Raw genomic sequence first — 72089 nt, 5'->3', positions numbered from 1 at the left:
GTTTCTGGACAATGAAATCGTGACAGATAAAAAGTATTGCTCCTCTCATTGAGAAGTGGAGTCCATTTGCCCTCTCCTTGAGTCTGGGTTGGCTTGTGGCTTGTTAGGCCAGAAATAAAGCTGCATTATAAAATCTCAGTTTAGAAGAAGCCTTGCCCTCCTTGAAATCCTGCTTTCTCAGTAAAGGTGATCAAGTCCACCTCTGAACTAAAACACATCCAGATAATACTTCTGACGATTCAGAGTTTGTCTAGAGTTCTGAACTAAAACAGAAAGGACAAATTTCGGATATTTGCCACAATGCTAGGTGGATGGGGAGGACAGCATAGAACAACATAGAATTTAATCTACTACAATTTAACTGAAAATTTTCTTCAAGCATCTGAAGTCATGGCATATGCTGTTTCTCTTAGTTGTTCAACTGATTTTGGACATTATGAAGTTCAAGGAAGGATTGCAAGAACTTTCTCCACACTCCAGCCTCCATTCCATCTTGAGTTCATATTTTGCTGGCCACACATGACATTTTACAAGCGCTTGAAAAATAAATCTCTAATAAAGCATGAGGACCCAAGATTGGTTCTATAGAGATATGGTAATTGAATTGAGGATATGATTTTCCTCTCTTTGTTCTGTTTGGTTTGCAATGGCACACTTTTCAAAGCTTATACAACAATAGACTTATACAAAAAGGTAAACTCATGACTATACCTATTAGAATAAAGAAGTGTCAGAAGTGCTGTGTACATGCATGTGTATTAGAAAGCTTAGAAATGTCAAGCATTTTGACACTAAATAGCTACAAAGCTTCCAAAGTCAACATATGCCAGCAGGTGATACACAGATCCTGATCAACTCTGGACCCAACAGCAAAGATCAAGGCTGTTTACTGATAAGAGTAGATCTTGAACAATATTTATCAAGGTCTTTTTTTTTTTTACTATTTAAACTATGGACTATGGCTGTTTGAGAACATTGACACCAAACTGCCCTGGCATGTAGCCTTGATCTTGTGTGTATTGTACTTATTACATTTATGTTGAGGTAGTTCTATATTCTCAGATTTATAAACTCTAATTAAGTGGCATTTTTAAAAACTGCAATGCTATAGCCACACTTTCATTAAGAACAAGACCCAAATCATTATGTAATGAATGGGGGAAATGCTATTTACTACAACTTCTAAGAAAGGAAAATCCTACTGAATGAACTCTTCCCACCCCACCTTTTCCTGCTGAGGACCTCAATTGCTTTTGCTTATGGGCTAAGTTTATGATCAGAGGCAGAAGAGACGTAATTTTCTCTATTAATACAGAGAGAGAATTTGGAGTTTGTATTAGTCTGTTCTCATGCTGCTATAAAGAACTACTTGAGACTGGGTAATTTATAAAGGAAAGAGGGTTAATTGACTCACCGTTCTGCAGGGCTGGGGAGGCCTCAGGAAACTTACAGTCATGGCAGAAGGCACCACTTCACAGGGTGGCAGGAGAGAGAATAAGAGCCCAGCAAAGGGGGAAGCCCCTTACAAAACCATGGGATCTTGTGAGAACTAACTCACTATCATGAGAACAGGATGAGGGTAATTACCCCCATGATTCAATTACCTCCCACTGAGTCTCGCCCACAACATGTGGGGATTATGGGTTTACAAATCAAGACGAGATTTGGGTAGGGACACAGCCAAACCATATCATTCCGCCCTTGGCCCCTCCCAAATCTCATGTTGTCACAATTCAAAACACAATCATGCTCTCCCCTTCCAACAGTCCCATAAAGTCTTAATTCATTCCAGCATTAACTCAAAAGTTCAAGTCTAAAGTCTCATCTGAGACAAGGCAAGTTCCTTCTGCCTAGGAGCCTGTAAAATCAAAAGCAGGTTAGTTAGTTCCTAGTTACAATGGGGGCACAGGCATTTAGTAAATACAGCCATTTCAAATGGGAGAAATTGGCAAAAACAAAGGGGCTACAGGCCATATGCAGGTCTGAAATCCAGTGGGGCAGTCATATCTTAAAGCTCCAAAATGATCTTTGACTCCATGTTTCACATCCAGGGCACATTGATTCAAGAGGTGGGCTCCTAAGGCTTTGGGCAGCTCTGCCGCTGTGGCTTTGCAGGATACAGCACCCCCTTCCGGCTGCCTTCATGGGCTGGTGTTGAATGTCTACAGCTTTTCTAGGCACATAGTGCAAGCTATCAGTAGATCTACCATTCTGGGGTCTGGAGGATAGTGGCCCTCTTCTCATAGTTCTATAGGCAGTGCCCCAGTGGGGACTCTGTTTGGGGGTTCTGATCCCAGATTTCCCTTTCCACACTGCCTTAACAGAGGTTTTCCATGAGCACTCCGCCCCTGCAGCAAACTGCTGCCTAGATATCCAGGTGTTTCCATTCATCCTCTGAAATCTAGACAGAGGCCCAAACCTCAATTCCTGACTTCTGTGCACCTACAGGCTCAACACCATGTGGAAGCTGCCAAGGATTGGGGCTTGCACCCTCTGAAGTAATGGCCTGAGCTGTACCTTGGCCCCTTTTAGTCATGGATAGAGCTGAAGCAGCTGGGATGCAGGGAACCATGCCCTGAGGCTGCACAGGTGGGGTGGAAAGGGAGAGGGGGCCCTGGTCCCAGTCCAGGAAACCATTTTTCCCTCCCAGGCATCCAGGCATATGATGGGAGGGGCTGCTGACATGCCCTGAAGACATTTTCCCCATTGTCTTGGTGATTAACGTTTGGCTCCGTGTGCAAATTTCTGCAGCCAGCTCGAATTTCTCCCCAGAAAATGCGGTTTTCTTTTCTATTGCATCATCAGGCTGCAAAGTTTCCAAACTTTTGTGCTCTGCTTCCACTTGAACACTTTGCTGCTTAGAAATTTCTTACCCCAGATACCCTAAATTATCTCTCTCAAGTTCAAAGTTCCACAGATCTCTAGGGCAGGGGCAAAATGCCACCAGTCTCTTTGCCTAGCAATGAAAGGAGCCGGGCACATTCCTCAGCCCCGGGCTCAAAACAAACAAGCCCAGTACAAACACATCCCATCCTCCCATCCCACCACATATCGCCATATAGTGACCTTTACTCCAGTTCTCAACAAGTTCCTCATCTCCATCTGAGACCACCTCAGCCTGGACTTCATTGTCCATATCACCATCAGCATTTTGGTCAAAGCCGTTCAACAAGTCTCTAGGAAGTTCCAAACCTTCCCACATTTTCCTGTCTTCTTCTGAGCCCTCCAAACTGTCCCAACTTCTGCCTATTACCCAGTTCCAAAGTCATTTCCACATAAAGTATCCTTATAGCAGCACCCCACTCTCTGTGGTACCAATTTACTGTATTAGTCCATTCTCATACTGCTATGAAGAAATACCCAAGACTGCGTAATTTATAAAGGAAAGAGGTTTAACTGATAGTTCCACATGGCTGGGGAGGCCTCAGGAAACTTACAATCATGGTGGAAGGCACCTTTTTACAGGGTGGCAGGGGAGAGAATGAGTGTCCAGAAAAAGGGGAAAGTCCCTTATAAAACCATCAGAACTCATAAGAACTAACTCACTATCATGAGAACAGGATGGGGGAAACTGCCTCTATGATTCAATTATCTTCACCTGGTCCCTCCCACTACATGTGGGGATAATGGGAACTATAATTCAAAATGAGATTTGGGTGGGGACACAGAGTTTCAGGAAGCATCTTGTCTCCAAACAGAGAACATGAAGTTGCTATGACAGCATAAGTCTTGGAGTGTGGCATGGAAAAACGTGGCTAAAGAAAAATCCCCAAGGATGGACAGTTGGAAGGACTTGAAAATAGAAATGTTGGCCAGGCACAGTGGTTCACGCCTGTAATCCCAGCACTTTGGGAGGCCAAGGTGGGCGGATTACTTGAGGTCAGGAGTTTGAGACCAGCCTGGCCAACATGGTGAAACCCCAACTCTACTAAAAATACAAAAATTAGCCTGGCGTGGTGGTGCTCAACTGTAGTCCTAGGTATTTGGGAGGCTGAGTTGGGAGAATCACTTGAACTGGGAGGCAGAGGTTGCGGTGAGCTGAGATCATACCACTGCACTCCAGCCTGTGTGACAGAGTGAGACTCTGTCTAAAAAAAAAATAAATGAAGAAGTGTTGAGTATTCTGTTGCAGTTGTTTGCAATGCTGTAATATTTCTTTCTCCTTCTGCAGTCTTCTTTTGTTAACATTGGCTGCCAAAATCAAGAAGGTATTGTGTACAGAGTTTTGTGTTTTTTCTTCTAGGTTTTTCTTTTTGAGGAGGGTAGGATGGGTGCAGAAACCACAGAGGTCTCTAAGTTTGACATCTGTGTCAAGGTAGTATGAATAGGAACCACATACAAGGGCACAGGGATGATCATAAATCCAACTGATTAAATAGAAACAAGGAGTTTCAGGTAAGGATGCTAATGAAAATGAAGTCTCCTGGGGATCTGGGGAAATGTGAGGAAGGGCTTTTCACTTCCACAGGATGTAGGATGGGACCTTATCTAGAACTTAAAAGGAAGAGAAAGCATAGCTACTTTTGGTAGAATTACCTTGTCTATTTGCCTGTCTCTGTCTCTCTCTCTCTCTCTTTAGGCAGGGAGGAGTGTGGTTAACAAATATGTAAATATCTTTAAGTAACTTTTAATGCTATTACCCTTGCAGAATATTATTAGCTTCTATTTCATTTTACAAATGGAGACACTAGAGCTCTGAGCAACTTTTTCAGAGCCACCCAGGAATGAGTAACAGAGCAAGGAATTAACTGAGATCTGTCCAACTCCAGGGCAATATTTATTCCACCAGGCTTCACAAAAGTGACATGAACCCTTCTGGAACTGAGGAAATGCATGCTTATGGGAACGGGGAGAATGACTGGTGACATATAATCTAAAAATCTCAGTTTGCCATATATTACCGACTGTAATTATTTATTGATCTATATATTGAGATCCCTAAATAAATTAATAGGAGCTTTCAAAGGAATTAATTACCTTTGCTATATCATCATTTTTATTTTATCTTTCACCACTAGTTCTTCCCCAGAGTCCATTTTCTTGGGTGAATTTACTCCAGAAGATAGAATGTTTCTACTGTTTTCACAGACATTGGAGGAATTAAAAACTAAATATATTGAAAATATGGGAAAACATTCACTATTGATAAATGAGGGGTGAGTGAGAGAGAATGTCAGTAGGTTGCAGTCAAATGGTAGAATTAAATTACTGGGAAAGTAAGAAAGCTAGTTAAATGGAAATGAATAAAGATGAGATTGGATTTTAATTACAATCACAAGTAACTGAAACATTCGAAGATTTAAGCTAACAATGGGGATTTTGAATTTAATTAAGAAAGAAGAGGTTAAAAAAGACTTTATTATGGCTGTTTCTGACAACTAAGGGTGACAGAAGCAAGAGCCTAAATAGAACAGAGCATTGGAGAGGGGACAGCTGAGGCAATTCAAGTGTTTATGCAAAGAACTTCAGAAGCAAACTTTGGCTTAGACTCTCCTCTCAACTTTGGCTTAGGTGCAAGATAAAGGAAATATGAGGATGTCAGAAGTGTAGGAATGTTCAAAGAGAAAAGCGGATTTCTCCCTTACATCCCTTAGTACTGAGAGTGAAAGGTCTATGGTTAGAGGGCGTGGGGGGAGGAGAGAGAGAGAAAGAGAGCAGAAAGAGAGACAGAGAGAGAGACAGAGACAGAAGAAGAGATTTTAGGAATGAATGGCTGAAGAAGATTATGAAGAGTCGATAAGAAAAAAAGGTATTATCCTAAATGAAGAGCTATAAAGGACAAAGAGGCAGAGATTGTTGAACTTTTCAGAGACAAGAAGACTAAGAGAGTGAATAATTATGTAATGGGGTACTCAGTGGCATAAACACAAATAACAAAGGATAACTTCACACTGAGTTATCATAGTGCACAAAGAGATCAAAAGAATCAAGAGTGGAAATAAGAGTGAAATCCAGTGAAAGCTTGAAACAGAGAGGAACAGAAAAGAGATCGTCTCTACTAAAAACACAAATATTAGCCATGTGCAGTGGCAGGCACCTGTAATCACAGCTACTCAGGAGACTGAGGCATCGCGCCACTGCACTGTAGCCTGGGCAACAGAGCAAGACTCCGTCTCAAAAAGAAAAAGAAGAATTAGGAATAGAAAAAAAGTAGATGGGCCAACCAGCAGTATGTTAGTGGGGAAAGAAGCGCAGTAGTTCAATGTTAGAATACATTATATGCATTATGTCGTGTAATTTCCATTATCTATCAAGGGTAGGTACTGCCAGATGAGGTTACTGTCACGTGCATCCGTGTGAAGAGACCACCAAACAGGATCTGTGTGAGCAACAAGGCTGTTTATTTCACCTGGGTGCAGGTGGGCTGAGTCCGAAAAGAGAGTTAGGGAAGGGAGATAGGTGTGGGGCCGTTTTATAGGATTTGGGTGGGTAGTGGAAAATTACAGTCAAAGGGGGTTTTTCTCTTGTGGGCAGGGGCGGGGGTCACAAGGTGCTCAGTGGGGGAGCTTCTGAGCCGGGAGAAGGAATTTCACAAGGTTAATCGCTCAGTTAAGGTGGGGCAGGAACAAATCACAATGGTGGAATGTTATCAGTTAAGGCAGGAACCGGCCATTTTCACTTGTTTCGTGATTCTTCACTTGCTTCAGGCCATCTGGATGTATAAGTGCAGGTCACAGGGGATATGATGGCTTGGCTCGGGCTCAGAGGCCTGACAGTTAATAAGGCGTAGAGTTTAAATGCCTTGACCAAACGTCACTAGCTGGTAAATGAAGTCAGGTGTCAAACCAGGCCTGTCTCCAAAGCCTACACTCCATCACCATTTACATTTTTGAAGACATTTTAACTTCAGTATGTATTTTAAAAGAAACATTTTCTGGATAGCCAAAATATTACCATAATTCACAAAAATTAATCATAATTTTTAAATACACCCTGTCCATATTTCACAAGCCACCTTCCAAATATCATTTACAGCTGGTCTATACAAACCAGGATCCTGTCCAAGCCACACTACTTACCTCTCCAATGTAGAAGAGTCTCTTTTTTTTCTCAATGACACTGATCTGTTCTGTAAAGTGTTTCACCTTCTGAATTTGTCTAATTGTTTCGTTGTGGCAACTGTTTATTCTTCTATATGTTTCCAATAAACTGAAAGTTACATCTAAAGTCTTGATAGGTTTGGCCGGCAGTGGTGGCTCACGCCTGTAATCCCAGCGCTTTGGGAGGCCGAGGCAGGCAGATCACGAGGTCAGGAGATCGAGACCATCCTGGCTAACATGGTGAAACCCCATCTCTACTAAAAATACAAAAAATTAGCCGGGCGCAGTGGCGGGCGCCTGTAGTCCCAGCTACTTGGGAGGCTGAGGCAGGAGAATGGCGTGAACCCGGGAGGTGGAGCTTGCAGTGAGCCGAGACAGCGCCACTGCACTCCGGCCTGGGCGGAAGAGCGAGCCTCCATCTCAAAAAAAAAATAAATAAATGAAGTTTTCATGGGTTCAAATTAAGTGTTTTAGTTGAAAGTGCATCATAGTTAATGTGTATACACCATAGGCAATTCATTAGGAGATGGATAATACCTGGTTGTTCTAGCATTAGGGGTGCTAAGTTTGGTCAATGAATTGGGATGATGATGGCTTTATTCTCTATTGTACAATTTTAGTCTTATCCTGCCTCTGCCATTGTAAATTTATGATTTCCCCCTTGTGAAAAGAATGTGATCTTTTTTTTGATGTTCCTTAAGCAAATCACATACGAAATTCACTTCCCCACCAATTGATCACCTAACAATTTTAACATCAACTGATAATCCTTGCCTGAGTCAGTAATTTTCATCAGGGATGCAAAATGGTGAATTTTATCTTTCTATCTATTATCATCTATATTTATTAGCTCGCATTCTTTTGTAAAGTACAGCTTTGACTTGTCAACTAGGGCTACTAGTTACTCAGAAATACCGGTCTTACTGGAAAGGCAGAATAAATGTGTAATACTTCCCTTTACTTACCAATTTTCAAAGTAAGATGTTGGTTTAATGGCCACCTCAAATGGTAACAAATAGGTTTTTATGACTTATTTGAGAGTTATGATGGACTTACGAATTTTCCTAGACCCAATGTGTTTCAGTTACCTACAATCTTGATGTTCAAATGGTGGCAAATTAGGCCAGTGGGAACCCCATCTACAAGGTTTTTGTGCCCTTTTGAAATGACTCCATGTCTTTGAAAGCTTCTTTACTTTGGTCAGAAGATAAAGTGGGCTCACCTTGTGTTTCCCTGTCTTAAATCTGGAATCAGCCATTTCTTCAAGGAGTCCTGCTTACTTTTAGTGAGCAATGATACTAGAGATCAAAATTTGGGTTTGAAATGATATTTTTTAAAAAAAACTAAACTACAGTCTTAAGGTAAATCTGTTTCTAACTTGACCTTGTTCTTATCATGAATTTCCCCCACATTATTAAATACTCTACCAGGCTTTTTTTTTTTTTTTTTTTTTTTTTTGAGAAGAAGTCTTGCTCTGTCACCCAGACTGGAGTGCAGAGTGCAGTAGTGAATTTAGCCAAGGAAAACAGAAGGAAATATGGAATAGGTTTTTTTTTTTTTTTAAAAAAAAGGAAAAAGACTAAATTTTCTGGTAGTGCATTTAAATAAAGAATGCATTATTGAGAAGTCAGGGGAGCACTCAGTGGGAGCATGGTCAGTGAGCAATACACTCAAGTGATGGACATCTGGTAAATATCTGATGGGCAACATGACCCTAAAAAAAACCCAAGGTCGGCCGGGTGCGGTGGCTCACGCCTGTAATCCCAGCCATTTGGGAGGCCGAGGCGGGAGGATCACGAGGTCAGGAGTTCGAGACCAGCCTGACCAACATGGTGAAACCCCATCTCTACTAAAAATACAAAAATTAGCCAGGCATGGTGGCGCATGCCTGTAATCCCAGCTATTCAGGAGGTTGAGGCAGGAGAATCGCTTGAACCAGGGAGGCGAAGGTTGCAGTGAGCCGAGATGGCACCACTGCACTCCAGCCTGGGCGACAGAGCGAGACTCCGTCTCAAGAAAAGAAAAAGGAAAAAAAAAAAAGAACACAAGGCCTACTACACTGACACCCTCAATATTTTTATGTTTTGACATTAGCTATATTACATTTCTGAAAATGCCAATCATATTCAGCCAAGTATTCTTCATCTATACTGCAGGAGATCACGGAAACCATGGCTACATGATACTCATGTCTGGGTAATTTCTAATTCTTATTTGAACAGGTAACTTTGATCCTCTCCCTTCATTTTATTAACGCAGCTAAGGGAAAGATACTGGCATGGATTCTTTCCCAGGACCTATACACCCCCTGGTGGAGACAAGAACAAGTAACCAAATTCCCATACCCTGATGACCTGATGTTAACTTGTCAAAAGGTAACTACTGTATAAGATTTTGTTTTACTACAAGTAGCACCTTGATTTTGTAAAGATTAACAGGCTCTATGACCTTAAGTATTTATTGCCAGATAATGACATGTCGGGGGGGAAAAAAAACATAGTTCGTCTCTCATTGTTACCTGACGTGGCTCCTCGCCCATACATACCTATCAGTAGGTGGAAACCACACAGTTCCTTGTCTTACAGCCTGGGTCGTTGTATCAGATCCAAGTCACTTTGTCAAAGAAGTGAAAATGTAATAAACAATAGTACTCTTGATATTTCTAATTGCTGCCAACCAGTGATATCTGATGTAGTCTTCTCTTTTCTGGCTTACAATTGAATAAGAATACCAGATTCTTGCACTAGATCAATGTAAAAAAAAAAAAAAAAGATTTGATATTCCTATCTCCAGTTAAAGAAAAACATAATATTCTTATAGAATTAGTGCCAGTGCCTTTCAAATATTCTGCTTTTTCTGCCACATCATTTTTGATGTAATAAAGTTTCTACGATAGGTTTGAAAAACAAAACAAAAACAGCAAACATTCAAGGAAAATATATCAAAACACTAAAACACATTAGAACACTCCATACAAGAAAGTTAAACAGAACCCAAACTACCAAATCTTCATACATTAACATTTCATCTGAGGATGCTTTTGGCAGTGAGGCCAAAAATTACATTTGCTGAATAGCCTTCAGAAAATTACTTAATATGCTGAATACTATTTGATATGCTGCATACTCACCATATTTGCTGAATATCCTTTAGAAAACTACTTAATCCTTTATAATAATCTACAAAATGAATATGTCAATATCTCTGTACCTACACTGCTAATATACTATTAAGAAATAAGGACAATGTTTTTTACCCAAAACTGCAGGACAATGGAAACTGAATCATACCAACCCATAAGGAGATACTGACTTCATCTCTACTCACAATGTGATTCTTCACGTCACTTAACTTTTACCCATGAAAATAATGGGGATAAGATTTATTCTGCTTATCTCCAAGGGTTCTCATGGAAGCTGTATTTTTGAAATAATGAATTTTGTATAGGAGCGAAGAGCTTCACAAACTCAAGTGCTGACATAGTAGAGATATTTCAGGATTTATGTTTCTATAGGCTTTTACGTTGTTGGTATTTATAGATATATCTCCATTTACAAATTAGATGACCCCAAGTGTTGAATGTAAACTGATTTTTGTAGTTAAGTCATTCAGATTGCACTTAAAGGGACTCAATAGAGAATCATCAATAAACAACTATTTTATTTTGCAGTTGAATTGGCACCAATACTAATGTTATCTTATATGTAAAGATATTCCTGATGAAAGCTGTCTGTGTTATAGGGCTTTGCTCTTCTAATCCTCTAGTAAGCCTTGTCAGAGCTGATGGTGCCTCACCTCTGCCTTGCCACTGGCAAGATTCCATTCACACTTGGTACTTCTCCTGACATGTTACTGTCAGGAGAACTCAATGTTCCAAGGAAAGGTCCCAGTGAGTCAGAAAGTTTTGAAAGTAATATTTAGAAGTATATGGAGAACAAGAATGGAAGTGAAAGTTTATGGAGTGTTTGAAACTTTATGGAAAGTTTATGAAAGTTTATTGAAAGTTGGTTGGAGATTTAGAAGTATATGAATAAAACAAAAAACCACCACCACTACCCTACCCTATTTACATATAGTATGAAGATTTTAAAAATATTTTGGGATATTTACAACTAGTAAAAGTAAATACCAACTTGCTTACAGTAGGAAGAATAATGAGGAAATAAACATGTTTTTGCATATACTTAAATGCAATTATCTAAGTAAAATCTTAGCTTTGGTGAACCATTAAAAGTGGTAAAAAGTGGAATTAGGGGATCTGTTTGCAGGTATAAAATAATAAGTTGTCACAAATTTAAAAACTTTTACAAATGCAAACATCTTTTATGATTTTATTATTTTCACTAATAGATTAAATTAAGGTAGCTCCTCCTAATTTAAAACTAATTTAGAGAGGGAAAAAAAAGGGTTTGTGAGTCATCCAGTGATTCTTTGCATCTAAGAAGGTCGGATCACGTTAATATATGCCATGCACTCACTGTGGCATGAACATGACCTGGAAACCCATCGAGGCTTCTTTTTGCTATTTTCATTACATCCAAAACAAAAGGATTGAGATGCTTGTGGGTACAGTCCTATGTTAAAAGTAATTTCTCATTTTAAGAACTAAATGTAGAGAACTCCTGATCTCTTGTAAACTTCAGTGCCATTTTTAATGTCAAATATACTTAAGATTTTTATTTATAATATGTAATAAAAACCTATGGAAATTAAGTAAGTACTGGTTGAATATTTTAACACTCATAAAAGGGTACTTTTAAGAACTATCCAAATTAAGAGGAATTTATAATATCATTTTTTTCTGAAAAATAATTCCAAAAAGAACATTGAAACTCAGGCATGTTTGCAGATATCCTTGTCTGTTTATAAAGGTTGTTTGGAAATCTGTAGCTCCAGGTCATTTCTACTGCCTTTGCTTGCGTGAAAGATTGCATAAGTGAGTTAATTTAGAGAACAAAAACAATATATAATGACAAGTGAGAATTTTCTTTATAAGTTCAGCCAAACTGAGTGGGTAGCCAAAGTCAACAGCTACTTGAACTTGTTTGATTTCAGAGGCATGAGTGCCACATAACTAAAGCCTCTAGTATCATCTTATTTTCTGCAGTTTTTTATGTAAAAAATTATTACATAGATTTAGAATCTCATTAACTTCTCTTTCACATTTTTTGGGTGTCAGTAGTCAGGTAACAAATAAATGATGATGAGATATTACATTCAAAGTTGAATGTAATATGAAAATGTTGGAATATGTGAAACTTAATAAAAATAAATTGAAAAATGGATATTACACAGGCTTGTATTATATAGCCTGCATTATATAGATAAAGTTCATATATAAAAATAAAATCTATAATAATCATACTGTAAGCAATCAGATCGTATGACAAATGACCAGGAAACTTTGGTTGTTTCAGAGTGAAAACAAAAATAGTTACTGAACAGCTTGAGGGTTTTCTACAATGTCTTCATAGCACAGTGTTCTTCCCTATCTCCAGACTTCTAGAATCACAGCAGTTACTACTACTGGAATTAAGAAAATTGTAGGTATTTCACACACTGTGGGTTCTTATATGGGCATTCCTTCGGCTTTTTCTTCCCAGTTCTACCATGGGGAACTGCCAAGGACACTTCACTTAAAGCTATATAGATATTACCAACACTGAGAAATGAACCAACACCCCTTCTAAAATGTCTTTTTCCTCCCTTTAAAACCCAATCAAAACATATATATTTTATATGTGTGTGTGTGTGTGTGTGTGTGTGTGTGTATACACAAAATTTTTTAAGCCAGGGTCTTGCTCTGTCACCCAGGATGGAGTGCAGTGGCATGAACATGGCACTGCAGACTCAACCTCCTGGGTTCAAGCGATCCTCCCACCCCAGCCTCCTGAATAGCTGGAACTGTAGGCATGTGTCACCACACCCTGCTAGTTTTAAAAAATATTTTGTAGAGACAGGGTTTTGCTACGTTGCCTAGGCTGGTCTTGAACTCCTGACCTCAAGCAATCCTCCTGCCTCGGTCCCCCAAACTGCTGGGATTACAGGCATGAGCCACTGCACCCAGCCAACATATATTTTTCTATCACCAGCATCAACTTTGTTGGCACTGCTCTCTCATTTAAAAAATATTAATGTATATATTTTCTCAAGGCCCAGAGGGTTCTATTCTTCATTCACTGATTTATTATTAATTAACCATTTACCGAGTGACTCCTATATGTAAGATATTGTTCTGGGCTCTAGGGACACACAGTGGAGAGTCTGGAGGAATGGGAAAGGAGCATGTTAGTCAAACAAGTTAACAAGAAAATATCAGGTATTGCTAATGCTACGGTAAACAGTGTAAAAAGTAACTAAGAGAGAAAAGAGATGACTTTAGATTGAGGCATCAGGGAAGGCCTTTCTGAAGAAATTACATTTATTAAGCTGAGGTCAGAAGGACAAACTATAACAGAGTGTCATTTACCCTAAGTAATGTGCTGCCTGCAAATACAGGACTGTGTTCTTGGTAGGCCCTCAATAAGTGGTAAGTCCAAGTAGTCATCTCTAAGTTATGTACTCCTGGCTGGGCGCAGTGGCTCACACCTCTAATCCCAGCACTTTGGGAGGCTAAGGTAGGTGGATCACTTGAGGTCAGGAGTTCAAGACCAGCCGGGCCAACATGGTGAAAACCCGTCTCTACTAAAATACAAAAAAATTAGGAGGGCGTGGTGGTGCACGCTTGTAATTCCAGCTACTTGGGAGGCTGAGGCAGGAGAATCGCTTGAACCCAGGAGGCCAAGTTTGCAGTGAGCCAAGATCTTGCCACTGCACTCCAGCCTGAGCAACAGAGCAAGACTCCATCTCAAACAAAAAAGAGAAAACAAAACAAAACAAAAAAACCTCCAAAAGTCATTTACTCTATTGCAAAAGTACCATACACATGCTTAATATTAAATAATATAAAGTCAGATTAGTTTGGGTTGCCATAGAACACCAATGTACACAATATTCTAGACACTAACACCTACTCACATTACAAATACTTATAATAGGTTTTCTTTTTTTTTTTTTTTTTTTGAGACGGAGTCTCGCTCTGTCGCCCAGGCTGGAGTGCAGCGGCCCAATCTCGGCTCACTGCAAGCTCCGCCTCCCAGGTTCAGGCCATTCTCCTGCCTCAGCCTCCCGAGTAGCTGGGACTACAGGCGCCTGCAACCACAGCCGGCTAATTTTTTGTATTTTTAGTAGAGACAGGGTTTCACCGTGTTAGCCAGGATGGTCTCGATTTCCTGACCTCGTGATCCGCCGGCCTTGGCCTCCCAAAGTGCTGGGATTACAGGCGTGAGCCACCGCGCCCGGCCTATAACAGGTTTTCAAAGGGGAAAAGAACACCCTCCTAGCCTCAATATTATGTATTTTATAAGTACATGTTTAAACATGGTATTTGCATGTAATTTTACTGTATTAATAAAAACAACCACCTCATCCCCTGGAATGTTGAATCTGTTACCAGTTTGTAGAAAGGATGAACATTTCTTTCTATAAGATATCACTTCATCCTACTACCTTCTTTCTCAAAAGCCCACATACAGTCACAAATTCCAGGCTAGGGCAAGCAGGACCTCCACTTGTATCAACTAATTCATGCTTTCACTTTCAAGTCTACTGATGCTCTGAATATCTGTAGTATTTATAGTTGCTACTTTTTAATCAACATACTTATGGAAAACTAAACATTACAGTTTTTACCGTTCCTGATAAAAATGATAAAATCTGTTAAACAAGCCTTTCCCACAAAGATAAAACTGAAGAATAAAATAGGGAAGATGTTAAATACAGAAACCATGAGGAAAGACCTTTTATAATTAAGAATGTTCTAAAAAGTACATTGAAAGGTACACTATGTAAGGAAAACACAAACCAAAAATCAATACAAAGGCATACAACAGAAAGGACATGTACTCATTTTAAATATTCTTCTATCTCCAAGGTTAAAGTGAGAAAAGGCACTGGCTCAAATATTGACACTAATTGTGAGCCATTTTCAACACTATTTCCAAGCCAGTGTAAACTGAAGGAGGTAAAGGACAGTAAAGAGAATCCTGTGAGGAAAAACCTTTCTTAGTCCTCTTTTAATGTTGCCTAATTATCATACACACCTTAATTCAACAATAATGATAAGCCATTAGAAAACATTGTATTGCTAATTAATTATGTGTGAAGTCTTTAAGTCCATGCGAATAAGTTAGTTAACTGTTACGCCCTCCAAAGAAAGCAAGAAGTGTTGTGATACAATCAACAAAACAGTGGTTTATCAGCATTCTCTTTCCCTGTAGCTTTCCTTTGAGTAGGTGCACTTGGAATTGTGCCAGTGAAGCCACATGAAATCAAACTATAGGACTCAAAGGAAATTTTAAGGTAGCCACTGCTGAGGATGATTCTGAATGTCTCTGCTTTATATTGTAGCAGGATAAGCCGCAGACAAAACCCCTCAGACACCGAGTTAAAGAAGGAAGGGCTTTATTTGGCTGGGAGCTTCGGCAAGACTCATGTCTCCAAAAACCGAGCTCCCTGTGAGCAATTTCTGTCCCTTTTAAGGGCTTACAACTCTAAGGAGGTCTGCGTGAGAGGGGAATGATCGATTGAGCAAGGAGGGGGTACCTGACTGGGGGCTGCATGCACCTGTAATCAGAACGGAACAGAACAGGACAGAGATTTTCACAATGCTTTTCCATACAATGTCTGGAATCTATAGATCACATAACCAGTTAGGTCAGGGGTCCATCTTTAACCAGGCCCAGGGCGTGGCGCCAGGCTCTCTGCCTGTGGGTTTCATTTCTGCCTTTTAGTTTTTACTTCTTTCTTTGGAGGCAGAAATTGGGCATAAGACAATATGAGGGGTGGTCTCCTCCCTTAATATAGAAAGATTTATCTAAAGGAAAATGAATCATGAAGTTCAAACTTTGTAAAAGAGTATTTTCCCCTGCACAGATCCCCAGGTCATAGCTATAAATTCCAAAGAGGCAAAACTGTTAAGCTAAGTGGATTAGAGCTAATTATTAGTTCTAGGACACACATACTATTTTCATGTGCTATAACACACACACACACACACACACACACATACATATACATGGTTACACATGTGTACTAGGGCTCTTTTTATAAACTATTTGAGTTAGAAGATACTTTAATTAAAAGCTTTACAGAGGATTATAGAAATTATTAGCCTTTATGACAATATGGGTCACATATATATTCACATCATTGATCAGGGACACTCTTAAGGGGCAAACACTAATACAGGATTTAGGCAGATAGTGAGGGCAAAAGAGTCCTCAGCAGAACTTCCCTTTTAACAAAAAGCAGCCCTAGAAATCATTTCTTTTCTAACAAAGAGCAGCCTGAAAGATCGAGCTGCAAACATAGGTAAGGAAGCTGGAACCTTGCACGGGAGGAGGCCTGCAGCTGTGCCAATAGAAAAGGGTTACCTGGGGGCCAGACATGTCCACCATGGAAACTCCATCTTCCCTTTTTTGTTAGCATGTGTACAGTAAGAAAGAAATGGGCAACATGGAGAAGCTCAGGCAGAGAACCCACCTGCATAATCAAAGATTGGGGTGGGGGCTGCCAGAGATTTATACCCTATGCAGATGGCACACCTGTTCCTAACTGGCTTTTTGCATCCTATGTACATCAGCACTACCAACCCCCCCCCCCCCCACTAGCTCATCTATAAAACTCCCTGCATTTCACTGTGGATCAGCAACCAATTTTTCCAGGACCCCTCTTGGTAGCAGAGATCTTCTCTTTCTTTTGCCTACTAAACTTCAGCTCTTAACCTCACTGTGTGTCTGCATTTTTTATCTCTGTGGCTGTGAGACAACGAACCTCGGGTGTCGCCCCAGACAAGGCCGCTTCAACATGATGCACTTTTTAACAATAGACGTTGCATGAACCCCAAATACCTGAGACAAGTCTCAACTTAGGAAGTTTATTTTGCCAAGGTTAAGGATGCACAAGTGTGACACAGCCTCAGGACGTCCTGATGACATGAGCCCAAGGTGGTCGGGGCACAGCTTGGTTTTATACATTTTAGGGAGACATAAGACATCAATCAATATATGTAAGATGGACATTGGATCAATATGGAAAGGTAGGACAACTCGAAGTGTGGGAGAGGACTTCCAGGGCACAGGTAGATAAGAGACAAATGGTTGCATTCTTTTGAGTTTCTGATGAGCCCTTCCAAAGGAGGCAATCAGACAGGCCTTTGTCTCAGTGAGCAGGCAGGTTTGCGCTAAGCAGTTTCCAGCTTGACTTTTCCCTTTAGCTTAGTGATTCTGGGGTCCCAAGATTTACTTTCCTTTCACAGTTGTGACAAGGTTTTCAGAAATCCATTGTGGCAAAAAAGCAGCACCTGAACCTTATTATTTGGGTAGAATAAAAACAGAAACAGTAACAGGATATTCAGATAATATGCTACAACCAGTTCCTTCTCTGTCCCTGACAAAGGTGCACCAAGGGAAATTAAACCACAGGAAATGTTATTCATGTTAAAACAATCTATTCAGGACTCAAAACTACAAATCAAAGAAAATTTGAAAAACCTTTCCAATAAGTTTCAGTGAAAACATTCTTTATTAGTAAGCAGACATTTCAAACTTTTTGATTACATACATCATGCAAAATGACTGACCTCACAGATGGTTGTCTGTTCATTGTGACATCTTTTTTGAGATGATCATAAATTTAAGATGACTGCAGTAGTAAAAATAATTCATGAAAATGACTCTCAATGAAGCAAAACACTACATAGCACACATGAAATACTGTTCATCCCTCCTGGATGTTTAATTCTCTCCTAATGTAAATCTCTATCTTGGAAGACTATTATATACAAAAATGGCAGTTGTTTTTGTATGTGCATCTATAGGCACTCAACTGATAAAAAACAAGAAAATTTCAAATAATTTTACAAGGATTGGTTATTTTTCCTGTTTTGTTAATCCAAAACAGGACAATGCCCTTTGATTTACAGTGTTCAATTCTTTTAAGAAATCATTTTCTTCGGAAGATGATTTTGACCCATGAAAAAGTTGTTTTACCCCTGGTAATCTTTTTGAAATGGGGCTGGCTGTTACACATTATCCGAGTTCTTTTCAGTAAGTGAAAAGGAGTAGGGCTTATTTTGAGAATTCCTCTATATTACGGCACTGAGAAAACTTCTCTGCAGTGGTGGGCTCACCACTTTCATCCTGTGGTAGTTCTGGTAGCACTCCCAGTGTGAAAACCCTAGCACAGGTAAATTCACCTCTTTGAAATAAACAGTGACCCTGGAGAAAGGTGAATTCCAAATCTAGTAGCATATTCAAGTCATCTGGCAGAGAAGCAGGCATAAAAGAGTTTTCTAGTTACTTGGGGTGCTGCTGTAACAAATACCTAAAAGTGGAAAAGTGGCTCTGGAATTGGGCAGTAGGTAGAGGCTGGAAGAATTCTGAGGAGCATGCCAGAAAAGAAGCTAAATTGCCTTAAACAGGCTGTTAGTAGAAATATGGAATGTTAATGCTAGGGCGGCCTTTTAGAAAGGAGCATAATAGAGAATACCTCGATTGCCATAGAATATCTAAATCATCATGAATAGACTGTTGGTAAAAAATGAGGAATATGTTACTGGAGAAGTGGAGGAAAGGAGTCCTTGTTACATAGTGGCAAAAAGCTAAGCTGAGTTGTGTCCTGCAGTTATGTGTAAAGCAGAACTTTTAAGTGATGACTTCAATATTTAGCTGAGGATATTTCCAAGCAAGCTGTGGAAGGTACAGCCTGCTGTCTTCTTGCTGATTATAGTAAAATGTGGAAAGAGGTAGATTGAGGGAAGAACTGTTAAATATAAAGAAACCAGGACTTGATGATTTGGGAAATTCGCGGCCTATTCAAATGGCAAAAGCCACTAAAACTAAGATTCACTGTCAGGACAGCCTTTACTCTAGAGAAAGTGATGAAGATATGGCTGTATAACCTTTTGCTAATACTTCAGAAACATCAAAAGGTCTGAATATCAGGTCACACAAAAGACTCTTTGAAGATATTAAGGGTGTGAATCATAGATCCTCTCAGCTATTTCAGAAAAAGCCAAAAACAGAGACAGGATTTTCCAGGAAAGATATGTGAGGAGCCTCCTATCTAAATGAGTGCATCCCCGTGACATATGTAGAAGACCCACAAGTTTCTTGACAATGTTATAGCAGCAGAAGCACCACCATTTTTAACAGAAAGCTTTAGAGAATATAAAAGAAGAACAAACTGATAAGCTGATACTCAGCTGCAAACGTGTGCTACCTTTTGTGAAAAAGTAAAGATGACTCTGAGACAGTCAACAAGCCCAGAGAACAGCAGTGAGGTGAAGATTACTCCCAGGCCTTGAAACTTAAAGAAGGGTGCCTGGCTGGTTTTGTAAATTGATTGGTGCTGATGGCTCCTTTTTCCATCTGTTTCTGCTTTTTGAACAGGAACGTGTGTAACTATTATTGTCTGCCTGTCATGCCATCATACTTGGGAACAGATAACTTGTTTTCTAGGTTCACATGTGCACAGTTGGAATTATGTCCCAGAAATCACACACGGATCCTCTCCCAAACTTAATTTAGATGGCTTCAATGTGAGATTTGAGACTTTTGAGTTGGTGAGACTCAGATAAGATTTTGGATTTAGAGTTGATGCTGTAATAATGGGTTGTGACTTTTGAGCACCTATGAGTGACGTAAATTTATTTGTGATGAACCTGAATCTTTAACACAGGAGTGGAGCGGGGGGTGGGTGGGAACTGTAGTAGGCAAGAATAATGTTCCATGTAAAATGTTAATGTCCTAATCTCCAAACCTGTATGTAACCTTAGATGGTAAAAGAGATTTTGCAGATGTAATTAAGGTTACTATGGATTTCAACACAAGGAGATAAGCCTAGATTATCCGGTGGGCCTCATTTAATCATGAGTCCTGCAGAGAACCTCTCCAGGCTGGTGTCAGAGAGATGTGGTAATAGAAGGGTCATAGAGATGAAACAGCACTGGTTTTTAAGATGGAAGAAGGAGGTCACAAGCCAAGGAATGAGGATGTCCTGTAGAAGGTGGAATGACAAGGAAATGATTCTCCTGTAGAGCCTCCTAACAGAATGCAACCCTGCCAACAAATTGATCTTGGCACCGCGAAACTCTTAACCTGGACTCCTAACCTACAGAATTGTGAAGATAATAAATTTGTGCTATTTTAAGCCACATTTTGTAACTTGTTATGGTGGCAATGGAAAACTAACCAGAAGTAATAATTAAGGATGAAATGGTGTCTGGGAAGAAGGAAAAGCTTCTGGCTTCAGCAGAAATGCAAACATTTATGCTGGTAATTCTTTAGATCTAGTCCGTCTGACAGAATTTACATTCCTGTATTTCTACACTAGTCTTGTTCTGGAGAAGACATTCTAGGTTGAGCACACAGAATAGTGTTTAGTGTATACAGTGAGTTTCCTAGAAAAATGTGTTGAATGAATAAATGAATGTGATCAACGCAAGCTCTGGGAGGAACTGTAATTACTTGATTTTAAAATATTGTTGCTGTTTACCATATCTTCTTAAGAACTGCTGACCTTTAGGCTGGGCGTGGTGGCTCATGCCTGTAATCCCAGCACTTTGGGAGGCTGAGGTGGGTGGATCACCTGAGGTTGGGAGTTCGAGACCAGCCTGATCAACACAGAGAAACGCCGTCTCTACCAAAAGTACAAAAATTAGCCAGGCATGGTGGCGCATGCCTGTAATCCCAGCTACTTGGGAGGCTGAGGCAGGAGAATCTTTTGAACCTGGGAGGCGGAGGTTGCGGTGAGCAGAAATTATGCCATTGCACTCCAGCCTGGGCAACAAGAGCAAAACTCCATATCAAAAAAAAAAAAAAAAAAAAGAATTGCTGACCTTTATGTGTTTCTGTTTAAGTTCACAACAGTCATAATTCTGTAAAATACAAGGCAAAACTGTAGTTTCTGATACTAGTAATATATCTAAATCAGTAAGTAAAAAGGATGTGTAAAATCTTAATAGGAGAAATAATTATTGTATGATCAAACAATTTCAAAATCAAAAGACACGTTTCAGTATATATTATAGACAAATTTTCAACTTATTTGATCAAAAGATTTCTTAATGGCTGTTGGTCAATGCTGCATCAAGAAACTTTAGTGCAAATTTTACCAAATGCATTTATCAAAAAGGGGTTTTGTTCATTTTTCTCTGCAAACAAATGTTGTTACATTAACACTAAGCATGTAACAACTCATTTGCCTAGAAATCCAAAAACTATCAACATAAGCCAGTCCTTCAACTAAAAACTCAAACATACTTATCTCAAGGTCTATTCCTAATCCAAATTTGTCTATATTCAGATTGGAAGACAGAATAACAATAAAACCAAAATTTATCTGTAAAAATAATAAAAATAATTTGGCTGTTTTTAATGCTGAAGTATTGTCCTTATTAATATGGCACATCATCTATTCCCACATGCTACTGCATGGACAGGAACAATATTATTTTAGTTGCTGGAGTAACACAGTGTTAAGAATATCTGCTTCTAGCAGTGTCAGGCTTTCATCTGTTAGCTCTTTATTCGGAAATGAAGTCACAAGAATAAAGTCAAGAGCTGCAAATTCAGGACGAGACTGTACAATAAAGTTCCGAACATCCAGGATCCTGAAGAAATAAGACAAAAATAATTTGTAATATAAAAAATCATATTTTCATGTAAACTTAAAACTGAATCATAATAAAAATCACAAAATTTTAATCTTTATATAAAGGTGTTGTAACTTTCTTTAATATATAGTATTTCAATTGAAGGATTTATCTTAGGCTTCAGTTAAAATGTAAAGTAACTTTAGTGTGTACTTAACATTTACTTTTCCTGTAAAATGGAAACAATCTTCAGGTAAGTTATGAATAAAGTAAGTGTACTAATGTTGTTATTTTAAAAGTGCAGGTCCAGCTGGGCACAGTGGCTTACGCCTGTAATTCCAGCACTTTGGGAGGCAGAGGTGGGCAGATCACTTGAGGCCAGGAGTTCAAGATTAGCCTGGCTAACACGGTGAAAACCCCGTCACTACTAAAACCAGAAAAAATTAGCTGGGCATGGTGGTGGCTGTCTGTAATCCCAGCTACTCAGGAGGCTGAGCATGAGAATTGCTTGAATCTGGAAGGCGGAGTTTGTAGTGGGCTGCGATTCCGCCACTGCACTCCAGCCTGGGAGACAGAGTAAGACTCTGTATCAAAAAAAAAAAAAAAAAAAAAAAAAAAGCAGGTTGTACTTTTTTCGGAGTATAAAATATGTTAGCAGCATATGACCCAGAAAAAGGTAACTATGATTGGCCTGTGGCAAGGTGAGTCTAAAACTATGAAATGTGCTATCATAGGAATAATTTTAAAAAATTACTCTCACATAAACATAGTAATTCAACCAAAATCATAAATATATCTATTAGGGTCTTACTTCAATGGACAAATCAAATGTTGATGTACAAGTCAATATTAAAGAAACATTTAAAACTATCTGAAGTTCTTGACAAAAGTACAATTAAACTTGATTTACAATACACATTTATATTATGAAGTATTTGCTATACAGAAAATTAATCCCAATCAAAATTATCACAAATTTTTAAATGAATAAAGTCCCCAAAAGGTTTTACTATGTTAAATTAAATCTGATTCTACTTCATATAGTTTTAGTAACAACGTAAAACTATAGTTCTTAATTTATTTTTCTGTGATATCTGAGATCACATTAGTATTTGGATAGTTTATAGAGACTGTTTAAATACCACATATTTCATTTCTTAAACACAGCTATTGTCCTTTTAAAAATGTTTCTTCTGTCAAAAACTTACTTCAAAAGTAAACCTAAAGAATATCATATTCTTCATTACTCAAGTCACATACAGTTCTACTTAGATAAGCAATCCAGTGTATATAACAGCAAACAGGACACTGTTGGTAAAGAAGCTTACCTGTGTGTACTATTGAATCTTTGTATCAAACGACTCCCATCTGCTAACCTGATTTGAATTTTTGTTGTTGGCACTGAATCATCAATAAGAACAACTGCATTAAGTATTGATTTATCCTCCTCTTCTGGAGAGGAAGGTGTACTGACTATTTCAGGTGTAAGGCTAAAAAAGAGGAATTAAACACAAATCTGAATATGTAAAATATATGACAAACTGAAGACAGCGATAAACACTTAGAACATGGCTTCATTTGAGTCTCCTATACTTCTTTCAACCTCTTTCATTATATTAAAAATATTTTGGATCCTACGATTCTTATTTGGTTTATCTAATCTCTCATAAAAGCCTAACTTTGCATCCTTTCCTCATTTAACTGTTTGCAACTTCATCACTGTTTAGCAAACCAGTTTTATTTAGAAATACGAGCAACTCTGAGTTAGGGTCAAAGAATCATTAAGAGCACAGACAGACATGGTTTCACATCCCAGCCATGTCAACTGTGTAAAGTTGAGTAAGTACATCAATCATTTTGAATCCCAGTTCTATCATTTATAAAGTGAGGGAATAATACTATGTTATGAAGGTATATTATACCAGTAAGTCCTTAATATTGTGCCTAGAACACAGTGTTTCAACGGGTGCCAGCTATTGTGAACATATTATCAGCACTAAATTCATTTAATTTGGACTTGGTTAATATTATTTAAAAACATCTGATTCAAGCACTGCTTTGCAAAAGAGAAATAACTTCTAAGTACCAGTGAGGAATAAAATGTTATTACATGACAATAAATTCATAATGAAGCTTGATAGAACATCTTACCATTAGAACTTGGTTACTAGTGACCCTAGCATTGCTGTCTTAGCCCCTTCTAACACTAGCAGGATGATCAGCCAGTATATGCCAAAAGTGAATGTCAAAAATAGAGGAGTGCTCTTTTGGTTAAATAATTCAAATAAATTTAGCTCAATTTTCTCAGTCATCTTAAGGAATTTTTGATAGTCTTGAAGTTTTTTCTCTTGAACTCTGAGATTTAGATGGTTTCCTATAGATTATTTTCTTCTGGAAGAAAGACACGCATGTATCTACATATTACTAGTATAAAAGTTCTATGAGCATTTGGGCTTTAGTCCAATCTAAATCATCATGACTCTTACTTCCATTCAAAAAGCTTCTCTCTCAGAGTACACAGTAAAGTGATAAAATTACCTGGTACTAACCGCTGACACTTTCTCTTTCTTTAGCTATTTCCTGATGCTAATTTTAGAACTGATTTGAGGATACATAAAAATATACATAAGGTTAAAATTATGACTTACAATAAATGATCAGATATTAAGGAATTTCTTTTTAATTTGGAACTGAGGGCCTAAGTAATTGCACTGCCAATCTGGTTTACTGTGCCAAGAGTCCAGCGTTCCTTACACAAGGGAGGGGGATGAAAATCCAAGAGAAAAGACAAGAGACACTGAATGCAAAGGTCCTCTTTACCTCCGCCTCACTGATAACCAGGTATACACATTATCATCGTCACTACCACCATTACCACCTCTGCCACATGCATTATTTCATTTACATCAGCCTGGGAAGCAGTGTTAACAGCATGGTTCTCAGAGCTGGATTACCTGGTTTCAATCCCAACTCTGCACTTATTCTGTAACACCAGGCAAGTCACTTACCCTTATTGTGCCTGAGAGCCAACAGCAGCAGTGCTGTAAAGATTAAATTAATTAGGACACATAAGCACTTCAAATGGTGCTTTTATATAGTTGGCACTACTAAAAGTTGGCTATTAGCATTATAATTATCCTAACAACAACTCTGGAAAAAAAAAAGTTACCCCCAATATTCCTATTGGTAAGTGAGAGAGCTGAGGTTTACATTGGGCTCTTTCTACACACCAAGTTGCCTCCCTGTTATTTTTGTAATCTACTGCTTTCTGTTTTAAGGCAGATTCTGATCAGGTATGCTTTTTCTCAAAACAGAAAATGGAGGATGGGGAAGCTAGGTAAGAAAATGTGTGTATGTCACAATGAAACTATTGTACATGGAATAACAACATTTGAGAACTGGAATGGATGGACTTCCAACATAATTTAGGACAACCATATCATTTTATCTAAAAGAAACCGAGTCACAGAGAGACTAAAAGACATGCTCAGAACCACACAGACAGATAGCTGGACAAGCTGGTAGTGTGGTATTAAAAACCAGCCTAAAAAGTTATGTTAATTAATTTATTTTATTTATTTATTTTTCTGGGATGCAGTGTTGCTCTGTTGCCCAGGCTGGAGTGCAGTGGTGTGATCTCAGCTCACTGCAACCTCTGCCTCCTGAGTTCAAGTGAGTCTCCTGCCTCAGCCTCCCAAGTAGCTGGGATTACAGGTGCCTGTCACCAAATGCGGCTAATTTTTTTTTTTGTATTTTTAGTAGAGATGGGGTTTCGCCATGTTGGCCAGGCTGGTCTTGAATTCCTAATCTCAAGTCATCTGCCTGCCTCGGCCTCCCAAAGTGCTGGGATTACAGGTGTGAGCCACTGTGCCCATGCAAGTTATGTTAATTCTAATATTTAGCTGTCAAAATCACATCTGTTTGCTATTTAAAACTTTCTCCGTATCATTCAATTGATAAAGCCATAGTAAAACTTTTACATTAAAAAGAAAATTTTTTAAGAAAGAAAAGAGAAATTAATTGGTACAACAAGGTTTGTAGGCAAATGGCAGGAAAGGATGTAGGTTGTAATTCCCTCAGAGACAGGAGGAGAAACACCCTCTTCTTCAAACTTATGGAGGGAGAGGAGGATGGAAATGACCAGCTTGAAGGCTGGAGGGAAACATAATAAGAATGTGAATTCCCGTCAGGTTCTATTTTCTCAATGAAGCTGGAAGCAAAGAAATTTGCTGAGAGTGAGGGGCAGGGGTCGAGGAGGGGGTTTAGGAAAGCAGCTCAGGCCTGTGAGACTGGCGAGGCACAGCACTGCCTGCTCAGCACAGCTGAGGCTGTCCCCAGAAGTACTGAGTCACACAGGGCTGACAACCCAGTCAGGCTTCAGTCAGCTCACAGCTGTTGAGGAGCTGAGATAAGGTAAGGCTTTGAAGTTTTAGAGAAGAGAGCCCTCAGGGTCTAGGGCCCCAGATGAAGTCAAATCTCAGGTAAGTGAGAGTGGCAAGCACAATCTTTTGAAGAGAACAGTAGGACAAACAGGCAGTGACTGTTCTTCTGCAGAAACATCAACTTCAAATCATGATTTTTATCATTATACACGCCAGCTCAAAAGCCTACCAAGAATGCCTACTCGCTAGTCCTCCCTATTAAAAATGACTCTGTGATGTTGTCAGGCACTACTCTAGCTCACCAAGCTAATTTTTATTCAATAATACAGTTTGTTCTACCATTGCAAATTTGCAGTTTTATATCTATGGTTTGCTTTCTTCTATTATGTGAGGGTACTATGTAACATTTTTACAGCATTTTGGTTTGCACCATAATTGTATATCACATGAAAAGATTTAGTTCCCATCTATGTAACATTCTGTGTGTAATTAGACTGCCATCTATGGAAGACAATAGATTATTTTCATTTCTGTTTTACTTGCTTCTTTTTATTTCCTGCTCAGTAAATAATTGTCTTGAACTCTTGAGAACCAAGCCATTTTAGAAAGTTACTTTCTAAATGAAGGTTAACTATTAAACTTTTAATATATTTCTTAATGTAAATCTTTAATATAAAATGTTCTATGTAATTCTTCACTTTAGAATATATGATATTTGCTTATTCAACATTTGGGTTTGTGAACACATAGGCTCACATCATCATGCTATCTCCTTCTACTAGAAGCTGAAAATTCTAAAGACTCCATCTCCCAGACTCTCTTGCAGCTAGGATTTCATGATTCTACCCTTCCACCAAGCAAACAAACATACACTTGTTTGGTGGAAGTAAGCACTGCAAAGTGGAAACTCTGTAGCTCTTCTGGTTACTAAGGTGGTGGAGGCATTTATTTCTTCGATGATGGAATGTTCTAGTATCTAGTCCCTAGTTTCATGGGCACCAAGCACCTGACTAGGGGACATAGTTGTTTTCTCTGGAACACTCTTCCACTGTGTTTGTTTCTCCTGGCTAAGGAAAGCTTGGTTTGCTTGCCTCTTCCAGATATTCTATAAACTACACAAGATCCTGTAAGAAACCTATTACTACCGGCAAGTAGATTCTGTTTTCCATAATCAAAATCTTGATCAATATGGCTAGTAAATTAACATGGCATTATTACCACTGATCTCTGTCACTTTCTTCCATCAGTTTCTCCTTTCTTTTCTGTTATTTTCTCTATTTGCCTTATAAGGAAAATGACTGGCCTTTGTGAATACTATCATCAGATAATATCGTTATTTTCATGAGTTTAATAATCACTGGCTCTTCTTAGCTGCCTTCCCTTTATGCTACCTTCTTCAATTCCAAGTCTAGATTTACTGTAGGTCTACTAACAAGGATGTGCCGTCCAACATTAATTCTTGGTCAAACATTTAAATAATAGAGAAGGAATATGTATATATTGAAGAGATGACTAGGCATTTTATCTGCATTCTAATTAAAAATCGTTATCTCAATAAATATTAAGTAAAAATGGGAAGTGATAGAAAATTAAGAACATACATACTATATATACACATACATACATATATATACACATACATACATACATATATATATATATATATATATGTTGATCACAACAAGAGGAGTAAAAACATAATATTATACAATTTGAGAGAAGCCTGGCCTCCAGTCTGGGCAACAGAGCAAGACCCCATCTCAAAAAAAAAAAAAAGAGAGAAAGAAAGAGAAGCCTGACATGTAAAGAGAGACGAGGGAGAAAATTTCCAAGTAAACCTGTGACTTAAAATTAAAGAGTTTGTGTCCTAAGAAAAACAGGTCAACATAAATTCCTGTATTTCCTTTATGTCCCCAGCGCCAGTCTCTATCAGGAGAAGAGAATACAGAAAGGGAGACTAGAGATAGCAAAGCATAAAGAAGCAATATTGAATTCTTTCCTATCTTGAAAAATAAGGGGAGAATAGACAACCAGTGTACACGAGGCAACTGAAGGGGGCTTGGAAGGGAAGGAATCACATGAAGAGAAGCAAAGGATGCACCAAAGAATACACTGGAAACATTGCCAATGTGGCAATTCCATATTACCTGCAACAATATGTGGACGAGTAGAGGGTAACTTTTACCAACATATTTTAAATTTCTAAGATTACATTAAGCCATGGCTATTATAAAGGAAACCACTCATACATTCTGCCATGTGCGTTGGTTTTTAAATTGTGCTCTTCAAAGTCCTAAGGTTCTTTGGAAATGTCTCAGATACAATGCCTTCTTTCACCGACAATCAGAGGAGCTCAGGTTTTACATATTGCGCTTCCATGACTTGAAAAAAGGGTTTGGCTGTTTAAAAACTATTGAAAATCACAAAGCTAAGCACATTGCTCCTGCTGCAAGAGTTTGGTCATTACTGATGGCAGACATGCATGCTTAAGTTGTGATGTAAGGTATCCATTATTTTATCTCATCGACATCCCTTTACAATTCTCTCCTTTGAAACCAGGTAATCTGAAAGAGGCATATAATATAGTGGTGAAAAGCACAAACTCTGTAGTCAGAGTGCCTGGGTTTGAATCCCACATGCTAGTCATTTCTTAGCTCAACAATCTTGGGCAAATTACTGCATCTGCAAAATGAAGTAATAACAGTATCTACATCAAAGAGCTGTTGTAAAGATTAAGTGAGATAACACATGTATAGGGCTTAGGGGGCCACGAACATGGTAACTGCAATCTAAGTATTAATTACAGTATTATTAATATCACAATTAATATTATGATATAATGGTATCACATGATATAATATTATGATATAATATTAACAGATGTATATATCTAATGTGCATGGTTCATATTTTTGTTTTTTACTTCATAGGTCATTTTGCTTTTCTTATTCTCAAAGAAAAATTCATGTTCAACAAAGGTATTTTTCTCATTTTAGGATTTTTACCTTCCAAGTTTTTGCCCTTCTCCACTAAAAGCCTTGAACCTCAATCTAGGTTTTATGTATTCTTGATCCTGATGATCCTCCATATCCAAATTCACTTGGCCACCATGAACAAGGCGCTGAAGCTCCAGGGGAATCTCTCTTTTAAAAAGGGGGGAAAAAAGTTATCATTAAGTTTTCCAAGAATTAAACTACACTGTTGAGATTACTGTAATTATTTCATGAGCTACACTGGAAAACAGAATTTTTTGCTTAAATTATAACACAAAAATTTCCATAATGACTGATCAGTCCTTGTAGATCTTTTTTAAAGTCACTTCACATTACTCCTTACTGGTTCTCAACATAGGGATGCTTTGGTTGTCACAATTATCTTGGACAGCTTCTGGTATTTAGAAAGTTAAATTTTAAGACAGCAATTTATATGTAAATCAGCACTAGAAAATTCCTATGAGGATAAAAAGGTAAATGTGGATATTTATTAATAAACTCCTCGGAGAAAGTTCTGAAAATTGATATGGGTGTTTTTGCTTGTTGGGTGTACTAGTCCATTTGCATTGCTATAAGGAAATATCCGAGGCTGGGTAATTTATAAAGCAAAGAGGTTTACTTTGGCTTATGGTTCTGCAGGCTGTAAAGGCAACAAGGCACCTGAATCTGCTTCTGGTGAGACCTCGGGAAACTTACAATCACAGTGGAAGGCAAAAGGGGACCCAGCATATCACATGGCAAGAGCAGAAGCAAGAGGGAGACGGGAGGTTCCAGGCTATTAAACAACCAGCTCTTGAGTGAACTACCGGGGTGAGAACTCATTACCATGGGGATGGCACCAAGCCATTCATGAGGGATCTGCCTCCATGATCCAAAACCTCCCACCAGCCCCACCTCAGTAATGGAGGTCACACTTCAACATGAGATTTGGAGGGGACAAAACATCCAAACCATATCATTCCACCACTGGCCCCCCAAATCTCATGTCCTTCTCACATCACAAAATACAATCATCCCTTCTCAATAGTCCCCCAAAGTTTTAACTCGTTCCAGCATTAACTCAAAAGTCCAAAATCTCATCTGAGATTCAAGCCATCTTCTTTCTACCTATAATCCTGTAAGATAAAAAATTAACTATTTACTTCTAAGATAGAATGGTGGTATAGGCATTGGGTAAACATTCCCATTCCAAAAGAGAGATCTGCCAAAAGAAAGAGGCAACAGGCCCCACACAAGTCTGAAACCCGGCAGGGCAGACATTAAATCTTAAAGCTCCAAAATAATCCTTGATGCCACGTCCCATATACAGGGCATATTGGTGCAAGAGGTGGGCTTCCAAGGCTTTGGGCAGCTCTGGCCCTGTGGCTTCTCTCATGGGTTGGAGGTGAGGACCTGTGGCTTTTCCAGGCTCAGGTTGCTGGTGGCTCCACCATTCCTGGGTCTGGAGGTGGCACCTCCCTTCCAACAGCTCCACTAGGCAGTGCACCAGTGGGGACTCTGCCTGGGGGCTCCAACCTCACATTTCCCTTTGGTGTGGCCCTCTGAAATCTAGGTGCAGCCTCCCATGCCTCTTTCACTTGTGCATTCTGTGTGCCTGTAGGCTTAACACCATGCGAAAGCCACCAAGGCTTACAGTAGTGGCTTGTGCCCTTCAGAGCGAGTGGAGGCCCAAGCTATACCTAGGGCTTTTTGAGCTGCGGCTGGAGCTGCAGCAGCTGGGATGCTGGGAACAGTGTCCAGAGGCTGCACAGGGCAGCTGGGCCCCAAGTTTGGCCTCCAAAACTACAATTTTCTCCTAGGACTCTGGGCCTGTGATGGGGGTTGGGGGGGGCTGCCTTAAAGGTCTCTGAAATGCCTTCAAGGCTTTCTTCCCATCATCTTGATTAGTAGCACTAGGCTAGGCTCTCTTCTATTCATGCAAATCTCTCTATCAAGTGGTTGCTCCACAGCCTGCTTGTATTCTTCTCCTGAAAACACTTTCTCCTTCTCTACTACATAGCCAGGATGAGAATTTTCCAAACTTCAACTGGCTCTGCTTCTCTTTTAAATATGAGTTCCAACTTTAAATCATTTATTTGCTCCTATGTCTGACCACAGGTTGTTAGAAGTTGCCACAAAGCCTCTTGAATGTTCTGCTGCTTAGAAATTTCTTCCACCAGGGCCAGGCGTGGTGGCTTACGCCTGTAATCCCAGCACTTTGGGAGGCCAAGGTGGGTGGATCATAAGGTCAGGGGTTCAAGATCAGCCTGGCCAAGATGGTGAAACCCATCTCTACTAAATACAAAAATTAGCCAGGCGTGGTGGTGAGCACCTGTAATTCCAGCTACTTGGGAGGCTGAGGCAGGAGAATTGCTTGAACCTGGGAGGTGGAGGTTGCAGTGAGCCTAGATCACGCCACTGCACTCCAGCCTGGGTGACAGAGCATGAATCGTCTCAAAAAAAAAAAAAAAAGAAATTTCTTCCACCAGGTACCCTAGATCATCACTCTTTAGTTCAACCTTCCACAAAGCCTTAGGGTATGGACACAACGCAGACAAGTCCTTTGCTAGGGTGTAACAAGGCTGACCTTTACTCCAGTTCCCAATAACTTCCTCATTTCTATCTGAGAACTCATCAGCCTGGACTTCACTGTCCATATTTCTATCAGTACTTTGGTCACAACCACTTGAGAAGTCTCTAAGAAGTACCAAATTTTCCTTTGTCTTCCTATCTTCTTCAAGGACGTCCAAAGTCTTCCAACCACTGCCTATTACCCAGTTCCAAAGACGCTTCCACATCTTCATGTATCTTTAGAGCAATGCCCTACTCCTTGGTACCAATTTTCTGTATTAGTCTGTTTGTACTGCTATAAAGGAATACTTGAGGCTGGGTAATTTATAAAGCAAAAAGGTTTATTTTGGCTCTTGGTTCTGCAGGCTGTACAAGTAGCATGGTACCAGATTCTCCTTCTGGTGAAGCCTCAGGGAACTTACAATCATGGTAGAAGGCAAAGGGGGACCTGGTGTATGACACAGCAAGAGTGGAAGCAAGAGAGAAGGGGAGGTTCCAGGCCCTTTTAAACAATCAGCTCTCACTTGAACTGCCAGAAGAAGAACTCATTCATTACCATGGGGATGGCACCAAGCCATTTGTGAGGGATCCACCCCATGATCCAAACACCTCCCACAGGCCCACCCCCAACAGTGGAGGTCACATTTCAACATGAGATTTGAGGAGGACAAAACATCTAAACCATCTAAACATCATGGTGTGATCTGTGAGCACTGCTGTCATTCAGTGTCGAGGTAGGGGATGTCAGATGCACTGCAACAGGAGATTTGTCTTACGTGATAAAGACTCGTCTTGGGTTCCAAAGAATCATCATGTGCCCTCCAGGGAGTCACGTGGATAATACTGTCTGATCCTAAAACCTAACTCTGTCTCATATACAAGCAAAACACATTTTTTAGGCTATTGTATTAATATACTTTGAAATCTCCAGGAATGTACGACCATGTAAAGTGAGGGAAGACTGTACTTTGTTTTGTTTGGACCTTTACCAAGTCCTTGAATGCAATGCTACTTGTAGTAATTAAGCTGACAACCTCATATACTTCATTTTTCTGTTTTTATACCTGTCACATTTACATAGGAAGTGCTAGACTGCACAGAGGTACAAACTAACTACTTCTTATATGTGCTGTGTGGTCATACCAGGGCATTTATAAACTAAAACATGTATCATTTTATAATAAATTACTTTATTTCTTCAATATATTTAAGGTAGAACATATATTAATTTCTTTTGGAGAATCACGTACATAGATTATATTATCTATGAGTTCTTCTTTGAGGATAGTGTAGATGGTTTTACAAAATATTTCTTATAAAAAGGAGACAATGGGTCTTACATAGCTGAGAACCACTACCTGACATTACTCATTTTCTTTAGAGTCTTTTCTAAAACTCTTATTGATCATAATTTGTACATTATTGCAGATATGGTGTGGCTCAAATTTTAAAATTCTTTTAATATACCACATTTGTTTAAACATTAGCCTACAAAGTTTGTGGTTTATTTTCATTTAACAATAAATTAGTTTTTATCTATATAACAGAACATTCATTCTCAATATGTTCTTTGTTTCCACTATCTTGAAATTAGTATCAATTTCTACAGTTATGTTGGTCTTCGCTTAGCCAATCAAAACTTCCCCCACCTAGTTGCTCGCAGCTCTTCCCAGTGATTCTGCAGGTTTCCAAGTCCACAGCATTGACTTAAACCATTATATCCTGTATTTGCCACCCCCATATACTGCCTCCTAGGACAGCTTCCCACCTTTCCCAATGCCTTCAGCATACTTCTTAGGGCATTTGTTGCCTTTGTTTGGTATCCTGACAGTAACTGTATATAATTTAAATTCAAAATTCATGCTAATTAGTCTTCTAAAAGACGAATTTAACCTCCACTCCATGTCAGCCACTCATCCTGGACATATTTCAACATTTGGAAATGCTCCACCTTCTATTCCTTTATGGAGTATAACCCTGTATCTATAACTCTGGTTATATACAGTAAAACTCTGATCCTTTCCTACAACTTAATTCCCCAGTTTATGCTCAACTTTATGTCTTTAGTTGCATATCTACTTAGAAATAACTCCACTTTCAGCTAGTTTAATCATAACACAGAAAAGCTTTTATTATCATAGGAAAATCACTTGATTCCTCATCCTTTAGCAAGAAGAGCTGGTAAGTTACAATGTTCTTTGGATGGGTGAGAGCACTGAATATCTGAGTTTACTTTCACAAATTATAACTTCAAACTAACCTTTTGAAATCTTCTGCCAGCAGTAATGCCACATTAAAAGATTTCTAACATAAGTTGCTGAATTTCAGGCATACATGCAATGAGAGTCACCCTGTCAACAGTAAGCAGGACAGTGGCTTAGTGGGTGGGCAGCTACATACTAATTAATTCATTGATTATCACACTAAGATGTTTCTTCTTGGAGCTGGGTTCATAGTTTCATCAGATTTTAAGATGGGCCAATGTCCAATGCCCCTGGCCCACAAAATTAAGAACCAGTGACTTACATACAGATAGCAGTATATCCTTTATAAACTTAAGAATACCTACACCCCCAGCAACCACTTATTTAATATATTCCAGGAACTACTTCTTGAAAACCCATAGTGCACTAATAATGAGTAGTCTGTTAAGAAAATAAGTCCCACTCTACATAACAAATAGAATACAAATAATACATCTTACCCTCTCTTAACAGACTCCAGAAATTGAGCATTTGTTGGTTCATTGTAAGGTCTCAATTCTCCATCATCTAAACTGAAACCATTGCTCCACAGTTTAAGCAAAATCTGAACCTTTTGGGTATAGAAAAAAAAAAAAAAATATATATATATATATATTCACATATACATAAGAATATATCTCCCCCAAATAATTTTAAGTTCCAAATGTGATATCCTAAAACGTATTTACTTAATTTAAAATAGGGAGTTATTTCTACTATTCTTTATTCATAGTGAAAGACATTAATGAAACCACATGTGTTTGTTTAGCTAGTTTGCATTCAGCTTAACAAACTGACAATGGCTGCAAATACCAAAGGTCCTGCAGCTGGACCCTGGCCTCGAAGTACAATTATTGGTGGATGGTTCACAAGAAAATGAAAGCAATGAGAAAAGCTGTACTCCATGATTCCCACTTCCTTCATTTTCCTTCATCTGCACCCATACTCTTCTTTGCTACAGAGCTTAAATATTCATCCTAAGGGGAACAGAATTTCCAGTGACCTTCCAAGAAACTATCAATGTCTAAAATAAAATTAAAACTCCAAAATTTCAAAAGGCAACAGAAACAAAGAATGACTTTAGGTGTTCTTCATTTACACCTCACCTCATTTTAGATTATGAAAATATACCATTTATAATAATAACTATATATCTGTTCATTTTTCTTTTTTTAATTGATTTTTTTATCTTAAAGATCCAGGGTCTTACTATGTTGCCCAGGGTGGTCTCGAACTCCTGGGCTCAAACAATCTGCCCACCTCAGTCTCCCAAAGTGCTAGGATTATAGGCGTGAGCCACTGTGCCTGGCCCAAGTTCATTTTTTAAACACCTGTTTTTTTTTTTTTTTTTTTTTTAAAGAGATAGGGTCTGGCTATGTTTTCAGGGCTGGCCTTGAACTTCTGGGCTCAAGTGATCCTCCTACCTCAGCCTCTGGAGTAGTTGGGACTACAGATGCATGTCACCACGCCTGGCTGCAAATTCATTTGGAAAATGAATCACACATTCTTTCAACAAATAGTTCCATATCTTTAAGTGCAAGGCATAATTGTGATATAAAACATAAAGATCGAGACTGAAAACTCACACATCATTGGTCCTTTTAACCCATGTTTTAAAAAGTAACAAAAATATATTTGTATTATCAATTCTTAATTTTAAAACCAACAGTTTTAGTAACTAGAAGCAAATATTTATACTTTTTCATTTTGATTATTGTACCTACATCTTGCAGCTGATTTTCTCCATAGATATATTCAGACCGCTTACAAAAAGAACTACCCAATCTGTATCCTCCACCTGTAAATGACTAAAATACATAGCAAGTGAGTTAAAATTCACAAAGGATTATTCAGCAAAAAGTTATTATGTGATATGTATTTTAAAACTAGATTAATTCTAATTAGCCAAAGTGGCTCATACTGGGGAGCCTTCAAGAAACAAAATTACCATAAGACTTGACTAAAAGATAATTTCAAACCATTGACGAATAATGAAATGAAAACCAAAATTTAAGTTTCATTACAGCAGTGGTTCTCAACAATGGATGTCAAAATTATCATAGAGGCTTTTTTAAAAAGACACGTTTCTAGGCATATCCCAAATTTATTGAACCATAATACCTGAAGCCATCAGGTAGTTTAGATAACCTCCCCAAATGATTCTGATGGAGAAATTCCAGGTTGAGAAATGCTACTTGTAAGAATGTATGAAATGATACCACAAAAGACACGTAACTGTTCGTCTTTAGTATATCAATATTGTGTCAGTTGATAACAATTATAAAAGCTGTATAGAGGTGGCTCATGCTGGTAATCCCAGCACTTTGGGAGGCCGAGGCAGGCGGATCACGAGGTCAGGAGATCGAGACCACCCTGGCTAACATGGTGAAACCCCGTCTCTACTAAAAATACAAAAAATTAGCCGGGTGTGGTGGCGGGTGCCTGTAGTCCCAGCTACTCGGGAGGCTGAGGCAGGAGAATGGTGTGAACCCGGGAGGCGGAGCTTGCAGTCAGCCCAGATGGTGCCACTGCACTCCAGCCTGGGCAACAGAGCGAGACCCTGTCTCAAAAAAAAAAAAAAAAAAAAAGAAATTTAGAAAGGTACAAAAGCAATTCAATGGAGAAAGGAGTGCCTTTCAAGAAGTGATGCTGGAGCAACTGGACATCCATAAGCAAAACAATAAACTCTGGTGTCAACCTCTCACCTTATATAAAAAATTCAAATAGATCATAGCTTTAAATGTAAAGCTGTAACATTTTTCCAGATAACAAAGGAGAAAATATTTGGGACCTACAGTTAAGTGAAAAGTTCTTAGACAATACAGCAAAAGCATGATCCATAAAAGAAAAAAAAAGGAATAAATTGGACTTTATCCAAGTTTATAGCTTTTGCTTAGTGAAAAATCCTGCTGAGGATAAAAATATGAATGACATTCTGAGAGAAAATATTTACAAACCATGTATCTGACAAAGGACCCATACCTATTAAAATATACAAAGAATTCTCAAAACTCAACAGTAACAAAATAATCCAATTAGAGAATGGGAAAGTAATGAAGAGATATTTCCTTGAAAAGAATAATACAGATAATGGCAAGGAAGCACATGAAACGATGTTCATCACTAGCTATTAAGAAAATGCAAATTAACATCATTAGAGAAAAAAATAAAACCATGGCATGTTATCACTATACACCCATCAAAATGGCTAAAATTAAAAATAGTGACAATACCAAGTGCTGAAAAGGATGCAGAGAAACTTGCTCTCTCATATATGTGGGAATATAAAATGGCACAACCACTCTGGAAAATAGTTTGGCTGTTTCTTAAACTAAACGTACACTTAATGTATGATCTACCAATTGCACTTCTGAGCATTTATCTCAGAGAAATAAAACCATAAGTGAGTAAAAAAACCTGTACCCAATTGCTCACAGCAGCTTTATTTGTAATAGTCAAAAGCTGGCAACTAAAATATCCCTCAATAAATGAATGGTTAAACTGTGGTATATCTATATAAAATGCTACTCGGGAATTAAAAAGGAACAAAGTTGTGATACAAGCAATAACTCGACAGATCTGAAGGGCATTATGCCAAGCGAAAAAAGCTATTCCAAAAGGTCACATATTGTATGACTCCATTTGTATAACACTGGAGTTTCACCATGTTGGCCAGGCTGGTCTTGAACTGTGATCTGCCCGCTTCGGCCTCCCAAAGTGCTAGGATTACAGGCATGAGCCACCACACCCGGCTGGTTTAACACTCTTAACATGATAAAATTATAGAGATGAAAACCCGACTGGTATTGGCTAGAGGTTAGGGATGGCATGAGAGATGGGGTGGGTGTGAGTGCAAATGGTAGGCTATGAAGGAGAGTTTCAGTTGGGTGATTACACATGTGATAAAAGGACATAGACAGAGAGAAATGCCAAATTCCTGGCTTTCATATTATACTACAATCATGTGAAACGTAACCATTGGGGGAACCACTGGGGGAAACCATTGAAGTGAAAGGTACATGAAACCTCCCCGTATTCTTTTTGCAAATGCCTGTGACTCTACTAATTATTTTGTAATTAAAAGGTAAATTAAAAAGTTGTTCAGAAATGTAAGAAATTGTCTCAACTTTCAATCATTAATAGAAATATTATAATTTTATAAAAATGAAACAAATATTTAAAACAAAAATATACAATTAGAAAAACAATGTTTGCAAATAATAGAAAAATGAAAGAGGAGGTAAAATATAGAAACAATGTATTTAGTTTAAAATTGAGCACTGACCTTAGATTTATCATCACCTGAAGCTCTTGTGGCTTCATTCAGAGGGACAGCCCCATGTTCCCTTGCCTCTTTGAAAAGTTCATTCACAATTTTCCCAGTTGAAGGTCGAACTATATTTAATCCACTGTATTCATGTTCACTTGAGTAAAACCTTTAAACATTTTAGTTCATGAATAAAAACTTAGGATAACAGACATAAACTGAAGTAAAAAGCTACATAGTCTTATGAAAATAAAAGTATTTTATTTAAAAAGAGGTATTATTTTGACTTCTATGAGAATATTTAATTTTTAAAATGGGATTAAGGAAAAGTATAATAAATAGGAAATAGATCATATACTTTCTCACTGAGTTTGCAAAGATTGATTCTAAGGGCAAGTTCAGCCTCCAGCACGGCAACTGGCTTGCTTGCTGATCCCTCAGCCTTCTGTAACTGCTTATCACATACATCTCATTCACTAATTCAGCACTTCTGATGTAGAAGGAAAAGCAGTGTCAACAGTCAAAAGATAGTCCCTTCTCCCTAAGAAGGCCACACTCAGTAGAGACCTAGTTAGTGACGAGATCTTTAGATTTAGGCAGTATAAACAGCTAATTCTAAACTAAAGGGTTATCTAGAGAGGATTTATCTTTCAGAGATATTTGGATTTAAGAGACCTACTCCCTTAAAAGCCCCTGTGTTTGTTAAAAGTAAATAATTTAGACAGTAATTTTTTGGCGACCAATTTCTACTTTGACTCCAACTTCATAAATGGTCCTAGGAAACATAAAAATTACCTTTATGTAAGATTAATAACCTACTTTTATCTTTCAAGATTTTTTCTATCAAGAATATCAGAAACTATAACAAATGAAGTATCAACATGGAGACTTCCAGGGTAAGATGACAATCAAACTTCTTTTGTTAAAATACTTGTAACTCTCCAATCCAATTCCAAATTCACACTGAACTGACACATAGAACAAAACAATGGGGGGAAATGATATCTGCCTTGGAGACTAGGAATGGAATTCACCTTCAAGGCTTTCTCCTAAATTAGAATATGCAAAACTGAGTAAGATAGAGGAAAGAACAGACCAGCTCTCACTTTGCAGTAAAGGAAGGAAAAGATCCATCAGGATGGAGAACAAGGAGACACCAGGAGAACCCTACTAAACCCCACAAACTGCAGAAGGTGGAGGTGGGGCTTCATCCTGCCAGTGCTCTGGAGAAGTACACTGGGCCCACATTTATCTAGAGCAGGAGCCTATGGAAGCCCTTGTCCCAAGCTTACACTCAAGGGTCCAGAGTAGCAAGCAAGGTTGAACACTGCCCTAGTTGGCTTTTAAGACAAGCCTTAGTGTTAGAAGCAGATTATTTTAGGTAGCGACGACAAACACAGAAAAGCAAAGCAACACTTCCTGCTGCAGCTGTCTGCTGCCGTAACACTCCTCCCCTCTCTGGAGTGCCCTGGAAACGAGGAATGGAAGTCACCTTCAAGGCTTTCCACATCTCTAATCTGGCAAAGTGAATAATCATTCCTTTTTATCTCAGTCTTAGTGAGAAAGACCTTACCGCAAAAATCGGTCATAGCAAATGATTTCCTATCTCCTTTACGGTTAACGGTTTTTATTATTTGAAATCTTTGCCTACTCTAAGGTCATAAAGATATTCTATTTTCTTCCAGAAATTTGTTTTAATTTCTATATTTAGATCCACAACCCATATGGAACTGACGTTTATAGGTGGTATAAGGTAGAGGACAAGAACTATTTTTTCTCTACATAAATGTCCATTTGTCCCAGTACCACCTAATGAAATTCTGCCCCTCACTGCTCTGCACTGTCATAAACCAAGTTGCCTATGATTCTGAGTTCTCGTATTTTGGTCCATGGTCTACTGTCAGTTCTTACTCTCTTAACCATTGCAGCTTTACAATAAGTCTTTGCATGCAGCAGTGTAAGTCCTCAACTTTAATTCTTCATGAATGTTTGGGGCAAAAATATTTAGGTTGATTGCTGAAGTAATTCTCTATACTCATTCAAACTAACTTATTAAATGTAAGTGAAAAGGAATAAAAGATAGGCATCTGTAGTACAGAATTAGTACTTAGCTGGGCCTTAAAAGGATTTAGGACATTAGGACTTAGATAAGCACAGAGGACAAGGGACAAAATTCTAGGAATGAAGAGGAACACAGGAGGAAAACATCAAAATGACCAGAGGAATCAGAAAAAGAATCAGTCTTTTACAGTTTTCTTTGTATGCAATTATGTCATTACACATAATGAGCTTTATTTATTTCCAATTTGTATACTTTTGTTTTTCTAATCTCATTGTGCTAAAACCTCCAGTACAAGTTGAATGAAAATTGTGATAGGGGTTACCCACTGATAATGTTCCCAACTTCAGAAGAGTTGAGCGGTTTCAATCTTTTTAGATCCTAATGATGATTACCCAAACCTTAAACATATTATCTGCGACTGGTACCCATCTTTCCCGTGCATTTACTCCCTGTGGTAAGATTTTTGCTCCCATTGTGCTACTGAGTCTCAAGGTTTGCTACTGAATACTCAAAGGTTCTGAGTTATCTTCTCATTGCCAAACACAAAAGACTTCCCTCAGTTATTAAACACTTTCCGAAACATTTGATCCTTTTGAGCCTATCCTCCTTCTCCCTTTCGCTGTTTCATAGTTGAACTCTCTCCTGGACTTTCATCATACCAAAATTGCTTGTTTCTTTGCCCAATGGGATCCAACATCTCCTTCTCTATTTTACTGAGTTTTCTTCCTCCTCCTCTTACATAAATATGCCTATATCCTTGACTTCAATTCCCCTCTATTTAAGCTCATGTCATCATCAAAATATTTATCCACTGCCAAAGATAACCTCTTCCTATACAGATGACTCTGAAATATGTGCTTTTACCACTCACTTGTGGTCCAGTGTTGAATTTAAAAGCACCTGCTAGATAGTTCTACTTCACTCAAGTTCATCTCCAAAACTGAAGCTATTTCTACACATAAGCCCTCCCATTAACAATCACACTTTTTCCTGTATCCCAAATTTAAAACATTTAAGTCTTCTCTCTTTCCCACTGGCTTACTCCCTATATCCCATGTCATTACATTTCTACAATAAACACCTTGAAAATATCCTGCATTAATTTCACCCTTTTCTCTCCATTCCATTGACACTACCTCAATCCAAAATTTATTTATATATTTTTTGAGACAACATATGGCTCTACTGCCCAGGCTAGAGTGCAGTGGCGTGATCTTGGCTCACTACAACTTCCACCTCTTGGACTCAAGCTATCCTGCCACCTCAGCCTCCCGAGTAGTTGGGACTACAGGCGTGCACCACCACGCCTGGCTATTTTTTTGTAGAGATGGGGTTTAAGCCCTGTTAACCAGGCTGGTCTTGAACTCATGAGCTCAAGCGATCTGCAACGCTTCAGCCTCCCAAAGTGCTAAGATGACAGGCGTGAGCCACCGTCCTTGGCCTTGAATCCAAAATCTTATTACCTCATTCCTTAGTTTACCTCAATTGTTTCTGTCTTGATTTCTTTCTCTCTTTATCCTGTTCTCTCCATCCTCATTAATTTTATATAGTATTGCCAGTCCTATTTTCCTAAATGAATAGTAATAGCTAACATTTATCAAGGGATGACTATGTGTTTAGTTAATCCTCCTAACAATGGTATTACTCCTATTTTACAGGTAAGAAAACTAAGACTGAAGGAGTTTAAATAACTTGCCAATTGGCAAAACCTTATTAGAAGACAGAGAAAAAAAAATTACAGGGAGGAGGAGCAAGCCAGCCTGGGGGGCGGCTGCACAGTCTCCAGGATCCCCAGGCCTGGAAGGGGGTCTGTGCACAGTCGGCTGGCTCCGCCCCGCATCTGGTCCCGAGCGGGCCTCCCTCGGGCCAGCCCAATGTGACCGAGCCCAGTGGAGCCTGAGCAAGGAGCGGGTCTGTCACGGAGCCGGAATGTGGGAGGAACATGACATTGTGGAGATGGTTTCACCCAAATATCACTGGGGTGGAGGCAGAAAACCCACTGTTGATAAGAGGAGCTGATAGCAGTTTTTTGGCAAGGCCTAGTAAAAAGTAACCCTGGAGACTTCACACTTTTTGTTAGAAGAAATGGAGCTGTCACCCACATCAAGATTCAGAACACTGGGCCGGTCACGGTGGTTCACACCTGTAATCCCAGCACTTTGGGAGGCTGAGGAGGGCGGATCACAAAGTCAGGAGATTGAGATCATCCTGGCTAACATGGTGAAACCCCGTCTCTACTAAAAAATACAAAAAAATTAGCCGGGCATGGTGGCAGGCACCTGTAGTCCCAGCTACTCAGGAGGCTGAGGCAGGAGAATGGCATGAACCCAGGAGGCGGAGCTTACAGTGAGCCGAGATCATGCCACTGCACTCCAGCCTGGGTGACAGAGCGAGACTGTCTCAAAAAAAAAAAAAAAAAAAAAAAAAAAAAAGATTCAGAACACTGGTGATTACTGTGATCTGTGTGGAGGGGAGAAATTTTCCACTTTGGCTGAGTTGGTCCGGCATTACACAGAACATCACGGGCAATTAAAAGAGAAGAATGGAGATGTTATTGAGCTTAAATATCCTCTGAACTGTGCAGATCCTGCCTCTGAAAGGTGGTTTCAGGGACACCTCTCTGGGAAAGAAGCAGAGAAATTATTAACTGAAAAAGGAAAACATGGTAGTTTTCTTGTACGAGAGAGCCAGAGCCACCTTGGAGATTTTGTTCTCTCTATGCGCACCAGTGATGACAAAGGGGAGAGCAATAACGGCAAGTCTAAAGTGGCCCATGTTATGATTTGCTGTCAGGAACTGAAATACGATGTTGGTGGAGGAGAACGGTATGATTCTTTGACAGATCTTGTGGAACATTACAAGAAGAATCCTATGATGGAAACATGGGGTACAGTACTACAACTCACGTAGCCCCTTAACACGACTCGTATAAATGCTGCTGAAATAGAAAGCAGAATTCGAGAACTAAGCAAATTAGCTGAGACCACAATAAAGTCAAACAAGGCTTTTGGGAAGAATTTGAGACACTACAACAACAGGAGTGCATAATTCTCTACAGCCGAAAAGAGGGTCAAAGGCAAGAAAACAAAAACAAAAATAGATATAAAAATAACCTGCCCTTTGATCATACCAGGGTTGTCCTACACGATGGTGATCCCAACGAGCCTGTTTCAGATGACATCAATGCAAATATCATCATGCCCGAATTTGAAACCAAGTGTAACAATTCACAGCCCAAAAAGAGTTACATTGCCACACAAGGCTGCCTGCAAAACATGGTGAACGACTTTTGGCGGATGGTATTCCAAGAAAACTCCTGAGTGATTGGTCATGACAACGAAAGAAGTGGAGAGAGGATAGAGTAAATGTGTCAAATACTGGCCTGATGAGTATGCTGTAAAAGAATATGGCATCATGCGTGTTAGGAATGTCAGAGAAAGCGCCGCTCACAACTATATGCTAAGAGAACTTAAACTTTCAAAGGTTGGGCAAGGGAATATGGAGAGAATGGTCTGGCAATACCACTTTTGGACCTGGCCGGACCACGGAGTGCCCATTGACCCCAGGGGTGTGCTGGACTTCCTGGAGGAGGTGCACCATAAGCAGGAACGCATCATGCATGCAAGGCCAGTCGTGGTGCACGGCAGTGCTGGAATTGGCCGGACAGGGACATACGTTGTGATTGATATTCTGACTGACATCAACAGAGAGAAAGGTGTTGACTGCGACACTGACGTTCTCAAAACTATCCAGATGGTGCAGTCTCAGAGGTCAGGGATGGTCCAGACAGAAGCACAGTACCGATTTATCTATATGGCGGTCCAGCATTATACTGAAACACTACAGCGCAGGATTGAAGAAGAGCAGAAAAGCAAGAGGAAAGGTCATGAATATACAAATATTAAGTATTCTCTAGCGGACCAGACGAGTGGAGATCAGAGCCCCCTCCCACCTTGTACTCCAACTCCACGCTGTGCAGAAATAAGAGCAGACAGTGCTAGAGTGTATGAAAACATGGGCCTGATGCAACAGCAGAAGAGTTTCAGATGAGAAAATCTGCCAAAACTTCAGCACAAAAATAGATGTGGACTTCACTCTCTCCCTAAAAAGATCAAACTTTCGCAAGAAAGTTTATGTGAAGACCAAATTTGGATTTGGAAGGCTTGCATTGTGGTTGACTACCTTTTGATAAGCAAAATTTGAAACCATTTAAAGATCACTGTATTTTAACTCAACAATACCTGCTTCCCAATTACTCATTTCCTCAGATAAGAAGAAATCATCTCTACTATGTAGACATTATATTTTATAGAATTTTGTTTTAAATTGAGGAAGCAGTTAAATTGTGTGCTATATTTTGCAGATTATGGGGATTCAAATTCTAGTTACAGGCTTTTTTTTTTTCTTTTTATAACCTTAACCAGTTTTAATTTTTTTTTCCTCATTGTCGGGGATAAGAAGAAATGATTTGGGAAGATTAAGTAACAACATCTTAGAAAAGTGAGAACAATCTTATTTACCGTCATGTATCCAATAATGGATAATTCATTTTGATGGCTTCTATTTTTGGCCAAATGAGAATTAAGCTAGGGCCTGAGACTGTCAGAAGCTGACTGGTCTACCTTTGCATTGGCATTAGAGTCATAGAAAAGGAATCATGGATATTTATGAATTAAGAGGTGTAGCTTTTTTTTTTCCAGCCGATGACCAATTACAGTTTGGCTTTTGACTGAGAAGGTTGTGGTGGGAAAACGTTTGCCATATTTTCTTTGCATTTGAGTAATTGTCTTCTACTCAGAAAAAAGGCATCTATGAATGACCAGTGTTTTTGGTTGTCAAATGTTGCTGACAAACTTACCCTAAAACTTCAGTGGCTTAAAAAAAAAACCCCATCCCTGGCTGGGCGCGGTGGCTCACGCCTGTAATCCCAGCACTTTGGGAGGCCGAGGCTGGCGGATCATGAGGTCAGGAGATCGAGACCATCCTGGTTAACACGGTGAAACCCCATCTCTACTAAAAATACAAAAAATTAGCAGGGCGTGGTGGCGGGCGCCTGTAGTCCCAGCTACTTGGGAGGCTGAGGCAGGAGAACGGTGTGAACCCAGGAGGCGGAGCTTGCAGTGAGCTGAGATCTCGCCACTGCACTCCAGCCTGGGTGACAGTGCAAGACTCTGTGTCAAAAAAACAACAACAAAAAAAACAACAAAAAAAACCAAACCCACCCCCAACTGTTCTTCAATCTGAGTTGGGCTCAGCTGGGCTGTTCTTCTGCCAGCCTGCAGGTGGCCACTCATATGGTCAGCAGGTTGGCGGAGAGACTGGGATGTCTGGGCTTCTCTTTCTGCCTGCAGTCCTGAGTCTCTCCTTCTTCGTGTAGTCTCTTTCAGTGGCCTGGCTGGCAGGTAGCTAGACCTCTGACATGAAGCTCAGAGCTCCCAAGAGCTCAAAAGCAGAAGTGGCCAGGCCTTCTGAAGACTTAAGTCCAGAATTGTCGCAGCTTCCCTTCTACTGCCCTCTACTGATGATGATGATGATGATGATGATGATGATGATGATTTCGTCTCATCAGAAGAGAGCTGGAGTATGCCCTCTACTTACTAAACAAGTCACATGCCCAGACCAGATTTAAAAAAAGGGTGTGAAGTAGAGGTGCAGTTAATTGGGAGGCCACTAGTCTAACAGACGGTCACAACCACTGCCATGGAAAACCAAGGATATTAGCAAAAGCAGAAGTTGCTAGTGACCTTGGGAAGCCAAAACTGCTTACAGTAGCTGAGACAAGCTGAAAGACTGAGAAATAAAGAGAGGGTCTTCAAGAAGCTTCCTGAATGATTTCTGCCAATCCTGAGCCTGTTTTTGGAACCAGCACTTGGGGAAACTGATCTTGTGAGGATGGATGTGTTTAGGGACTCAGGGCTTTTGAAAGCAGCACCACCCCACTGGGGCACCCCCAGACTTGGGAAATGTGACTCTTTCTTAATGCCACTGGTTTTTAGTCAGGCCACAGTGAGAAGGAACAGCCCTAACAGGCCTCCAGCCAGGTTGAATGAGATCATTTTTGTTTTAGCCAAATGGTAAGATTTGCTAATGTTCCACCTTAAGTGCCTTTTCCAAAGACATCCCTCTTCGCCTTATATGTTGAATCATCGAGTGTGGATATTTCAATGAAAATATCATTAATTGACTTTTGTGATGGTAATAAAATGCTATGGCATCTTTGCTGTGAAGTTATTGTTTCCCCGGATTCTTCTGACTTTGGCTCCTGAAAGGAAGGCCTAGATCCAGCCCTGGTAGTAGTTCCTTTCTGAGGTCTCTCAGTCTCTTAAGACCCTGAGTTAGTTTGGCTGCCATTCTCACTAACAAAATGTATATCAGCCCCTATCCCTGCCCCCCAATATTCATTGAACTTTGAATTGCTTCAGAACACGGGTGTGGCCTAAAGGTATTCCCTTATTAGGGAAATGTCATGACTGCTGTCTTCTAGTAAAACTTGTAAAGAAAAAGATTCCAGTTCAGTATTTGCAGCAAGAAGCTTGAATCCTGTTCTTTTTATTGCATTGTTACATTGACTCATTCTCCATTTTGCTTTGGTTTTGTTTTGACTTGACTTTGGGGGTAAAGTCTTTCACCAGCACACAAGAGTTTGATTGTACAAATATATCTCCTGTATTAACATCTCTGCCCGTTGCTTAAGATCAGTTGCTTTTATACTCAGAATGGAAATACCTGATCTTGGCTAGCTTTGTTTGTTATATTGATTTCATTTAGATTTCCCTCCACAAGGTCAGCAAACTATCATGTTCTTATGTAACCTTAGGCCAAGGCCAGAGTTATCATAGTCCCTAGGTTGCTAAGGCTTATCATGTGTTTGGTAAAAGGTGATTGCAGGTTCTCAGATGAGGTTACTTTACATGGGATGGAATCAGGCAGAGAGGCTGGGATGATGGAGAAAGCTTGAGGTGCAGGTTTTAAAAAAAGGTGTGGAAATTAAAGTTCCAAAGAGGTGGTTGCTGAGGAAGTGAGAGAGCCCAGGGCCAGTAATGAGAGAGCCCAGTCAGTAATGGGTGAGTCAGGTTATTTGGAAAGTTGGTATGACAAATACATGGTATTTGTCTACTTCTAGGTTGCTGGTAGGTATTAAATATGCACAATATTCCAGAGCTCACTGAGGGTTTTAAAATTATAAGCATAGGATTTTATATTTTGGGGTGAAAGAGTTATCTGGCACATGGTATTGGGTTTTTTTAAAAAAGACAAATTTCACAGTCTTAATAGCTTTAAAAAAAAAAAACTAAAAGGCGCTTCATGTCTAGTGTGTGGCCCTCCTGAAACTTATGGTCATCTCTCCCACTGAAATCAAGGTCTTTTCAAATGTGGCTAAATGGGGATGAGAAAACATGTGTAGGACTTTCTTGGTGTGTGTGCCTTCTTTAAAGAGCCCAGTTGCTTCGGGGAAACAGTCAAGAAAATGGTCAAGATTGTTTTTAGAGGTGATTTTATTGGGGATTTTAAGAACTAATAATATCTTGAGTTATTTTTAGTTCAGGGGGATGTGGAAAGGTTTGCAATTGTGAACTGTTTTGTTTTAGCTTAGTATCCATAAGGGAAACTTAGACTGTAGACATAACTACAAAGCCAGTGCAGTTTTTATTTTCTGTATGTTGTTGGGGGAATCAAGTTTTACATATAGCAAGCACATGGCCTCCCTGATGTCAGGATGCCTTTGTCAGGATCTGTATTTGCCCTTAATTTTATTGAAATAGCTTTTCCTTCTTCCTCTTGAAAAGTTCCAAAATATAGTTTATTGTATCTTTCATCATTAAAAATTTGTTCTTTTTTCACTACAGGCAGTTCACACAAGGCAAAAACTATTGAACAGTTGGTTTTAGTGGGTCATATAACTTTGCTGTATATCAAACTAATTTTGACAAGTTTTCATCCTAAGCCTCAAATCATGTAATTAATAATTTGTCTGTTTATTTGTGACCTAATTGTAATTCTTTTATTAATAAAAGCTAATGGGAAAAGGATCCCTGATTAAGCTGATGACTAGACCTACAATTAATTTTCCTGCAGTATATGAAGTACCAGAGTATTAAAAGATATTTAATATTTTATTGATAAATCTATCTTTTAAAGGGAATATGTTTTAGGATGTCATCTTTTGATGTGAATCATGTAAATGTTGATAATATGCTGTTTATTATACATTTAGTGTTTCAAGAGATTCACTTAATTGCCTTTTTGCCCACTTATATTATGTAGTCTATTTGCAACTGTTTTTTAAAAAAATGACATTAAAAGAATACTTTATGTAGAGAAACATTAGTGGATGTTAATTGTCTCCCCACCTATATTTATGGGTGTTAGCGCAACTGCTTTGCTAGTTGCAAAGCTGTATTATCAGAGTAAAAGTGTATTTGTAAACTGTATGGGAACTAAAAATTAGGAATAAAACCATTTTCTTATATGAAAACAAAAAAATTACAACTGAGATGTATCTATCTTGAGTCAAAGCTTTTAACACTGTATTATAGTTTTGTCACTAAATTTTTATTAAAAGACAAATTGACTTTCCACTGCCTTCTACACAGGGGCAACTTATCTTCTTGGTCTTCAAGGCTGTATCCGCAACTGGCTACATAATTTGTGAGACCCAGTGCAAAGTGAAAATCGAGTCCCCTTGTTCAAAACCAATTAAGAATTTCAAAACAGTAACAGCAAAGCATTACTCCAAGCACAGGGCCCTTCTAAGCATGGGGCCTTGTGCAATAGCACAGGTCACATGCCTATGAAAGCCTTCCTGGCTGCACCCCCATCTATCCAACCTTATTTGCTACTAAGCTACTAAAGTTCCGCTGGTTCCTTTTCTGGTTCCTCTGGTCATTTTGATTATGTGACTCTCTGTTCCTGGAATTTTGTCCCTTGTCTTCTGTGCTTATCTAACTCCTAATATCTTAAATCCTTTTAAGGCCCAGCTAAGTACCAACTCTGTGCTAGGCATCTTATTCACTTTATCTCATTTAATTCTCAAAGCAATACTACTATATAATGACTTGTGGAGGACATACCCAAGTTCTGATTGTGATATTTAACTTTTCATGGATGAATATGTCAAAACAGGCATCAGACTATATCCTGAGGGTCTTTCTGTAGATTACGTAACTCCTCTTGTAAATTAAAAACACAGACCATCTTATGTCCAGAGTTTCAGATAATGAAACTGTCTTGGCTTAAAATGACAATGAGACAATAACTGTTTTGATTTCAAATACTGCCCAAGGAGGTGGACCATGAAAATAAGCACTGTTTTCTGTACCAAACAGACCTGTAGAAATACAACGAAACTGGGAAAATTTCGATATTGAATATGAAATCAAAGGAAGTATACACTTAGCATTAGAAGATATCATACTTAGAAAAAAAGATTGCAAACAATTTGCTATACATTGTATTATAAACAGATTAAACACAGTTTACGTCTCAACCTATATATTTTAAGGAAACTCAGTTCTTTTGATAGATAAATTATTCTAGAAATCAAATGTGAGGCACAAAATCCTTACAAACTGGATTACTGAATTACACCTATTAATCACAGCATTGTTTCAGACAGCATAAAAGAAAACCCTTCACTGAAATATCTTAATGATTATATTTGAATAGCAAGGAAAATATTAATACAGTAATCTTATGATAAGAACTCAAATATTAAGTCATTCAACTTATGTTCAAACTGGGGAAACAGTGGCCAAATAGTGAGTAAAATGTAAGTACACAGATACGTATTAAGTACTTTCAAGACTTGGGAGAATATATAAATTAAAGAAGCAGCTAAAAATACAGTATTTTATATGTATAAAGGTAAGAATTAAATGAAAGAATAGGATGTTCAAATAGTGTCAAGATACCAACCTGCTGATTACAAACGACACACAGTATCTTACAATGGAGTGCTGTGGTGGTCAGCACCTTAACCAAATGAACATATCACTAATGGTGGAAAATCCTGAAATTATGACTCCTGTTGTCATGTAATAAATAGCAGACAATATCACTTATCTAGCATACCCGACAAAAATTCTAATAAAAATCTAATCATGAGGAAACAGTGATCTAGAATGTTAGACATTTTATAAGACATCTGGCCTAGACTCTCTAAAAAAGTCAAGATAATAAATTTTAGATTATGTAGCTGAGCTAAAAACAATAATAAAAAGGTGGGAAGAATTCTGTGTATTCAGAAATTCAAAACAGGAATAATTAAATGCAATGCAATGTCCTCAGTTGAATCCTAAATCCAAAGAAAAAGCTATAAGAGATATGTGACTACTAACTATATATTAAATGGCATCACAGAATTACTACTAATTTTTTTTTTTTTTTTTTTTTGGAGACAGAGTCCTTCTCCATCATTCAGGCTGGAGTGCAGTGGTGCCATCTCGGCTCTCTGCAACTTCTGCCTCCCAAGATCAGGCGATTCTTGTGCCTCAGCCTCCCAAGTAGCTGGAATTATAGGCTCGTGCCACCATGCCCAGCTAATTTCTGTATTTTTAGGAGAGATGGGGTTTTGCCATGTTGGCCAGGCTGGTCTTGAACTCCTGACCTCAAGTGATCTGCCCACCTTGGCCCACCTAAAGTGCTGGGATTACAGGCATAAGCCACCACTCCCCGCCTGAATTACTATTAATTTTGTAAGGTGTTATCAATTTTGCAAGTGTGTGCTTCTTCTTGGGAGACTCATGCTGAAGTATCTAGAGGTGAAGTGTCATGATGGCTACAATTTCCTTTCAAATAGTTGAGTAAAAAAGAGAGAGAGAATACATGCGTGCACAAGTTCAATGTAACATTGTACCAACTTGGTGAATATAGGTGAAGTAAACACAGTATTTACTCTACTAGTCTTGCTTTTTGATGAACTGAAAACTTATAAAATAGACTTTCTGAGAATAAGATATAATGGGAAAACTGACGTTTCTTCCCCAGGGATGGTATTTACAGTACTAAAAAGATGTTAATGAAAATATTCCTGGCAACAAGAAAACTCACAGCAATAAAAGTCACCTGGTTCTCATCTCTTAAGTCTTCACAGTTGGTTGTTTTTATACTTCAGGGATTTTAATAACAACAAATACTATTTAGGAGGTCACACATTAGAGGAATCATCACCCAAAGGAAGAAGAGACAGACTTCAAAAATCATAGATTCTTAAATGGAGGACAAAAGACCTGCAGAGGCTCCATGGAGTGGCTTCAAGAAACACACAAATCCTTAAAAACGAATGACAAACTTGCACATGAAAGTTGTTTTGAGAGGAGAATTCTATAGCTTTCATCAGACCCTTAATGAGTCCTATGACTCAAAAAATATTAAAGAACCATTGTGCCCAAGAAAAATAGTATTCAGGATATAATTTCATATGATATCTACCAAAATATTAGGTATTTTAAGGTAATTTTTCCGTAAGTTTCTTTTGGCTTTCTGATTGTAAAAGTTTTAAAAATAGTACCTAAATGATATTAATCATTTCTATTTTTTATCCAAATCTGCCTCGATCTTGGAATAATAATTTTTAAAAATTATTGAAGAAACCTTGAAGAAGGCCATTTAAAATAATTTGAAGTTAGTAAATTTTTAGAAAGGATTATAATTTCTTTTTACAACAAAACAAAATAAAACTTACCGTTGAGGTGGTGTCCGTGGGCTCTTGAAGACTGTAGCTTTAGGTCTATTAGACTTGGAAGATTTGCACTTCACTTCATCTTCATACAATTCTGCCAAGGCCAACTACATAATAACAGGCTTGTTACAAAGTATAACACTAGGAATAACCTCTTCCATACAACTAGAAGTTATGTATAGAACACTAACTTAAAATTGAGTGGTAAAGACTTTTCATGAAAAAAGCTGCTGCTTCAGATGATTCCTTTCTGAAATAAACTTACTGCATCTCATTATATAGAACTAACCAAAATGCCACATCTATTAGAATAACTTTAAGTTATAATAATTACTTGATTATTTTCAATTAACTATTGAACAGTGCCAAAATCTGTTTTAGGTAACAAACCATTTTCAAATTTAAACCTAAAATTCTTGTGCAATTCTTTTAAGAATTCCTGAAGATGTTCACACTAACGTCAGCTTCTTTCATCAGATCTCATAAAATAGTTTCATTCAGCTATTCAAGTTTTCAAACTCCAAGCATATAAAACAATTTCAGAAGTATTCTATTTAAAAGTCTACCAAACTTATAAATTTCATCGTGTTTAGGAAAATGAGTTTCTGAACAAACAAGACCATAAATTATATATGGTTTATATACCATTTAGAAAGTAATATTACCAAATTATACATTCTAGATATTGGCTGGATAGTTTATTTCAAAATGAAATAAAATTATATTTGTTCTTAAAATGGAATTTTAAAAAGTAATCCAATATTTCAGTATTGTATAGAATTTTTTCTGACTTTTGACATCTTTGGACAACAACTCAACAACTTCCTTTAATGCTCCTGTGGCTATTCAATTATAATTGGCATGACCATAATCTCTGTTTTTTTTTTTTTTTTTTTCAAAAAAAACCCAAAAAACAAACAAACGAAAAAACCCAAAACCAAAACAAAACAGATTAAAATGCTCCTTTCAGAAACACAAATGATATGAAAACTACCTCCAAGAAGAACAGGGCATTGGGGCAATGTTAATTCTTTGAAAATTCTATTAGTCAACTTTTAAAATATACACAAATAAAACAAAATGAAAGACTTCTAATTTTTTTACCCCTACCCTCCCACATTCAGTAACATTCATATTTGTACAATGGCAACTTTGCTAGAAATCTAAATTATAAAAGTGTTTGGTAATCTAAAAGGACTGAATTCAAATCGTAACTTAGGCACTTCCTGTGTGATCTTGGGCAAATTATTTAATTTCTCTGAGCCTTAGTTACCACATCTTCAAATGCCTATAAAAAATCACCGTAGAGTCATTTGAAGGATTAAATAATGTAGGGAAAGCACAAAGCATGTGTTCCATCACTAGAAGATATTATTCTTAAATGTTTAGTAATGATTGTATCAGTGTTTCATTTTCCCCAAGATTTTTTTTTCTTCCTACAGTGTTATATCTCCTTACGGTCCTTTACTACTCCATCCCCTCCAAAAACACAAAACAAAAAACAAACAAATGATAGAGGAGAGAGAGACAGACATGCACATACACAGTCTGATGACTAGGGTCTAAAGTTTTCAGAAATTTTACCTCCCTGAAATTTCTTTAAAGTAGTATTATTTTATGGATTTCCTTCTGAGCTGATTATGTCAGCTTTATGAATTACTTTTATGATATTCCTATTCTCATCAATGAAAATGTCATCTGTATTTCAAAGGCCCATTTCAGCTCTCCTTCACAAAACCTTTTCTAATCTTCTTAATATCTTTTTTTCTAAATACTCATAGCACGTGATACCCCCAATGACATTCATATTAAGCATTATGTTGTCATTACTTGTGTACTTTTGCTGTTTTATTTCCCCAACTAGATTTTAAGTTTCTCAAATTGTTTCTAATATTGTACCTAAAAGGCAACAAATTGACGTTGAATTATATAAAGAACATAATAGAAAATGAATCAGAAATAGATATAGATAGATGTATTTTAAATTGGGGTTATATTTGTTAAACACTTTTTGCTTTAACAAGATTTGAATAAATGCTTCCAATCAAATAACAATTTTCTTTGGTGACATAAATTAAAACAGCAAAAATGCCACTAGCCCCATGGAATGTGGAACATACATTAAGAAAAGAGGAATATGAGGAAAATGATATTAAAGAGTCTACCTGGCTGAAAGATCCTAGTTATTAACGGTACATCATTAAAAACTTAGAAGAAAATGAGTAATATTTAGAGGGAGTTGATGCCATATGGCATCATATGGCATGAGTTCATTAGTAAATACTACAAAGAAATTTAATTTATATTATTTAATATAGATGACATTACATCAAAAGAGGAAATGATAATTTAAATTGATAAATATTAATTGAAGTACTGGTCAAAACTAACACAACAAAAAAATCTCAAAACGTAATTAAGAAAATGTTTCAATAATATGCAGAGGATAAAGTATGTAAGTAAAGTATTGATAATCTTTCCTCTAGAATTTGAAATGTGAAGAACTTGAAACCTGAAAGCAAAGGAATCGGGTGAGAAAATAAAGTATATAGCAAAATATTAAAAGTACTGGAATTCTCAGCCTTAGAGTAACCAATTCTAGACGCTGTAATAAATGATTATTATACAAACACCTGGGAACTTGTAGGAGATGCATATGCTTAAACTCTACTCTAGAACCAATGAATCACAGTCTGGGGTAGGGCCCAGCAATCTCTGACAAGCCTTCCAGGTCACAGATGCATACTAGAGAATCAACAATACAGAATAATGACATTCAATATGATTAGGGTACTTGTGGCAACACAGTTATCAGAACAGCTATCCGACATTTTAATTCTTCTCATTTATAGTACCCACTATTGAGTCCATCCTAACAAATCCAATCCTAACCCTAACAATACTGAAGTTAATCCCTGTTCCCACTCCCTCCCCGTCCAACCTATGTAGAAACACATAATATGTGGAGGAAAACTGGGACAGAGTATACAACTAAATACCTTAATGAACATGTGTGTGGACGGGCTGAGGGACACCAGAAGAGAAAGCAATTCAGAAATACTATTGAACACTGGTGAGGTTTTGGGCTTAGTTTTGCCACTAACAATCCCACCCCTAACTTTCCCCCTGACCATCTCCTTATTTGAGGGGGATGAAGGGAGCTATGAAAATCTACTCTGATATGCAAAAAAACATTTCCGAGTCTGCAGTTTGTAACCTGGGGGCTCCCAGGGCTGGGAGGCCTTTTGGGAAGCAACTATGCAGCTTTTCTCTGGTGGTACCTGGAACACTCCCTCCTGATTTAGATGCTGACAAACCCTACACTGCATGGCAGCTAAGATACACTTACTCAGGGGTAATTCTGCTTGTTCCAATTAGTAATATGTTGCCCCTTTACTCACTCTGAAAGACTCTTAGAGCAAGCTGTTAGGAAAGTAAGAAATATCTACTGAAAGCTGCACGAACTGCGTAACTCTTAAGAAAAGCATGTCTAGATTAAACGGTAACAAGATAATCTATAAATAATCAATATCCAAGGTACCATTTGGGAAGAACATTATTTAATTCTTTTAAACTTTTGATACATACTTTATTTCTTGATATGCCATCCCTTTGGCTGTTTTCAAGTTTCTTTGCAAGTTCTTCACATTCATATTAAGTTCTAAAGGAAAGATTATCAATACTTAGATACTGTACTTGATACACCAAATCACATTCATAAAGAAATCAGTTATCTTCCTACTGCCCTAACCTACAAGAAGTAGACAGAAGATGAAAAAAAAAAATCCCCATCAAAACTTAGGGTGGAAATGAAGGCATTCTCACAATTAGCAACATCTACCAGAGTATCTCCACACATTAATCATACTTTGATCCACTGGATTAAGACTGCAAACAATTTGCCAAGAATCAGGTGGTCATTAACCAAGCTGTTTTCACTTTTCACATAAAAAGAAGAAATGGATTTAAATTAGGGAAAGGACATTAAGTTATACACTCTATTAACTTTAATGATATTAGAATTGACTAGCCAGGGAAAGTTATAGCATCTTTCTCCTGAGGAAAAAGGAATCAAATATTTGCCCAGCAACAACTGAGCCAGGATAATGTAGGAATTTTGCATAGGCCCTTTATAACATTATTTAATCCTTACACCACCACCAGCACCCTGACCTTCCTCAGTTTACAAATGAAGACACAGGATCAGACAGGTTAAGACATTTCTCCTAAGTTCACAAAACTACTAAGTAGCAGGACTAAGAGGCAAACCAAAATTGGTGGGACTACTAACTCCATGCCGCCTCTTAGTGATGTGGGTTTATAATAGGAAAGATGAGGTACACAATAGCTTCCTATCCCTTGATACTGTTTACTACTACTGAACCAACTATGGGAGCTGGAACTATTCTACATTAAGTTCACCTCCTAATGTTACACTGATCTCTCCAGCCTCCAAATTCTTCGCTTTATGCACTGCTTATTTTGGCACCCAATCATACTCCATCTTAAAATGTTATGCTAAGTATTCATACCCTATTTCTTCGAAGAAATCTGTAGGCTTCCAAAAGGTAGAACTGTCTTTCACACTTACATACCTACCCATCAATAGAGTTCAGCACCGACTAAGGATTTGATGTCCTTATTTCCACATTCCCAAAGCTCAGCAGTATGTTACAATGGATGGTGGTTTGTTCACATTAGAATGAAGTGTGGTTGTAAAGTAATACAGTAAAACTGTTCTACCAAGATTCTCCTTAGTATCTCCTTACTGATATTTACTTGTTAAATTTTTATCAATAATCTTATAATGAGACACAAAAACGCCTAAAATGAGAAAAGTGGCGTTAGTATCTGATAAAACGGGATTTGGTGCGCTACTATTTAGCTAACTAATACTAGTGTCCTACACAACATTACGAAGTTTTATTTCCCAGTTTCTTCAGTGCAATGTTTTAAAGACCACAGCTTAGACAACTAGGCTGTATGGGCATAGAGTGCATCGCTTTCCTTCACCCCTTTAAAAGAAAAACCTACCTGATAAAATGGAACCATTTTTATATTTAAGTAAGCAAGTCAGAAATAGCATCCAAGACAAAAAAGAACAAATCACGTATCATTACTGTTCAGGTGACTGTCTACTTCCCTGCGGCCACAGTAACCTTTCTTCTGGAGTAAGTCTCAAGAAGGAAGCATCAACCCGTGAACCGACCAACTGACCCCGCAAAATGTGATTCTAAACGAATAGCTATTTTTACATCGTACGTGGGGTGGAAGGGAGACAAAGCACCAGCGCTGGAGGCTTGGGCACTTGTGTTCACGACCACCACAGTGTCAAGACCCGACCTCGAGAGACCGGGCGCCGGATTCTATCCCCAGACGGGGTCGGGGAAAGGCTCCGCCGAGGCCAGAGGTGGCCTCCAACTCGCACCAGGCCGCGCCGTCACCAGCCCGCGTCCACCGCGGCGCTCCCTCCCCCGGCTCCTCGCCTCACCTGCAAATCCCGCGCGCTCGGAGGCCGCGGCCCGGAAGACCTCCTCTCCTGCTCGCCGGGCTCAGGGCCTCCGCCCTCCGCCATCTTCCGCTGGCTAGCGGCGCCCGCTGCGGACGCACCTGCCGCAACTTCCGGGGCCGGTTGCCTGGCAACCGCAGGAGGGGCGAAGACGCGCAAGGTGCGTGCGCGTCCCCGCTACCCGAACCCGCGCCCCCGTTTCCGGTGCTGGCCCACCTTTTTGGTTTCTCCTTTTTTCTTAAAGGGAGTTTCTCCGCAGGGAAACCTCTGTTAAGTTTTGTGTTGCCCCTGCTACTCGCCTAAAGGCACTGTAGGCCGCCCTAGAGGGCAGCATAGACTTGCAGATTCATTTAGCTCAACAATGAAAACATCCTCTGGATTTTTCATCTGATGAAAAATTGCAACCTCTCCATCTAGTCTTGGTCAGATTCTCTGATCTTTCCTATCAAGGATTGGATGGTACATCGTCACCACAGCGTGAATTAGCACTGAGAGTGAAAAACACCGTAAAAAGTGCTTGGAATAATTTGCTAAAAGCAGAACTCTGCCGGGCCTGTGGCTCACGCCTGTAGTCCCAGCACTTTGGGAGGCCGAGGCGGACGAGGTGATCGAGACCATCCTGGCCAACATGGTGAAACCCCTTCTCTACTAAAAAAAAAAAAATATATATATATATATGTATATGTGTATATATATATGTATATGTGTATGTATATATATATATATATATATATACACACACACAAAAATTAGCTGGGCGTGGCGGAGCGTGCCTGTAGTCCGAGCTACTTGGGAGACTGACGCAGGAGAATCGCTTGAATCAGGGAGTCGGAGGTTGCAGGGAGCCGAGATCGCGCCACTGCACTCCAGCCTGGCGACAGAGGGAGGATCCGTCTCAAAACAGAAAAAAAGCAGATCTCGAGACTATCAAGCCCTTGTCATTCAACTGAAATTGATTTAGACTCTGGTCTTCTTATCCTAGGCACTTTTTTTTTTTTGAGACGGAGCCTCGCTCTGTCGCCCAAGCTGGAGTGCAGTGGCGCGATCTCGGCTCACTGCAGCCTCCACCTCCCGGGTTCAAGCAATTCTCCTGCCTCAGCCTCCCGAGTAGCTTGGACTACAGGTGCGCGCCGCCATGCCCGGCTAACTTTTGTATTTTTAGTAAAGACGGGGTTTCACCATGTTGGCCAGGATGGTCTTGATCTCCTGACCTCATGATCTGCCCACCTCGGCCTCCCAAAGTGCTGGGATTATAGGCGTGAGCCACTGCGCCCGGCCTCCTAGGCACTTTTATGCCCAAGGGATGCAAAGGTAAAAAGAAATAGTCCCAGTCATTATGAAACTCAGTCTAGTAGGGAAAAGAGATATGTAAACGGACAAGATGCAGCTTGCAGTAGAGCTTTGCTTGGGAGGGTTACAAAGGAAATGTGAGCCATGTGAGGGGAAATACTCCGTTGGTATCTGCTGTGTGCACCATGCTAGGTGCTGGAGTCGACAGCTTGCCGCCCGAGCTTTGGCATACTGATCGTTTTGATGTATAAAGGCATTTGAGGCTGGGCGTCGTGGCTGACGCCTGTAATCCCAACTCTTTGGGAGGCCGAGGCAGACGGATCACTTGAGGTCAGGAGTTTGAGACCAGCCTGGCCAACGGGTGAAATCCTGTCTCTACTAAAAATACAAAAATTAGCTGGGCGTGGTGGCGCGTGCCTGTAGTCCCAGCTACTTGGGAGGCTGAGACAGGTGAATTGCTTGAACCCGGGAAGCAGAGGTTGCAGTGAGCAGAGATGCACCATTGCACTTCAGCCTGGGTGTCACAGAGAGACTCCGTCTTAAAAAACAAAAAACAAAAAACAAAAAAAAGCATTTGATAAACAGCAGGTGCAAGAAGAGCACTCTGACCTTTTCTTCCTGAAAGCAGGAAAAGAAACTACCATGTGATAGATGCCCTCCCTATACCAAGAGGAAAGATACTCATCACCAGAGAAGGGGAGTTGAGGCCGAGAAACATCTGTACAGATATTGTTAAACTAACCAGTATCTTCCTAGATACTCTTCCACGATTGCCTCTCTTTGTTCAACCTAGTATATAAGCACTTAGGCCTAGCCACTTCTTCGGGTGTTTATTTTCCTGTGAGGACACCCACTTATACGTAAAGTTTTATTAAATAAAATTTGTATGCTTTTTCCCTGTTAATCTGTTTTGTGTCCGTTTAATTCTTGGACCCAGCTGGAGGATCTGAGAGAGTAAAGGAGAAAATTTTCTCCCCCAGCTGTGCATTCCCTGTGTAATTTCATTTATCCCTCTACTAGGTAGTTATGATTATCTTGTTATACCCGAGGAAACCAGATGATGAAGACTAACTTCACCCTGTAGTAAATGGCAGTGCCAAATACTAAACTGCACTTGTTTTCCTGATACTCTTTTAACATCAGATTCTGCCCTAGAAATCTCGGGCTCTTTAAAAAGAAATGCCTCATAGAGCCAAAGACATTTTAGCTGAGTGTTGAAGGAAAGTACTTCCAGTAGAAGTATTAGACCAGAAAGAATCTTGGTAAAGGCAAAGATATTTACAAAGACACTGATATTTAAAATATTATATTCGTGTCAGCAAATTGCTATATGGTTGCAACTTAGAAATGACAAAAGATGGTTATGGAATGGTGGGGAGGAGACAGATGTAGAATGGAGGCTTGAGACAGATTCTGAAGGATCTTGCCTTAGGTTGGGGATGGAATCCTCTGAGCCAGTGATTCTCTAACATTCTTGTACATTAGAATCACCTCTTCTCTCTCGTCTCCAGGTACTCAGATTTATTAATAATTGGTATAGAGTGGGAGTCAGGCATCATATTTCTTAAGATGTTCGCAAAGTGCATTTTGCTGCTGGCCATGACGGTATACCTGATGTTGGACTTGTCCTCCCACTCTTAACAACTAAAAACAACAGTTTTAAGGCATTGAGCAACAGGCAGTACAGGTCTGTGATATCAGAAAGAAGGAAAACGAACAAGGTGACTATATTTGCCTAGGCTCTTTATTTTTATTTATTTATTTTTTGAGATAGGGTTTCTCTCTGTTGTCCAGGCTGGAGTACAGTGGTGCAATCACGCCTCACTGCAGCCTCAATCTGTCTAGTTAGAGCAATCCTCCCACCTCAGCCTCCCGAGTAGCTGTTGCCTTGGCTTTCTGCATGGAACTCTCATACACTGCTAGTGGGTCCTAGAATGGTACAGCCACTTTGGAAAAGAGGTTGTCAGTTTCTTCTAATGTTAAATATTCCATTATCATAAGAACCAGCAATTCTACTCTTAAATATTGACCCAAGAGGGATATAAGTATACATTTATAAAGTATTTCTACTCAAATGTTCATAGAAGCTTTATCTGTAATAGCCTGCAAACTGGAAACAATCCAAATGTCCATCAGCCAATGAATGGATACAATTTTGATAAATCATACAATGGAATACTACTCAATAGTAAAAAGGAAGAAATTATGGATTCACATGTCTTGAATGAATCTCAAAGATATTATCTTGGGTAAAAAAAGCCAGGTGCGAAAGAGTAAATATTGTCTGATTCAATTTATATGAAATTTTAGAACAGGCAACACCTTTAATGACTAAAAGCTGGTGGTAGCTTGGGGCTGTCTTTTGGAGTAAGGATTCAGTTCCCCAATTGTAGGACATGTAGGAACTTTTTGAGGTGACAGAAGTGTTTTATAACTTGATTGTGGTGGTAGTTACACAGGTATGTATTAATACGTTTGTTAAAAGCACACTGTATACACTTAAAATGCATGCATTTTATATGTAAATTATTCATTTATAAACTTGATTGAACAAAATCCTTGCTCAACTGATTCTGTTGTGCAGCTATGTTTGAGAGCCACTGCTCTAAGGCAACTGGGAGCCATTAAAGGATTTGTGATTTACAAAGATTACAGATGCATCAATGTGTATGATGAGTCAAAGTTAGGAAATAGATTATTACAACAATGGGAAGTAGTTAGGACTCAATTTTTATCAGTGGCAGTGAGAACAGAAAGAAGCAATACTTGGTAGAAATATTAACGTCAGAACCGACAGGAGCTGGAGTCTTCAATGTGGAATACATGAAAAAAAGAGGAATAAAAAATGACATCTGGGGATTTGGCTAGGTGATTTGGCAAATGGTGCTACCTGTAAATTATTGAGTTGAAAGGGGGAAACAAATTTCAAAGGAAATAAACAAGTTTGTTATGGACATTTTGAGTTCAAAATGTATGTGGAACACTCTGGTGAAAATGCATCATGGAGCAATTGCAAATGTGGGTATAAAGATTAGAAGATTAGGCAAGAATTTTGGTTTGGACATACAGATTTGGGTGTTGACTGCATGTAAATGATAGAGTAGACAAGGCTTCGCAGGAGCAGTGTGAAATGTGAGAAGATTCGAGGATTAAGAACACTCAGAAACACCAACATTGAAGAACTCAGTGGAAAAAGGAAAGCTTTCAATGTAGCCCTGAGTAATAGAGAGGTGAGAGGAACACAAGAGACTGGAAAAACTGGTGATGAGGCAGTTTCAACAGGCATACCAATGATGTCATTTACTACAGATAATCAAGAAAGATTAGGACTAAAAAGTATCCACTGGACTAAAGGAACAGGAGATGCTGTCCCAAAAGTTACTACCAATTTCATAGTTAGTGAGGAAAATCCATATTTTACTAGTTTCAGAGTGACAGATAGGACAGTGAAGGCTACATATTCAATGAACTTAATGTCAATGGTGTGCAGAAGTTGCCGTGCACTGGCTTATGAGAGCCTACTGTTAAATTTTTAGGAATTTTGCAAGGCAGTTGTTAAACAGGGATTATTAAAAATTAAATGATATAAATGTACAACTAAATTATACAAAAAACTCATGCAATAAATATTCAAATATCTCATTTCCTAGTTATTCGAATACATTTTGCTATTATCTATGCTCCTGAGGGGATTTACATCTATTGGATCTATATGGTGGAGATGCTATTGCACACCTCTTCCCAATTCGCATTCAGTGACAACATGTTAGTAGCTTGAAATCTACCATGGTGTAAGTATTCCCACCTCAGAAATTGGTAAACGCCATAAATAAAAGTTCGATTTCTTGTTTTGTTGATTGCCCACTGGAGATTTAAGGATCTGTTGGAGAAAATGTTTACAAGGCAGATAAGACTTAAAAGTATGCTGTGCCTGCAGCTGTTATGCTGTGAATAGCAAAAGAAAAAAAATGTAAATTTTCCTCTAGTATTTGAAAATTACTAGCTGATTCTGGAAGAAGTTGCTCACGTCGTTGAGTTACTATGGATGTTTGTGTTTCACTTGCATCTTATGTGTATCTTGTTAATGTGAACAAAAATATCAACAAACATTCAAGTGGTCGCCTTGAAGTCTCCTTTCTTTTGGCTTGTGATGAAAGTGATATCTTTCCCCATTCTTCTTCAAAGAACTATGACCACATACCTCACTCTCCTTGATTCTCCATTTTCTATTCTCAAAGTGGGTGAGGAGGTTCAAGAATCATGACATTCATCGTCTTTGAAACATTCTCCAGGAGCATCTTTCTCACACCCATTTTGACCTATCGTATATATTATGGGGTGCTTAAACTGGAAACTTAATGTTAAACATTTTATTATACTTATTTTCTCCTGCCATTAGACTAAGCTCATGGAGTATGTGGGCCAGGACTTCATCTCTAGTGCCTTAACACAGAACCTGGAACCATAATATGTACTTTTAATAACTATTTGCATGAGTGAGTGAATGAAGGTGGTAGGGATCCTGTATTGGTCCGTTCTTGTGCTGCTATAAAGAAATACCTGAGACTGGATAATTTATAAAGAAAAGGGGCTAAATGGCTCATTGTTCTGCAGGCTATAGAGGAAGCAGAGCAGCTTCTGCTTGGCTTCTAGAGGCCTCGGGAAAGTTATAATCATGGCAGAAGGCAAAGGGGAAGAGAAGCAGGTACATCTTACATGTCTGGAGCTGGAGGAAGTGTGGGGAGGTGCCACACACTTTTAAACAAACAGATCTTGTGAGAACTCTATCACAAAGAACAGCACTGGGGGGACGGTGCTAAACCACTAGAAGCAGCCCCTGTTATCCAATCACCTCCCACCAGGGCCCACCTCTAGCACTGGAGATTACATTTCAACCTGAGATTTGGGTGGGGGCACAGATCCAAACCATATCAGATCCATAACTCAAACCACATTTGACTATCTCCAAAGCCCATTTTCCATTCATGGAAAGTCAAGAAATAAGAAGATCTATCAACAGATGTCTTCATTAGATACAGACAGGACAGACAGTATAAAATGCAGGCCTATTTATCTTGCACTTCTAAACCAAATCCAGCTCCAACTTCACAACCTAAATGAAACTCACGTTTGTGTAATTTTACATATGCTGGACATCACTGAGAACAAGATCAGAGGTCACTGTAATATATAATGGCCTTGTTCCATCCTTTAAAACATTTTTATCTCATTCTAAAATAGAAATAGAGTATTTACAGTTGGTAATTTTCATGGATTGCACATTATTTCATGTAATCTACAACAACTTTCTGGGATAGGTATTGTCTCCATCTTACAGAAGTAGTTGAGGATCAGAGAAATAAGAAGAATTTCCTTATGTCACTCAGCTATTAAGTAGCAGAACTAAATTTTAAATTCAGGTCCATTACACTCAAAAGCACATGTTTTTTTTTGTTTTTGTTTTTTTGGTTAAAAAATACCATCTCCGTGTCTCCTGGGAGCTTTTTGCAGCCTCTGACTCTTGTGATTGTACCTTTCCTGAAATTTCCTCATGATACTTCTTAACATTGGTCTTCTTACCTACCTGACCATTCCTTTTGAGCTTCTCCTAATATTTTATCTTCTATCCACCCTCTAAATAATGATGTTCTTTAGGGCTCTGCCTTTGCCACTCTTATTTGCTCACTGTGTATATGCTTTTGCCGTTCAATGTCTTCTGTTTTCATACCTACTATTTACACACAGTCAATTCTCATTATTTACAGTAGTTATGTTCCTTAAAGTCATTGAGAACACTGAGTTATTGAATACTGAATCATTGCTGCTAGGGAAAATACAGGGTAGGTTCCTGTGAACTTCTTACATTTTCATCAACTGATCAATGCATAACCTTGTTTTATGTCTATTTCTGTTGAAGACCCCACGTTTAATATGATCATTGATCCACTCACATTGAACTCACAGCCACCAGCACTATAACTCCTGCATGAAGGAAGTTTATCTAGCACATGCATTTTCTCCATAAGGACATCACAGCCTCTTGTACTTAGGAACACCAGACAGTACTTCAGCACTACCCTTGGGGGCCATCTCAAACAGCAAAATCACCAATAAAAAGCACAAACATGTGAAAAACATGGCACTAAATAGACTGTGCAAGGACACTTACTTAAAGTATAAAAGCTGAAATAAAAAGGCAGAATGTCACCTTGTTTGAGCTCAGCTGGGAATGTGCTCATGGGGCAACAGAAATATTTTGCTCCTTTGTGTCTGGGTTTGATCACAAAGCACTGCATGTGTTGGTTTGGGGGTCACAAATACATTTTGTGAGTAGGTGAATATGCAAATATGGAATCTGCGAATAACGAGAATGGACTGTATCTAAGACTCCCAAATCTCTTTTTCCAATACCCAGGTCCCTCTCTTACCCCACATCTACATTTCCAATTGTCTTTTCAACTGATATTTTCATTTGGATGTCTCAAAAACATTTGTGTCTCCAACTAATCCTCTGTTTTTGTCGTACAAACCCACTTCTTTTTCATTCTATCATTTATTAGATCAGCATCTAGCTTCAGCTAGAAATCAGGGTCATTTTAAATTCCTCTTTTGCCTTTAACCTTACAGTTTGTTGTTTACCAAATCTTCAATTTTTCCTCCAAAATATCTCTTCGATCTGTATTCTCCTCTTCACTCTTGCTTCCACTGGCACAGTTCACGATCTTCAGACTTCTGCCTTGGTTGTCACCCTGCCTCCCAGCTGGGGCCTCTGCTTTCATTCTGCCCTCTGTATCGCTCTCAGAACTATTTTTTAAAAGCACAAAGACTATCATGTTGCTGTTCTGACCATAACCCCACCAATTGGAGGAGAATAAAAGCCAAATCCTTGTTATGGAACGTAAAGCTTTTCTTAGTCTGTACACTTTTTGTTTTACCACCTTTACCTCATTCGCTTCCCATGTGCTTTAGCTGTTCTAAGCCACTGATGGATTTGCAAATATGCCATGTCATTTTGCACTTCATTACCATTTCCTTTGCATGGAACTTTCTTGTCCTCTTTATACCCAGTAAGCATGTATTCATCTTTCATGATCATGAATTCTAATGTGATATTTTGTCAAATCTTTACCACCTTCCTGAGGCAACTTCCCTATATAACTACAGAACTTCGCACAGTTTTTGTGAGACATTTTTTCAGTGTACGTTTTGTTGTCTGGTGTCTCTACACTGTGAAGTTCTCAAAGAGCAAGGATTATGTTTAATTCTCTCATATCTCCAATGGTTGGCTTATAATAGAGGCTTGATAATATGTTCTGAATAAATAACACACATACAAATGCAATTAGTTGGGTGTGCTTATTTTCAATGTTTGCTATATTTAAGTTTACATTTTAAACATAAATTTCTTTTTTTTCTCAAATCCATTTGGTTATCTATTTCCAACTTCAAGATGCACAAGATATAGGTTGTTATTAATAGGCCTAAATTCTGGTGAAATTTACCAGCAGCATGTTCACTAATTGTGATGCCTAAGCAGGAATGGGCTCCTTCTGGTTAAATGAAATTATTCCTCTCAAGTCTCCTGGGCAGAAAGAGTCTGTAGGGCACTTATACTTGAGTCAGAAGGACAGGCTCTACTATTTGATTAGATGTTTACTGTGGGAAATTTCATTTAAGTATGAAAACTTCTAAATTTTAGCTGCAACAATCTTTATTAATCACCTACCTAAATAAATGTGTTTTGTGTGCTGTGCTGTGGGGAGATTCAAAATTAAATAATCTAGCATTTGTTCTCACACTCCTAATTTCAATGTATAAAAATGATGCTTATAAAAATCTAAAGTTAAATTTGGTACTATTAAAAAAAGGACTATAGATATGAAAAGGGAGAAATTAATTCTGATTGAGAATTAGGGTAGCAGAGAGGGAGGCATCTGAACTGACCATTAAAGGATTGGGAGATTTCAATAGACAAAGATGACATAAGGGCCTTCTAGGCACAGTGGACAACAGCAAAGTTCCAAAGGGGAGAATGTGTGGAGCATGTTTGGGGAATGGTAAAAAGATTCGGCTTCAGTGGAGGATCTATGCAGTGGAAAAAGGCCTTGGAATGATCAAGACGGGTCATAAATGCAATGCTAAGGAGTTTGGTCTTTATTTCTAGACATTATTGTGAAAAATATTTTTGATGCAAGGAAAATATTATCTGCTTATTTTAGCAATTGCACTTGGTATGTCAGATGGAGTAGGGGAGTAGGAGACTGGAAGTCAGTGGATGCCAGTGGAATATTCTGAGACAACTTCTGGGTAAAAGCTATGAGGCCATGAACAAGATCAGTGATAGTGAGAATGGAGGGGGACACATAGATTCGGGGCTTCGGTTGAATCATGCCAGGTTTACTCCTAAATTATTATGCAGGAAAATATTTTCTATCTTTGGGTCTCTGAATATTCTCTTTAAATCTCAAATTGTATCTCTTGTTTTTATAGTTAAGCCTGTCTGCATTATTATCCACCCCTGACTCAAATGCTTTTCTAGGTTAATAATGAAACCTATACATTCTGTTTCCTTGTATCAGAATTTAATCCACTGAAATTATTTTATCCCCATAAATTGCCTATTAATCATCATATTATTCTCTTCTATTTATAACTTAAGCTTTATTATTAAGCTCTTTATAGGCTGGGAGATACTTAAGATAGCACTCTGGCCAGTCACCTATAGGTTGGCGACAGGGAAATTGAGATGGTCTTTGTTGTTTGTGGGTGAATGAGTAACTTTTGTAAACACAACCTCCAACAATAGTTTCTATAGTAATTTTGTTTTATTGCTTATACTCAAATGAGCAAAAATGGTTTGTGACCTCATAGTAGATGCTTTTAAGCCAAACTGAATTAGTTAAAACATATTTTTTTAAGTTTTACATTAAAAAAATTATAAGTAGCACATAGGAAATCTTAAAATTATTAGAATATGAGATTACCTCTGCAACAATATTGGATTCAGCTTTAGGATATTAGAAAGTGTTATTTTCATAAGATGGGTACAATATCCTCTTATGACTTTATGTTATCTGTAAGAACAATAATGATATCCCTTTTTCATTCTCAATTTTGGTTAATTCTGTCTTCTTTCTTTTTCCCTTTATTAGCTTTGCTAGAATTATATAAATATTATTTCTTTTTAAGGAATCAACTTTTGACTTTGTTTATTCTCTCCATTTCTTTGTTTACTTTTTGTTTCATTAATTTTTGCTTTTTTCTTTCTTCTATGTTCTTTGCATTTAATTTAGTATTTTCTAACTTCTTAAGAAAGATGCTTAACTTATTGACTTTTCAGCCATTCTTCATTTCTCCTATATGCATTTAAGGCTATAAGTTTCCCTCTAAAAATGGTTCTGCTTCAAATCTTATGTGAAAGAGAAATACAGTTGTATTTCATTTCAGCCATCAAAGATATTTTTATCTAGTTACATACAGCCAAATTACATCATAAAAAATGTAGGGACTCAGTTGCACATGTGAACAAAAGTTAGAGTGGAGACAAAGCAACAGCTGTAGTATGTAGAGTAGAAAAACAATTTCAGTAGAGCCTGGAACCCATGCCAAGTGACATCGTGAGAACATAACTCACGTTTCTGTCTCCACATCCCACCCAGGCAGTTCACAAACTCTAGAAAAGAACATTTGACTTTCCAAAGGAGTTTAGGACATTAATAGCCACTCATATCAGGATCTTAAGCACTCAAGTAACCCTGCATGGCATTTGAGTATATTTTGCCTTAGCTTTGCTAGGATGAGTGTTAGGTTTTTCATATCCATTCATAATTTTATCCTGAACCCACACATGGAGTGTTCTGGATCAGAGGCAGAATAGTTATTATTTCTTATATTATGATAATTGTGTCAGCCCCCTCCCCTGCACACACCAGTGCTTACTCCTGAGGTGTCCGATGGCCCAAGATGCTCCATAGGTGAAGGATGGGGAAAATGGATTTTCTTCACTTATGTACAGGACCTCCTGGTTCCATCTTGAAAGGAGGGAGAGAAACGTTTGTTCCCTGGAGAGGAGATGGAAGGGTTCTGGGCTCTCACTTTAAACTTTTGGACTAGAAAGGCATCTCTCAAGGGCCTCAGGAGCCCTGGTGTCTCTGTCATGACCTAGAGATGTCTCCAGGGTCTTGAGTCTCACTTTCTCTTGAAATGTAAATACATTCCATGAGAATCTCTGGAGTCCTGTCACTATAGAGTTATAAATTAACTTCTCAAGACTTACTGTTAGCTCAGTAATATGGTTTGGCTGTGTTCCCACCCAAATTTCATCTTGAATTGTAGTCCCCATAATCCCCACGTGTCATGGGAATAACCTAGTGAGAGATAATTTAATCACAGGGTGGTTACCCTCATGCTGCTCATGCTGTTCTCATGACATGTGAGTGAGTTCTCATGAGATCTGATGGTTTTATAAGGGGCTTCCCTCTTCACTCAGCACTCATTCTTCTCCTTCCTGCCACCATGTGAAGGAGAACGTGTTTCCTTCCCTGTCTGCCATTATTTTAAGTTTCCTAAGGCCTCCCCACTGCTGCAGAACTGAGTCAATTAAAGCTCTTTTCTTTATAAATTATTCCGTCTCGGGCAGTTCTTTATAGCAGCATGAGAATGGATTAATACGCTCGGGATCCAAATTTTTCAGGAAAATTTATTCAGAAAGCCTCAACTCTGCAGAAATACAAAAATATTTTCTCAAAACTCCACAAAGACTTTATGCCAAAGCAAATGCCATCATCTTCTTTTACTTGCACCTCACCTCCTACATATTCAAAAATGTCAGAAGAGTGCATATGTAAGTTCTAGGTTTATGTTTATTACATACACTTTAGGATTAATGCAAAGACTGCTATTTTTCTGTCATTTGATTTGCTTCCCTTTCTACTCCTAACGTGTAGAATTATCTTTTAAAAAGTATCTCCAAAAACACGATTAAACATTTACATATTCTTGAATCTGAAATTTCATCATTAACATAAAGGAATACAAAAGTAAAACCACTTCCATTAGAAATTTGACTGGGGGAAATTTGGGGGGTTGGGTGGTTCAAGACCAGTGCATCAAAGTCATGGATAATGTCAGAGTCCACTAAGGTATGTAGGTCTGTGGGCTTCTGATAAATAACCTGATTGATACAATTTCTTTCCCTTCTGTTATAGTTTATATATATTCATTTTGGCTATCAGCTGTTTCCTTTAAAGATATGTAGTAGATCTACCTACAGAAGTAAGGGCCTTTTAATTTACTGAATATTGCATGTTAGATAATCTAGGTTTGCATGATCATGTGAAGATAAGACACCCTTTGAGGAGTGATATAGGAGTTCTCTATGTACAATGAGCGTGTGTGTATGTATCAGTAAGGAAAGCATACTATGGTAACAAATAATCCACGAATCTCAGTGTCTTATAAGCAACAGGGATGCTGATACATTGATGGGAGGCTCTGTCCCATGTTGTCTTCACTCAGAGATGGAGACTGATACCACTTACACCCTCCGGGAACAATATCTGACATCACACAGGGGGGTGAAATTTGGCAAATTATGCTCAGGGCTTGACGTTTTTGACTGGAAGGGACACATTACTTCCATTCTTATTTCTTTGACCAAAGCAAGTCACATGGGCGTACCTAACAATCACAGAATTAGGGAAGTGTAACCCTCCCATGTGCTTGAGAAGAGTAGAATGGGGAATGCCAGTTAGTAGCACCAACAATGATTTCAGTGTCATCCACACATTCAGAGCAGGGGAGTGTTAAAAGTTTTTCCTGCAGTGGTCCTGAAGCACTGGTCCTGGGACTTCATCTTACTCTGGAGTTGTAACAAGGATACTACATGGCTGACCAGAAAATGCACCTAAGAAAAAAGTACAGATGCTCCGGGACTTACAACAGGGCTACGTTCCTATAAACCCATCATCAGCTGAAAATATTTTAAGTCAAATATGCATTTAATGCCCTTAGCCTGCTGAACATCACAGCTTAGACCAGCCTACCTGAAATGTGCTCAGAACAGTTATATTAGCCTGCAGTTGGGCAAAATTATCTAACACAAAGCCTATCTTACAATAAATTGTTGGATATCTCATGGAATTTATTGAATGCTGTACTGAAAGTGAAAAACAGAATGGTTGTATGAGTAGCATTATGAAGTTGTGAAGTTGTAAGTGAAACACAGTAAGTTGGGGACAGTCCGTACTTACAAAATTGAGGGTAGTAATCCCTAAAGATTCCCAGAAAACTGTTCTTTTCACCTCTGACACCACTAATGTCTTCCTTTTGTCATAGCAGTAAAAGGAGTTAGAATTGTTCTCAGTTCCGAGCTTCAGAATTATGCAAACATCACATCAGTCTTACACATGGACTTTGCAATATCTATTTTGGCTGTTCAGAGACATTTTTCTTCCCTTTTTGCTTACTTCCCAGTTCTCAGTTGTGCAATATGTTACTGTCTTTGTCTGTGTTAGTGAAGTGTTCAGACATAGAAAAATGACCAGATAGAGCAGGGATAAAAACAAAGAAAGAGCAACAGACACCAGAACGGCAGCATTTCTATTCATCACTATCTAAGTATAGAGCCATTGAGGGAATTTAAAAGCCCTGTGGAAACTAGCCAGGCAGAGGGCAATGGACGCTAGATTCCAATATGACAGGATGGTACAGAACAGGAGAGCTCAGACAGGCTGATTTTAGAAGATGAGCAAGGCCAGCGCAGACCTGAGACCCGGCCGCTGCCCAGAGGCTTATTGCTGCTCCTCTCGACTAATCTCTACCATCTCCTCCAGTCCCGCACAGCCGACCTACTGCAGGACCTCTCATTGGTGTGCCTGGAGTCGGCCGCGGTTGTCCTGACGTGTTGACGCCTCTCAGCGCTTAAGACGCAGTCCAAGGACAGGGTGGCCAGACGCTATGAACATTACTTCTGTCAGCGAGCTGGACACATGTCATTTCCTGTGGTTACCTTCTTGTGAAAAAGATTGCTTAACACTGACCTATAGCATTGCTTTTGCCTTTTCTCAACGACTTCCATAGTGCAGATCTAGAGATATTTAAGCTTTCTGGATTCTGAAATCCCTCTGATGAAGGACCATGGTGCTTTGTATGGTAACACTGGTCTCCTGTATTCACCTGTCCTTTCAGCCTTTCCATCTGTGTTTCAGCTAACCCTCTTCAGCCCCTGGCTAAGACAGCCGCCACAGCAAAGTACCACACACTGGGTGGCTTTAACAGCTGCAAGATTTACTCAGGGTTCTGGAGGCTGGAAGTCCCAGATTAGGATGCCAGCCAGCATGGTTGCGTTGGGTGAGGGTCCTTTTCCTGGCTTGCTGAT

The 72089-nt window shown here is 38.8% G+C and overlaps 1 protein-coding gene and 1 pseudogene across 4 annotated transcripts; one reads left to right on the top strand and one right to left on the bottom strand.

Annotated features, from left to right (window-relative positions):
• Positions 1 to 17002: 17002 nt before the first annotated feature.
• UBXN2B (UBX domain protein 2B) lies at positions 17003 to 57540 on the bottom strand. Of its 4 annotated transcripts, XR_010159570.1 has the most exons (9): positions 57404 to 57528; positions 51916 to 52019; positions 38189 to 38339; positions 35628 to 35711; positions 34365 to 34474; positions 33921 to 34011; positions 29123 to 29260; positions 23064 to 23225; positions 17003 to 21753 (listed from the first exon to the last, which is right to left on the bottom strand). XR_010159570.1 is itself a non-coding variant. In XM_001156049.7 (8 exons), exons 1-8 carry the CDS (start codon positions 57485 to 57487, stop codon positions 21591 to 21593), a joined length of 996 nt encoding a protein of 331 aa, XP_001156049.1. In that variant the 5' UTR covers positions 57488 to 57528; the 3' UTR covers positions 17003 to 21590. The 4 variants fall into 4 exon arrangements, 3 of the variants coding, with proteins under 3 accessions (XP_001156049.1, XP_009453698.1, XP_009453699.1); XM_001156049.7 differs by lacking the exon at positions 33921 to 34011; XM_009455423.5 differs by lacking the exons at positions 33921 to 34011; positions 35628 to 35711 and having other exon boundaries at positions 57404 to 57540.
• Positions 42175 to 45404, top strand: LOC742247 (tyrosine-protein phosphatase non-receptor type 11-like; annotated as a pseudogene).
• Positions 57541 to 72089: the final 14549 nt, after the last annotated feature.

Source organism: Pan troglodytes, chromosome 7 (genome assembly GCF_028858775.2).
Source record: "Pan troglodytes isolate AG18354 chromosome 7, NHGRI_mPanTro3-v2.0_pri, whole genome shotgun sequence".
Lineage (NCBI taxonomy): Eukaryota > Metazoa > Chordata > Mammalia > Primates > Hominidae > Pan > Pan troglodytes.
Note: the sequence above shows the minus strand (reverse complement) of the source record. Positions and strands in the feature narration are given on the sequence as shown.

Coding starts and splice junctions, on each gene's coding strand:
- UBXN2B (XM_001156049.7), bottom strand. CDS start 57,487: ATGGCGGAGGGCGGAGGCCCTGAGCCCGGCGAGCAGGAGAGGAGGTCT. Junction 34,475..35,627: donor GAGAAAATCAGCTGCAAGAT/GTAGGTACAATA, acceptor TATACCCAAAAG/GTTCAGATTTTGCTTAAACT. Junction 29,261..34,364: donor CTGGAGTCTGTTAAGAGAGG/GTAAGATGTATT, acceptor CCTTTTTAAAAG/AGAGATTCCCCTGGAGCTTC.